General features: G+C 26.2%; 7 long non-coding RNA genes across 7 annotated transcripts; all 7 read right to left on the reverse strand.

Moving 5' to 3' along the window:
- Window positions 1-22017: 22017 nt before the first annotated feature.
- LOC142239227 (uncharacterized) lies at window positions 22018-23867 on the reverse strand. The gene is made up of 2 exons (XR_012722965.1): window positions 23193-23867; window positions 22018-23128 (listed from the first exon to the last, which is right to left on the reverse strand). It is a non-coding gene; the product is annotated as an uncharacterized LOC142239227 (long non-coding RNA).
- A 1157-nt stretch (window positions 23868-25024) lies between these two features.
- Window positions 25025-26871, reverse strand: LOC142239225 (uncharacterized). The gene is made up of 2 exons (XR_012722963.1): window positions 26259-26871; window positions 25025-26205 (listed from the first exon to the last, which is right to left on the reverse strand). It is a non-coding gene; the product is annotated as an uncharacterized LOC142239225 (long non-coding RNA).
- A 9028-nt stretch (window positions 26872-35899) lies between these two features.
- LOC142239226 (uncharacterized) lies at window positions 35900-37748 on the reverse strand. Its single transcript, XR_012722964.1, has 2 exons — window positions 37074-37748; window positions 35900-37009 (listed from the first exon to the last, which is right to left on the reverse strand). It is a non-coding gene; the product is annotated as an uncharacterized LOC142239226 (long non-coding RNA).
- A 1147-nt stretch (window positions 37749-38895) lies between these two features.
- LOC142239224 (uncharacterized) lies at window positions 38896-40677 on the reverse strand. The gene is made up of 2 exons (XR_012722962.1): window positions 40127-40677; window positions 38896-40073 (listed from the first exon to the last, which is right to left on the reverse strand). It is a non-coding gene; the product is annotated as an uncharacterized LOC142239224 (long non-coding RNA).
- Window positions 40678-48452: 7775 nt separating this feature from the next.
- LOC142240805 (uncharacterized) lies at window positions 48453-50236 on the reverse strand. The gene is made up of 2 exons (XR_012723396.1): window positions 49638-50236; window positions 48453-49573 (listed from the first exon to the last, which is right to left on the reverse strand). It is a non-coding gene; the product is annotated as an uncharacterized LOC142240805 (long non-coding RNA).
- Window positions 50237-51443: 1207 nt separating this feature from the next.
- LOC142240804 (uncharacterized) lies at window positions 51444-53218 on the reverse strand. The gene is made up of 2 exons (XR_012723395.1): window positions 52690-53218; window positions 51444-52625 (listed from the first exon to the last, which is right to left on the reverse strand). It is a non-coding gene; the product is annotated as an uncharacterized LOC142240804 (long non-coding RNA).
- Window positions 53219-69409: 16191 nt separating this feature from the next.
- On the reverse strand, window positions 69410-71181 carry LOC142240683 (uncharacterized). The gene is made up of 2 exons (XR_012723353.1): window positions 70616-71181; window positions 69410-70551 (listed from the first exon to the last, which is right to left on the reverse strand). It is a non-coding gene; the product is annotated as an uncharacterized LOC142240683 (long non-coding RNA).
- Window positions 71182-72089: the final 908 nt, after the last annotated feature.

Genomic DNA, 72089 nt, shown 5'->3' on the forward strand with positions numbered 1-72089 from the left:
ATTCTAACTTAATCTAACTTATTCTAACTTAACCTAACTTACTTTAACTTATTCTAACTTAATCTAACTTATTCTAACTTATTATAACTTATTCTAACTTAATCTAACTTATACTAACTTAATCTAACTTATTATAACTTATTCTAACTTAATCTAACTTAATCTAACTTATTCTAACTTATTCTAACTTAATCTAACTTATTCTAACTAATTCTAACTTATTCTAACTTATACTAACTTAATCTAACTTATTATAACTTACTCTAACTTGTTCTAACTTATTCTAACTTAACTAACTTATTCTAACTTAACCTATCTTATTCTAACTTAATTTAACTTATTCTATCTTATTCGAACTTATTCTAACTTATTCTAACTTAACCTAACTTACTCTAACTTAATCTAACTTAATCTAACTTATTCTAACTTAACCTAACTTATTATAACTTAATCTAACTTATTCTAACTTAATCTAACTTATTCTAACTTATTCTAACTTATTCTAACTTAATCTAACTTATTCTATCTTATTCTAACTTATTCTAACTTATTCTAACTTATTTTAACTTATTCTAACTTATTCTAACTTATTCTAACTTATTCTAACTTATTCTAACTTAATCTAACTTAACCTAACTTATTCTAACTTAACCTAACTTATTCTAACTTAACCTAACTTATTCTAACTTAACCTAACTTATTCTAACTTAATCTAACTTATTCTAACTTAACCTAACTTATTCTAACTTAATCTAACTTATTCTAACTTAACCTAACTTATTCTAACTTAATCTAACTTATTCTAACTTAATCTAACTTATTCTAACTTATTCTAACTAACTCTAACTTATTCTAACTTACTCTAACTTACTCTAACTTGTTCTAACTTATTCTAACTTAACTAACTTATTCTAACTTAACCTATCTTATTCTAACTTAATTTAACTTATTCTATCTTATTCGAACTTATTCTAACTTAATCTAACTTATTCTAACTTAACCTAACTTACTCTAACTTAATCTAACTTAATCTAACTTAATCTAACTTATTCTAACTTAACCTAACTTATTCTAACTTAATCTAACTTATTCTAACTTAACCTAACTTACTCTAACTTATAGTTTTTTTGAACGGACCCACGCCCACTTACCCACCCCTACCGACCGCGGGGGCCACATCCCCATAACGTAGGGACAGCGTACGCGGTATTTAATCTAACTTATTCTATCTTATTCATACTTATTCTAACTTAAACTAACTTACTCTAACTTTTTCTAACTCAACTAACTTATTCTAACTTAATCTAACTTATTCTATCTTATTCATACTTATTCTATCTTATTCTAAGTTAACCTAACATACTCTAACTTTTTCTAATAGAATAAGTTAGCTAATTATTCTAACTTAACCTATCTTATTCTAACTTAATCTAACTTATTCTAACTTATTCTAACTTATTCTAACTTATTCTAACTTAATCTAACTTATTCTAACTTATTCTAACTTATTCTAACTTACTCTAACTTATTCTAACTTAACCTAACTTATTCTAACTTAGCCTAACTTAACCTAACTTATTCTAACTTAATCTAACTTATTCTAACTTAATCTAACTTATTCTAACTTAATCTTACTTATTCTATCATATTCTAACTTATTCTAACGTACTCTAATGTATTCTATCTTATTCTAACTTATTCTAACTTAATCTAACTTAATCTAGCTTATTCTATCTTATTCTAACTTATTCTAACTTACTCTAACTTATTCTATCTTATTCTAACTTATTCTAACTTAACCTAACTTAATCTAACTTATTCTAACTTAATCTAACTTAATCTATCTTATTCTAACTTATTCTAACTTAATCTAACTTATTCTAACTTATTCTAACTTAATCTAACGTATTCTAACTTACTCTAACTTAATCTATCTTATTCTAACTTATTCTAACTTATTCTAACTTAATCTAACCTATTCTAACTTAATCTAACTTACTCTAGCTTAATCTAACTTATTCTAACTTAATCTAACTTATTCTAACTTAATCTAACTTATTCTAACTTAATCTAACTTATTCTATCTTATTCTAACTTATTCTAACTTAACCTAACTTATTCTAACTTAACCTAACTTATTCTAACTTAATCTAGCTTATTCTAACTTAATCTAACTTATTCTAACTTATTCTAACTTAACCTGTCTTATTCTAACTTAACTTTTCTTATTCTACCTTAACCTAACTTATTCTAACTTAACCTAACTTATTCTAACTTAACCTAACTTATTCTTACTTAACCTACCTTATTCTAACTTAACCTAACTTAATCTAACTTATTCTAACTTAACCTAACTTATTCTAACTTAACCTATCTTATTCTACCTTAATCTAACTTATTCTAACTTAACCTAACTTACTCTAACTTAACCTAACTGACTCTAACTTAACCTAACTTATTCTAACTTAACCTAACTTACTCTAACTTAACCTAACTTATTCTAACTTAACCTAACTTATTCTAACTTAACCTAACTTACTCTAACTTAACCTAACTTACTCTAACTTAACCTAACTTACTCTAACTTAACCTATCTTACTCTAACTTAACCTATCTTATTCTAACTTAACCTATCTTATTCTACCTTAACCTAACTTATTCTAACTTAACCTAACATATTCTTACTTAACCTAACTTACTCTAATTTAACCTAAATTATTCTAACTTATCCTATCTTGTTCTAACATCTTCAAATAGTTTTTTTCGAACGGACCCACGCCCACTTACCCGCCCCTACCGACAGCGGGGGCTACATCCCCATTACGTAGGGATAGCGTACGCGGTATTTAATCCAACTTATTCTATTTTATTCATACTTATTCTATCTTATATAGCTTAACCTAACTTATTCTAACTTAACCTAGCTTATTCTAACTTAGCCTATAACTTACTCTAACTTAACCTGACTTATTCTAACTTATTCTAACTTAGCCTATAACTTATTCTAACCTAACCTAACTTATTCGTACTTAACTTAACTATCTCAATCTAGATTTTCTGTATGTAGACCACATTATTCCTTTTTTATCTTAACCTAGCATTCATTTAAGTTCTAAATTAATTTGATATAAATTAATTTCATTGAACTCACCTGATCCGAAATGAATCGGAATCCAGTTGAATTGAATAGATTGAGTTATATCATTTGAAGTGAATTAAATCGTTTTTTTAATACGAATGATGTTTTTATTCTCTATGCTAAGGCAATTCCCTAAATCTTCACTGAATACCAAATGAGTTTTCATTCATCATTTTTTATGTCGCAGTAATGCTTTGGACATATGTATGTATGTATGTTTCAGAAAACGTTCCTATTGTTGTAAGCATTTTTATCCCATATATAATATAGTAAAAAAAAAAACAATTGGATTATAGTTTCCCATTAGTAGATTTCAGAAAAATTGGGGTCTCCACATTTTTCTTCTTTCTTTCGATTTACATTTTAAGTACCATCTTCAATCGTACCCTAATCCAATTTAAAATTCTCATCTCAATTTAATATTCCTTTTTATTCATTCGTTACGTTATATTCAAATATGGATTAATCGGGGATTCATATCTTTTTTAACATAGAAAATACGATATATTGATCTCAGTCGATGCAATTATATTTGCAATAAAATTTCAAAATTAAACGGATTATCCAAAACAAAAGCCACAACATTTATTTTGCAAACATTTATTAACACAAAATTAAGTCAAGAAAACAAATAAATGGAAAATATGTCCGCCAAATTTTTGCTATAGAATATTCTTCTCCTATATTTTGGTTTAATAAAACAGTTTAATGCCGATCATTCTTTAATCCATTAGCAATTCTTGTGAAAATACAATATGTATCCATGGCAACGTTTCCACAAATGTCTCAGCCACAATATTGAATACATACGTCTTGATTATATATCATCTACTAAAGGAGCATCTTCTAATCATTCTTCATCCCGTACATTCTTTATTCCGTAGGTTGATTGCAGCACATATTGTTATGGAAACATAAATAGTATCCATAGCAACGTTTCAAAATTTTCGGTATCCAAATGGAAACTTCACTGGCCATTGGTGTTCAACATCCAAACTTATCATTGGTCATCACAAATATTCACTCCACTAACTTAGGATGACTTAGATTTTCTATATGTTCGTTTTCTTCACATAAATCCAAATCCAAATTGCTATGGAACACCAAAGAAAATTCAAACAATTCCCATTTCAGATGAATTCAGAAGATTTTCGGTCCATTAGAGTTGAAATTATAGCGTTGCCTTGGTCATCTTTAATAAAAGGGGCTTCTATTTGCGTAATCCATTCAGGGAAAATGTTTTCATTTTAATTCTTAAAAAAAAAATTGTATTTTCCGGCGCACTATTTGAATAGAACCGTTTTGAACAATTGAATAATTGAAACTGATTGAAAATAAATGAAAAATTTCCTTGGTAACAAATTTTGAAATCATCGCCTACTGGTATTGGAAAAAACTTTTTTCATATGAATTTTTGGTTCCACTAACAAGTTGTTTTTGCAACAAGTTTATTGGAATAGATTTTGCAATTGCTTCTCAGCCATTGACGAAAAATTGTTGAAAAACGAACTAGGTCCAATAAAACAAATATGAAGGAAATTTTATTTTGGCATCTTCCATTCCATTTAATGATCCTTAAAAGTGTTGAATATACAAATGAAGAGTTGTTTATATTAACAGCAGTCTTCCGATGCTTGTTAGGACAAAATTTTGTATCCATGAATATTCATCTTTATGCGTCTTGAATAAAATTTTGATAAATTTCATGATTTTATTGATCTTCTTTTGTCTTTTCTGAATCTTTTTCATCTTTTTCGTTACTATCAAAAATTACACGGATTTTACCAAACAAACATTTATTGACAACACAAAATTAAGCCAGGAAAACAAATATATGGAAATATTTTCGCCAAAAATTTGCTATAGAATATTTTGATACAATAGTTTGGTGTAATAAAACATTTTTTATTCAATTCGCAGATGTTACAGAAATACAAATTGTATCCTTGGCAACGTTTCCACAAATATCTAAGCCACAATTTAGAAAATTCATCTTCAGCCGTATTGTTTATATACCATCTACTAAAGGAGCATCTTATGCTGCCGTCGGTCGATTACAGCATAAATTGTTATGGAAACATAAATAGTATCCATAGCAACGTTTCAAAATTTTCGATATCTAATTCGAAACTTCACTGGCCATTGATGTTGAACATCCAAAATTATCATTGGTCATCACAAATATTCAATCCACTACCAAAGGATGAATTAGATCTTCTAAATGTTCATATTCTTCACATAAATCCAAATTGCCTAAACCTAATTTATTCTAACTTAACCTAACTTATTCTAACTTACCCTAACTTATTCTAACTTAATCTAACTTATTCTAACTTAATCTAACTTATTCTAACTTATTCTAACTTATACCAACATAATCTAACTTACTCTAACTTATTCTAACTTAACCTAACTTACTCTAACTTATTCTAACATATAGTTTTTTCGAACGGACCCACGCCCACTTACCCGCCCCTACCGACCGCGGGGGCCACATCCCCATAACGTAGGGATAGCGTACGCGGTATTTAATCTAACTTATTCTATCTTAACATATTCTAACTTAACCCAACTTACTCTAACTTATTCCAACTTAACTAACTTATTCTAACTTAACCTAACTTATTCTAACTTAACCTAACTTACTCTAACTTATTCTCACTTACTCTAACTTAACCCAACTTAATCTAACTTAACCTAACTTACTCTAACTTATTCTAACTTAACTAACTTATTCTAACTTAATCTAACTTATTCTAACTTAATCTAACTTAACCTAACTTAATCTAACTTATTCTAACTTAATCTAACTTATTCTAACTTAATCTAACTTATTCTAACTTAACCTAACTTACTCTAACTTAATCTAACTTATTCTAACTTAATGTAACTTATTCCAACTTAATATAACTAATTCTAACTTAATCTAACTTATTCTAACTTAATCTAACTTATTCTAACTTAATCTAACTTATTCTAACTTAACCTAACTTATTCTAACTTAATCTAACTAATTCTAACTTAATATAACTTACTCTAATTTATTCTAACTTAATCTAACTTACTCTAACTTATTCTAACTTATTCTAACTTAACTAACTTATTCTAACTTAACCTAACTTATTTTAACTTAACCTAACTTACTCTAACTTATTCTAACTTAATCTAACTTACTCTAACTTATTCTAACTTAACCTAACTTATTCTAACTTAATCTAACTTATTCTAACTTAACTAACTTATTCTAACTTAATCTAACTTATTCTCACTTAATCTAACTTATTCTAACTTAACCTAACTTATTCTAACTTAATATAACTTACTCTAATTTATTCTAACTTAATCTAACTTACTCTAACTTATTCTAACTTAATCTAACTTACTCTAACTTATTCTAACTTATTATAACTTATTCTAACTTAATCTAACTTATTCTAACTTAACCTAACTTATTCGAACTTAATCTATCTTATTCTAACTTAACTAACTTATTCTAACTTAATCTAACTTATTCTAACTTAATCTAACTTATTCTAACTAACTCAAACTTATTCTAACTTACTCTAACTTATTCTAATTTAATCTAACTTAACCTAACTTATTCTAACTTATTCTAACTTACTCTTACTTATTCTAACTTAATCTAACTTATTCTAACTTAATCTAACTTATTCTAACTTAACCTAACTTATTCTAACTTAATCTAACTTATTCTAACTTAATCTAACTTATTCTAACTTAACCTAACTTATTCTAACTTAATCTAACTTATTCTAACTTAATCTAACTTATTTTAACTTAATCTAACTTATTCTATCTTATTCTAACTTAATCTAACTTATTCTAACTTAATCTAACTTATTCTAACTTATTCTAACTTAATCTAACTTATTCTAACTTAATCTAACTTAACTTATTCTAAATTAATCTAACTTCTTCTAACTTATTCTAACTTATTCTAACTTAACCTAACTTATTCTAACTTATACTAACTTAATCTAACTTACTCTAACTTATTCTAACTTAATCTAACTTATTCTAACTTAATCTAACTTATTCTAACTTAACCTAACTTAATCTAACTTATTCTAACTTAATCTAACTTACTCTAAATTAATCTAACTTATTCTAACTTAACCTAACTTCATCTAACTTATTCTAACTTAATCTAACTTATTCTAACTTCACCTAACTTATTCTAACTTAATCTAACTTAATCTAACTTATTCTAACTTAATCTAACTTATTCTAACTTATACTAACTTAATCTAACTTACTCTAACTTATTCTAACTTACTCCAACTTATTCTAACTTAATCTAACTTATTCTAATTTATTCTAACTTATTCTAACTTAATCTAACTTAACCTAACTTAACCTAACTTATTCTAACTTAATCTAACTTATTCTAACTTAACCTAGCTTATTCTAACTTAATCTAACTTATTCTAACTTCACCTAACTTATTCTAACTTAACCTAACTTATTCTAACTTAATCTAACTTATTCTAACTTATTCTAACTTATTCTAACTTAATCTAACTTATTCTAATTTATTCTAACTTATTCTAACTTAATCTAACTTAACCTAACTTAACCTAACTTATTCTAACTTAACCTAACTTATTCTAACTTCACCTAACTTATTCTAACTTATTCTAACTTAACCTAACTTAATCTAACTTAATCTAACTTATTCTAACTTAACCTAACTTACTCTAAATTAATCTAACTTATTCTAACTTAACCTAACTTCATCTAACTTATTCTAACTTAATCTAACTTATTCTAACTTCACCTAACTTCACCTAACTTATTCTAACTTAATCTAACTTATTCTAACTTAATCTAACTTATTCTAACTTATACTAACTTAATCTAACTTACTCTAACTTATTCTAACTTACTCTAACTTATTCTAACTTAATCTAACTTATTCTAATTTATTCTAACTTATTCTAACTTAATCTAACTTATTCTAACTTAATCTAACTTATTCTAACTTAACCTAACTTATTCTAACTTAATCTAACTTATTCTAACTTCACCTAACTTATTCTAACTTAATCTAACTTATTCTAACTTAATCTAACTTATTCTAACTTAATCTAACTTATTCTAACTTATACTAACTTAATCTAACTTACTCTAACTTATTCTAACTTACTCTAACTTATTCTAACTTAATCTAACTTATTCTAATTTATTCTAACTTATTCTAACTTAATCTAACTTATTCTAACTTAATCTAACTTATTCTAACTTAATCTAACTTATTCTAACTTAATCTAACTTATTCTAACTTAATCTAACTTATTCTAACTTATTCTAACTAACTCTAACTTATTCTAACTTGCTCTAACTTAATCTAACTTATTCTAACTTATTCTAACTTATTCTAACTTAACCTAACTTATTCTAACTTAATCTAACTTATTCTAACTTCACCTAACTTATTCTAACTTAACCTAACTTATTCTAACTTAATCTAACTTATTCTAACTTAACCTAACTTAATCTAACTTATTCTAACTTAATCTAACTTATTCTAACTTAACCTAACTTATTCTAACTTAATCTAACTTATTCTAACTTCACCTAACTTATTCTAACTTAACCTAACTTATTCTAACTTAATCTAACTTATTCTAACTTAACCTAACTTAATCTAACTTATTCTAACTTAATCTAACTTATTCTAACTTAACCTAACTTATTCTAACTTAATCTAACTTATTCTAACTTAACCTAACTTATTCTAACTTAACCTAACTTATTCTAACTTAATCTAACTTATTCTAACTTAATCTAACTTAACTAACTTATTCTAACTTAACCTAACTTATTCTAACTTATTCTAACTTAATCTAACTTATTCTAACTTAATCTAACTTATTCTAACTTAATCTAACTTAATCTAACTTAACCTAACTTAATCTAACTTATTCTAACTTAATCTAACTTATTCTAACTTAACCTAACTTATTCTAACTTAATCTAACTTATTCTAACTTAACCTAACTTATTCTAACTTAATCTAACTTATTCTAACTTAACCTAACTTATTCTAACTTAATCTAACTTATTCTAACTTCACCTAACTTATTCTAACTTAATCTAACTTATTCTAACTTAACTAACTTATTCTAACTTAATCTAACTTATTCTAACTTAATCTAACTTATTCTAACTTAATCTAACTTACTCTAACTTATTCTAACTTAATCTAACTTATTCTAACTTAATATAACTAATTCTAACTTAATCTAACTTATTCTAACTTAACCTAACTTATTCAAACTTATTCCAACTTATTCTAACTTAATCTAACTTATTCTAACTTAATCTAACTTATTCTAACTTAACCTAACTTACTCTAACTTAATCTAACTTATTCTAACTTAATATAACTTATTCTAACTTAATCTAACTTATTCTAACTTAACCTAACTTACTCTAACTTAGTCTAACTTATTCTAACTTAGTCTAACTTATTTTAACTTAACCTAACTTATTCTAACTTATAGTTTTTTCGAACGGGCCCACGCCCACTTACCCACCCCTACCGACCGTGGGGGCCACATCCCCATAACGTAGGGATAGCGTACGCGGTATTTAATCTAACTTATTCTATCTTATTCATACTTATTCTATCTTTTTTTAACTTAACCTATCTTATTCTAACTTAATTTAACTTATTCTATCTTATTCTAACTTATTCTAACTTATTCTAACTTAATCTAACTTATTCTAACTTAACCTAACTTATTCTAACTTAATCTAACTTATTCTAACTAAATCTAACTTATTCTAACTTAACCTAACTTATTCTAACTTAATCTAACTTATTCTAACTTAACCTAACTTATTCTAACTTAATCTAACTTATTCTAACTTACTCTAACTTACTCGAACTTGTTCTAACTTAATCTAACTTATTCTAACTTAACCTAACTTATTCTAACTTAATCTAACTTATTCTAACTTATTCTAACTTAATCTAACTTATTCTAACTTAACCTAACTTATTCTAACTTAATCTAACTTATTCTAACTTAACCTAACTTATTCTAACTTAATCTAACTTATTCTAACTTAACCTAACTTATTCAAACTTAGTCTAACTTAACCTAACTTACTCTAACTTATTCCAACTTAATCTAACTTATTCTAAATTAACCTCACTTATTCTAACTTAATCTAACTTACTCTAACTTATTCTAACTTAACCTAACTTACTCTAACTTATTATAACTTATTCTAACTTATGCTAACTTATTCTAACTAACTCTAACTTATTCTAACTTACTCTAACTTGTTCTAACTTATTCTAACTTAACTAACTTATTCTAACTTAACCTATCTTATTCTAACTTAATCTAACTTATTCTGACTTAATCTAACTTATTCTAACTTATTCTAACTTAACCTAACTTACTCTAACTTATTCTAACTTAATCTAACTTATTCTAACTTAACCTAACTTATTCTAATTTAATCTAACTTATTCTAATTTATTCTAACTTACTCTAACTTATTCTAACTTAATCTAACTTATTCTAACTTAACCTAACTTGTTCTAACTTATTCTAACTTAACTAACTTATTCTAACTTAACCTAACTTATTCTAACTTATTCTAACTTAACCTAACTTATTCTAACTTAACCTAACTTACTCTAACTTAACCTAACTTACTCTAACTTAACCTAACTTACTCTAACTTAACCTATCTTACTCTAACTTAACCTATCTTATTCTAACTTAACCTATCTTATTCTACCTTAACCTAACTTATTCTAACTTAACCTAACATATTCTTACTTAACCTAACTTACTCTAATTTAACCTAAATTATTCTAACTTATCCTATCTTGTTCTAACATCTTCAAATAGTTTTTTTCGAACGGACCCACGCCCACTTACCCGCCCCTACCGACAGCGGGGGCTACATCCCCATTACGTAGGGATAGCGTACGCGGTATTTAATCCAACTTATTCTATTTTATTCATACTTATTCTATCTTATATAGCTTAACCTAACTTATTCTAACTTAACCTAGCTTATTCTAACTTAGCCTATAACTTACTCTAACTTAACCTGACTTATTCTAACTTATTCTAACTTAGCCTATAACTTATTCTAACCTAACCTAACTTATTCGTACTTAACTTAACTATCTCAATCTAGATTTTCTGTATGTAGACCACATTATTCCTTTTTTATCTTAACCTAGCATTCATTTAAGTTCTAAATTAATTTGATATAAATTAATTTCATTGAACTCACCTGATCCGAAATGAATCGGAATCCAGTTGAATTGAATAGATTGAGTTATATCATTTGAAGTGAATTAAATCGTTTTTTTAATACGAATGATGTTTTTATTCTCTATGCTAAGGCAATTCCCTAAATCTTCACTGAATACCAAATGAGTTTTCATTCATCATTTTTTATGTCGCAGTAATGCTTTGGACATATGTATGTATGTATGTTTCAGAAAACGTTCCTATTGTTGTAAGCATTTTTATCCCATATATAATATAGTAAAAAAAAAAACAATTGGATTATAGTTTCCCATTAGTAGATTTCAGAAAAATTGGGGTCTCCACATTTTTCTTCTTTCTTTCGATTTACATTTTAAGTACCATCTTCAATCGTACCCTAATCCAATTTAAAATTCTCATCTCAATTTAATATTCCTTTTTATTCATTCGTTACGTTATATTCAAATATGGATTAATCGGGGATTCATATCTTTTTTAACATAGAAAATACGATATATTGATCTCAGTCGATGCAATTATATTTGCAATAAAATTTCAAAATTAAACGGATTATCCAAAACAAAAGCCACAACATTTATTTTGCAAACATTTATTAACACAAAATTAAGTCAAGAAAACAAATAAATGGAAAATATGTCCGCCAAATTTTTGCTATAGAATATTCTTCTCCTATATTTTGGTTTAATAAAACAGTTTAATGCCGATCATTCTTTAATCCATTAGCAATTCTTGTGAAAATACAATATGTATCCATGGCAACGTTTCCACAAATGTCTCAGCCACAATATTGAATACATACGTCTTGATTATATATCATCTACTAAAGGAGCATCTTCTAATCATTCTTCATCCCGTACATTCTTTATTCCGTAGGTTGATTGCAGCACATATTGTTATGGAAACATAAATAGTATCCATAGCAACGTTTCAAAATTTTCGGTATCCAAATGGAAACTTCACTGGCCATTGGTGTTCAACATCCAAACTTATCATTGGTCATCACAAATATTCACTCCACTAACTTAGGATGACTTAGATTTTCTATATGTTCGTTTTCTTCACATAAATCCAAATCCAAATTGCTATGGAACACCAAAGAAAATTCAAACAATTCCCATTTCAGATGAATTCAGAAGATTTTCGGTCCATTAGAGTTGAAATTATAGCGTTGCCTTGGTCATCTTTAATAAAAGGGGCTTCTATTTGCGTAATCCATTCAGGGAAAATGTTTTCATTTTAATTCTTAAAAAAAAAATTGTATTTTCCGGCGCACTATTTGAATAGAACCGTTTTGAACAATTGAATAATTGAAACTGATTGAAAATAAATGAAAAATTTCCTTGGTAACAAATTTTGAAATCATCGCCTACTGGTATTGGAAAAAACTTTTTTCATATGAATTTTTGGTTCCACTAACAAGTTGTTTTTGCAACAAGTTTATTGGAATAGATTTTGCAATTGCTTCTCAGCCATTGACGAAAAATTGTTGAAAAACGAACTAGGTCCAATAAAACAAATATGAAGGAAATTTTATTTTGGCATCTTCCATTCCATTTAATGATCCTTAAAAGTGTTGAATATACAAATGAAGAGTTGTTTATATTAACAGCAGTCTTCCGATGCTTGTTAGGACAAAATTTTGTATCCATGAATATTCATCTTTATGCGTCTTGAATAAAATTTTGATAAATTTCATGATTTTATTGATCTTCTTTTGTCTTTTCTGAATCTTTTTCATCTTTTTCGTTACTATCAAAAATTACACGGATTTTACCAAACAAACATTTATTGACAACACAAAATTAAGCCAGGAAAACAAATATATGGAAATATTTTCGCCAAAAATTTGCTATAGAATATTTTGATACAATAGTTTGGTGTAATAAAACATTTTTTATTCAATTCGCAGATGTTACAGAAATACAAATTGTATCCTTGGCAACGTTTCCACAAATATCTAAGCCACAATTTAGAAAATTCATCTTCAGCCGTATTGTTTATATACCATCTACTAAAGGAGCATCTTATGCTGCCGTCGGTCGATTACAGCATAAATTGTTATGGAAACATAAATAGTATCCATAGCAACGTTTCAAAATTTTCGATATCTAATTCGAAACTTCACTGGCCATTGATGTTGAACATCCAAAATTATCATTGGTCATCACAAATATTCAATCCACTACCAAAGGATGAATTAGATCTTCTAAATGTTCATATTCTTCACATAAATCCAAATTGCCTAAACCTAATTTATTCTAACTTAACCTAACTTATTCTAACTTACCCTAACTTATTCTAACTTAATCTAACTTATTCTAACTTAATCTAACTTATTCTAACTTATTCTAACTTATACCAACATAATCTAACTTACTCTAACTTATTCTAACTTAACCTAACTTACTCTAACTTATTCTAACATATAGTTTTTTCGAACGGACCCACGCCCACTTACCCGCCCCTACCGACCGCGGGGGCCACATCCCCATAACGTAGGGATAGCGTACGCGGTATTTAATCTAACTTATTCTATCTTAACATATTCTAACTTAACCCAACTTACTCTAACTTATTCCAACTTAACTAACTTATTCTAACTTAACCTAACTTATTCTAACTTAACCTAACTTACTCTAACTTATTCTCACTTACTCTAACTTAACCCAACTTAATCTAACTTAACCTAACTTACTCTAACTTATTCTAACTTAACTAACTTATTCTAACTTAATCTAACTTATTCTAACTTAATCTAACTTAACCTAACTTAATCTAACTTATTCTAACTTAATCTAACTTATTCTAACTTAATCTAACTTATTCTAACTTAACCTAACTTACTCTAACTTAATCTAACTTATTCTAACTTAATGTAACTTATTCCAACTTAATATAACTAATTCTAACTTAATCTAACTTATTCTAACTTAATCTAACTTATTCTAACTTAATCTAACTTATTCTAACTTAACCTAACTTATTCTAACTTAATCTAACTAATTCTAACTTAATATAACTTACTCTAATTTATTCTAACTTAATCTAACTTACTCTAACTTATTCTAACTTATTCTAACTTAACTAACTTATTCTAACTTAACCTAACTTATTTTAACTTAACCTAACTTACTCTAACTTATTCTAACTTAATCTAACTTACTCTAACTTATTCTAACTTAACCTAACTTATTCTAACTTAATCTAACTTATTCTAACTTAACTAACTTATTCTAACTTAATCTAACTTATTCTCACTTAATCTAACTTATTCTAACTTAACCTAACTTATTCTAACTTAATATAACTTACTCTAATTTATTCTAACTTAATCTAACTTACTCTAACTTATTCTAACTTAATCTAACTTACTCTAACTTATTCTAACTTATTATAACTTATTCTAACTTAATCTAACTTATTCTAACTTAACCTAACTTATTCGAACTTAATCTATCTTATTCTAACTTAACTAACTTATTCTAACTTAATCTAACTTATTCTAACTTAATCTAACTTATTCTAACTAACTCAAACTTATTCTAACTTACTCTAACTTATTCTAATTTAATCTAACTTAACCTAACTTATTCTAACTTATTCTAACTTACTCTTACTTATTCTAACTTAATCTAACTTATTCTAACTTAATCTAACTTATTCTAACTTAACCTAACTTATTCTAACTTAATCTAACTTATTCTAACTTAATCTAACTTATTCTAACTTAACCTAACTTATTCTAACTTAATCTAACTTATTCTAACTTAATCTAACTTATTTTAACTTAATCTAACTTATTCTATCTTATTCTAACTTAATCTAACTTATTCTAACTTAATCTAACTTATTCTAACTTATTCTAACTTAATCTAACTTATTCTAACTTAATCTAACTTAACTTATTCTAAATTAATCTAACTTCTTCTAACTTATTCTAACTTATTCTAACTTAACCTAACTTATTCTAACTTATACTAACTTAATCTAACTTACTCTAACTTATTCTAACTTAATCTAACTTATTCTAACTTAATCTAACTTATTCTAACTTAACCTAACTTAATCTAACTTATTCTAACTTAATCTAACTTACTCTAAATTAATCTAACTTATTCTAACTTAACCTAACTTCATCTAACTTATTCTAACTTAATCTAACTTATTCTAACTTCACCTAACTTATTCTAACTTAATCTAACTTAATCTAACTTATTCTAACTTAATCTAACTTATTCTAACTTATACTAACTTAATCTAACTTACTCTAACTTATTCTAACTTACTCCAACTTATTCTAACTTAATCTAACTTATTCTAATTTATTCTAACTTATTCTAACTTAATCTAACTTAACCTAACTTAACCTAACTTATTCTAACTTAATCTAACTTATTCTAACTTAACCTAGCTTATTCTAACTTAATCTAACTTATTCTAACTTCACCTAACTTATTCTAACTTAACCTAACTTATTCTAACTTAATCTAACTTATTCTAACTTATTCTAACTTATTCTAACTTAATCTAACTTATTCTAATTTATTCTAACTTATTCTAACTTAATCTAACTTAACCTAACTTAACCTAACTTATTCTAACTTAACCTAACTTATTCTAACTTCACCTAACTTATTCTAACTTATTCTAACTTAACCTAACTTAATCTAACTTAATCTAACTTATTCTAACTTAACCTAACTTACTCTAAATTAATCTAACTTATTCTAACTTAACCTAACTTCATCTAACTTATTCTAACTTAATCTAACTTATTCTAACTTCACCTAACTTCACCTAACTTATTCTAACTTAATCTAACTTATTCTAACTTAATCTAACTTATTCTAACTTATACTAACTTAATCTAACTTACTCTAACTTATTCTAACTTACTCTAACTTATTCTAACTTAATCTAACTTATTCTAATTTATTCTAACTTATTCTAACTTAATCTAACTTATTCTAACTTAATCTAACTTATTCTAACTTAACCTAACTTATTCTAACTTAATCTAACTTATTCTAACTTCACCTAACTTATTCTAACTTAATCTAACTTATTCTAACTTAATCTAACTTATTCTAACTTAATCTAACTTATTCTAACTTATACTAACTTAATCTAACTTACTCTAACTTATTCTAACTTACTCTAACTTATTCTAACTTAATCTAACTTATTCTAATTTATTCTAACTTATTCTAACTTAATCTAACTTATTCTAACTTAATCTAACTTATTCTAACTTAATCTAACTTATTCTAACTTAATCTAACTTATTCTAACTTAATCTAACTTATTCTAACTTATTCTAACTAACTCTAACTTATTCTAACTTGCTCTAACTTAATCTAACTTATTCTAACTTATTCTAACTTATTCTAACTTAACCTAACTTATTCTAACTTAATCTAACTTATTCTAACTTCACCTAACTTATTCTAACTTAACCTAACTTATTCTAACTTAATCTAACTTATTCTAACTTAACCTAACTTAATCTAACTTATTCTAACTTAATCTAACTTATTCTAACTTAACCTAACTTATTCTAACTTAATCTAACTTATTCTAACTTCACCTAACTTATTCTAACTTAACCTAACTTATTCTAACTTAATCTAACTTATTCTAACTTAACCTAACTTAATCTAACTTATTCTAACTTAATCTAACTTATTCTAACTTAACCTAACTTATTCTAACTTAATCTAACTTATTCTAACTTAACCTAACTTATTCTAACTTAACCTAACTTATTCTAACTTAATCTAACTTATTCTAACTTAATCTAACTTAACTAACTTATTCTAACTTAACCTAACTTATTCTAACTTATTCTAACTTAATCTAACTTATTCTAACTTAATCTAACTTATTCTAACTTAATCTAACTTAATCTAACTTAACCTAACTTAATCTAACTTATTCTAACTTAATCTAACTTATTCTAACTTAACCTAACTTATTCTAACTTAATCTAACTTATTCTAACTTAACCTAACTTATTCTAACTTAATCTAACTTATTCTAACTTAACCTAACTTATTCTAACTTAATCTAACTTATTCTAACTTCACCTAACTTATTCTAACTTAATCTAACTTATTCTAACTTAACTAACTTATTCTAACTTAATCTAACTTATTCTAACTTAATCTAACTTATTCTAACTTAATCTAACTTACTCTAACTTATTCTAACTTAATCTAACTTATTCTAACTTAATATAACTAATTCTAACTTAATCTAACTTATTCTAACTTAACCTAACTTATTCAAACTTATTCCAACTTATTCTAACTTAATCTAACTTATTCTAACTTAATCTAACTTATTCTAACTTAACCTAACTTACTCTAACTTAATCTAACTTATTCTAACTTAATATAACTTATTCTAACTTAATCTAACTTATTCTAACTTAACCTAACTTACTCTAACTTAGTCTAACTTATTCTAACTTAGTCTAACTTATTTTAACTTAACCTAACTTATTCTAACTTATAGTTTTTTCGAACGGGCCCACGCCCACTTACCCACCCCTACCGACCGTGGGGGCCACATCCCCATAACGTAGGGATAGCGTACGCGGTATTTAATCTAACTTATTCTATCTTATTCATACTTATTCTATCTTTTTTTAACTTAACCTATCTTATTCTAACTTAATTTAACTTATTCTATCTTATTCTAACTTATTCTAACTTATTCTAACTTAATCTAACTTATTCTAACTTAACCTAACTTATTCTAACTTAATCTAACTTATTCTAACTAAATCTAACTTATTCTAACTTAACCTAACTTATTCTAACTTAATCTAACTTATTCTAACTTAACCTAACTTATTCTAACTTAATCTAACTTATTCTAACTTACTCTAACTTACTCGAACTTGTTCTAACTTAATCTAACTTATTCTAACTTAACCTAACTTATTCTAACTTAATCTAACTTATTCTAACTTATTCTAACTTAATCTAACTTATTCTAACTTAACCTAACTTATTCTAACTTAATCTAACTTATTCTAACTTAACCTAACTTATTCTAACTTAATCTAACTTATTCTAACTTAACCTAACTTATTCAAACTTAGTCTAACTTAACCTAACTTACTCTAACTTATTCCAACTTAATCTAACTTATTCTAACTTAACCTCACTTATTCTAACTTAATCTAACTTACTCTAACTTATTCTAACTTAACCTAACTTACTCTAACTTATTATAACTTATTCTAACTTATGCTAACTTATTCTAACTAACTCTAACTTATTCTAACTTACTCTAACTTGTTCTAACTTATTCTAACTTAACTAACTTATTCTAACTTAACCTATCTTATTCTAACTTAATCTAACTTATTCTGACTTAATCTAACTTATTCTAACTTATTCTAACTTAACCTAACTTACTCTAACTTATTCTAACTTAATCTAACTTATTCTAACTTAACCTAACTTATTCTAATTTAATCTAACTTATTCTAATTTATTCTAACTTACTCTAACTTATTCTAACTTAATCTAACTTATTCTAACTTAACCTAACTTGTTCTAACTTATTCTAACTTAACTAACTTATTCTAACTTAACCTAACTTATTCTAACTTATTCTAACTTAACCTAACTTATTCTAACTTATTCTAACTTAACTAATTTATTCTAACTTAACCTATCTTATTCTAACTTATTTTAACTTAATCTAACTTATTCTAACTTAATCTAACTTATTCTAACTTAACTAACTTATTCTAACTTAACCTATCTTATTCTAACTTATTCTAACTTACTCTAACTTATTCTAACTTAATCTAACTTATTCTAACTTATTCTAACTTATTCTAACTTAACCTAACTTATTCTAACTTAATCTAACTTATTCTAACTTAACCTAACTTATTCTAACTTAACCTATCTTACTCTAACTTATTCTAACTTAACCTAACTTATTCTAACTTAATCTAACTTATTCTAACTTATTCTAACTTAATCTAACTTATTCTAATTTAACTAACTTATTCTAACTTAACCTATCTTACTCTAACTTATTCTAACTTAACCTAACTTATTCTAACTTAATCTAACTTATTCTAACTTATTCTAACTTATTCTAACTTAATCTAACTTATTCTAACTTAACCTAACTTATTCTAACTTAATCTAACTTATTCTAACTTAACCTAACTTATTCTAACTTAATCTAACTTAATCTAACTTATTCTAACTTATTCTAACTTAATCTAACTTATTCTAACTTAACTAACTTATTCTAACTTAACCTATCTTATTCTAACTTAATCTAACTTAATCTAACTTATTCTAACTTATTCTAACTTAACCTAACTTATTCTAACTTAATCTAACTTATTCTAACTTAACCTAACTTATTCTAACTTAATCTAACTTAATCTAACTTATTCTAACTTATTCTAACTTATTCTAACTTATTCTAACTTAACCTAACTTATTCTAACTTAACCTATCTTATTCTAACTTAATCTAACTTATTCTAACTTATTCTAACTTAACTTTTCTTACTCTACCTTAACCTAACTTATTCTAACTTAACCTAACTTAATCTAACTTATTCTAACTTAACTTTTCTTATTCTACCTTAACCTAACTTATTCTGACTTAACCTAACTTATTCTAACTTAACCTAACTTATTCTAACTTAATCTAGCTTATTCTAACTTAATCTAATTTATTCTAACTTATTCTAACTTAACCTATCTTATTCTAACTTAACTTTTCTTATTCTACCTTAACCTAACTTATTCTGACTTAACCTAACTTATTCTAACTTAACCTAACTTATTCTTACTTAACCTACCTTATTCTAACTTAACCTAACTTAATCTAACTTATTCTAACTTATTCTAACTTAACCTATCTTATTCTACCTTAATCTAACTTAACCTACCTTAATCTAACTTATTCTAACTTAACCTAACTTATTCTAACTTAACCTAACTTATTCTAACTTAATCTAGCTTATTCTAACTTAATCTAATTTATTCTAACTTATTCTAACTTAACCTATCTTATTCTAACTTAACTTTTCTTATTCTACCTTAACCTAACTTATTCTGACTTAACCTAACTTATTCTAACTTAACCTAACTTATTCTTACTTAACCTACCTTATTCTAACTTAACCTAACTTATTCTAACTTAATCTAACTTATTCTAACTTAATCTAACTTATTCTATCTTATTCTAACTTATTCTAACTTAACCTAACTTATTCTAACTTAACCTAACTTACTCTAACTTAACCTAACTTATTCTAACTTAGCCCATCTTATTCTACCTTATTCTATCTTATTCTAACTTATTCTAACTTAACCTAACTTATTCTAACTTAACCTAACTTACCCTAACTTAACCTAACTTACTCTAACTTAACCTAACTTATTCTAACTTAGCCCATCTTATTCTACCTTAATCTAACTTATTCTAACTTAACCTAACTTAACCTATCTTATTCTAACTTAACCTATCTTATTCTAACTTAACTTTTCTTATTCTACCTTAACCTAACTTATTCTTACTTAACCTATCTTATTCTAACTTAACCTAACTTATTCTAACTTAACCTAACTTATTCTAACTTAGCCCATCTTATTCTACCTTAATCTAACTTATTCTAACTTAACCTAACTTAACCTAACTTATTCTAACTTAACCTAACTTACTCTAACTTAACCTAACTTATTCTAACTTAACCTAACTTATTCTAACTTAGCCTATCTTATTCTACCTTAATCTAACTTATTCTAACTTAACCTAACTTATTCTAACTTAACCTATCTTATTCTACCTTAACCTAACTTACTCTAACTTAACCTGACTTATTATAATTTTTTTTAACTTAGCCTATAACTTATTCTAACCTAACCTAACTTATTCGTACTTAACTTAACTATCTCAATCTAGATTTTCTGTATGTAGACCAAATTATTCCTTTTTTATCTTAACCTAGCATTCATTTAAGTTCTAAATTAATTTGATATAAATTAATTTCATTGAACTCACCTGATCCGAAATGAATCGGAATCCAGTTGAATTGAATAGATTGAGTTATATGATTTGAAGTGAATTAAATCGTTTTTTTAATACGAATGATGTTTTTATTCTCTATGCTAAGGCAATTCCCTAAATCTTCACTGAATACCAAATGAGTTTTCATTCATCATTTTTTATGTCGCAGTAATGCTTTGGACATATGTATGTATGTATGTTTCAGAAAACGTTCCTATTGTTGTAAGCATTTTTATCCCATATATAATATAGTAAAAAAAAAACAATTGGATTATAGTTTCCCATTAGTAGATTTCAGAAAAATTGGGGTCTCCACATTTTTCTTCTTTCTTTCGATTTACATTTTAAGTACCATCTTCAATCGTACCCTAATCCAATTTAAAATTCTCATCTCAATTTAATATTCCTTTTTATTCATTCGTTACGTTATATTCAAATATGGATTAATCGGGGATTCATATCTTTTTTAACATAGAAAATACGATATATTGATCTCAGTCGATGCAATTATATTTGCAATAAAATTTCAAAATTAAACGGATTATCCAAAACAAAAGCCACAACATTTATTTTGCAAACATTTATTAACACAAAATTAAGTCAGGAAAACAAATAAATGGAAAATATGTCCGCCAAATTTTTGCTATAGAATATTCTTCTCCAATATTTTGGTTTAATAAAACAGTTTAATGCCGATTATTCTTTAATCCATTAGCAATTCTTGTGAAAATACAATATGTATCCATGGCAACGTTTCCACAAATGTCTCAGCCACAATATTGAATACATACGTCTTGATTATATATCATCTACTAAAGGAGCATCTTCTAATCATTCTTCATCCCGTACATTCTTTATTCCGTAGGTTGATTGCAGCACATATTGTTATGGAAACATAAATAGTATCCATAGCAACGTTTCAAAATTTTCGGTATCCAAATGGAAACTTCACTGGCCATTGGTGTTCAACATCCAAACTTATCATTGGTCATCACAAATATTCACTCCACTAACTTAGGATGACTTAGATTTTCTATATGTTCGTTTTCTTCACATAAATCCAAATCCAAATTGCTATGGAACACCAAAGAAAATTCAAAGAAGATTTTCGGTCCATTATAGTTGAAATTATAGCGTTGCCTTGGTCATCTTTAATAAAATGGGCTTCTATTTGCGTAATCCATTCAGGGGAAATGTTTTCAATTGAATTCTTAAAACAAAAATTGTTTTTTTTTCCGGCGCACTATTTGAATAGAACCGTTTTGAACAATTCAATAATTGAAACTGATTGAAAATAAATGAAAATTTTCCTAGGTAACAAATTTTGAAATCATCGCCTACTGGTATTGGAAAAAAATTTTTTTCATATGAATTTTTGGTTCCACTAACAAGTTGTTTTTGCAACAAGTTTATTGGAATAGATTTTGCAATTGCTTCACAGCCATTGACGAAAAATTGTTGAAAAACGAACTAAGTCCAATAAAACAAAAATTAAGGAAATTTTATTTTGGCATCTTCCATTCCATTTCATGATCCAAAAGAAGCGTTGTTTGCAATGAAATACAGAACACAGACATCTTAGATCGGCAATTGTTTATTAAAAAAATGAATTTTCATATTTTTTTAAACTTGTTTTCCGATGTCTGTAAGGACAAAATTTTGTAACCATGCCAACAAAAATTTTGAATTTACATCTTGATTGCATACCGTCTAGTACAACACAATCTTCGGATCATTCTTATTTAATTCATCCATTCAAAAGTTTTGAATATCCACATAGGAGCTTCGCCAGCCATTGGTGTTGAACATACAGGATTAACATTGGTTTTCATAAATAAATTGGACAGCTTCTAGGGGGGAATTTTTAACTTAAGTCTGCCGATGTCGGTTAGGACAAAATTTGGAACATTAATCTTCATGCGTCTTCATTAAACCATGTAGTACAACAGCATCTCGGGGTCAATATTTTTTCCATGGGTAAACTGAGCCATCAATTGTTATGGAAACATAAATTGTATCCATAGCAACGTATCAACATTTTAGATACCGAGATAAAAGCTTCACTTCACATTGGTGTTAAATTTTTCAAACTCCAAATTGCACCAAAGATCCAAACAAACATTTTCGGTCCATTCAAAAATTACATCGGTGTTCATCTTCATTTTTCAGGGTTTTCATGTTTGAATTCCAAATATTTTTTTCTTGAATTAAATTATTTTCAAAAATATTTTCCGAACCGAATAAATAAATATTTGAAACTTATTGACAATAAATGCAAATTTTCCATGGTAACACATTTTGAAATAAATAAAAATTTTCCATGGTAACAAATTTTGAAATCATCGCCTACTGGTATTGGAAAAAAAAGTTTTCATATGAATTTATGGTTCCAGTAACAAGTTGTTTTTGCAACAAGTTTATTGCAATAGATTTTGCAGTTGCTTCTCAGCCTTTGATGAAAAATTGTTGAAAAACGAACTAAGTCCAATAAAACAAAAATTAAGGAAATTTTATTTTGGCATCTTCCATTCCATTTAATGATCCTTAAAAGTGTTGAATATACAAATGAAGAGTTGTTTGCAAAGCCATACAGAACACAGAATTCTTAGATGGGCAATTATTTATTAAAAAAATTAATTTTCATATTGTGCTTTTCAATATACATATGTATGTATGTATATTAACAGCAGCAAATAAATTGGACAGTCTCTAGGCGAAGTCTTTAACTTAGTCTTCCGATGCTTGTTAGGACAAAATTTTGTATCCATGGAAACTAAAATTTTGAATATTCATCTTCATGCGTCTTGAATAAAATTTTGATAAATTTCATGATTTTATTGATCTTCTTTTGTCTTTTCTGAATCTGTTTCATTACTATCAAAAATTACACGGATTTTAAAAAACAAACATTTATTGACAACACAAAATTAAGCCAGGAAAACAAATATATGGAAATATTTCGCCAAAAATTTGCTATAGAATATTTTGATACAATGGTTTGGTGTAATAAAACATTTTTTATTCAATTCGCAGTTGTTATAGATATACAAATTTTATCCATGGCAACGTTTCCACAAATATCTAAGCCACAATTTAGAATATTCATCTTCAGACGTATTGTTTGTATACCGTCAACTAAAGGAGCATCTTCTAAGCATTCTATAATGCTTAGGTCTCTAACTATTTTTTATTCCGTCGGTCGATTGCAGCATAAATTGTTATGGAAACATAAATAGTATCCATAGCAACGTTTCAAAAATTTCGATATCCAAATCGAAACTTCACTGGCCATTGATGTTGAACGTCCAAAATTATCATTGGTCATCACAAATATTCACTCCACTAACAAAGGATGACTTAGATTTTCTAAATGATCATATTCTTCACATAAATCCAAATTGCTATGGAAACAGCAAAGAAATTTTGAATACTCATCTTCATGCTTCTTGAATAAAATTTTGGAATACATTTCATGATTTTAATGATCTTCGTTTGTTTTTTTTTTTGTTACACGGAATATCCAAAACAAAGACACAAAATTTAGTTTGCAAACATTTATTGACAATCACAAAATTAAGCCAGAAAAACAAATAAATGGAAAATATGTATGTCCGCCAAAGTTTTGCTATAGAATATTCTTCTCCACTATTTTGGTTTAATAAAACAGTGTTATGCCGGTCATTCTTTAAACCATTAGCAATAGTTGTGAAAATACAAAATGTATCCATGGCAACGCTTCCACAAATATCTCAGCCACAATTTTGAATACATACGTCTTGATTATATACCATCTAACAAAAGAGCATCTTCTAATCATACTTTATCCCGTACATTCTTTATTCCGTAGGTTGATTGCAGCACATATTGTTATGGAAACATAAATAGTATCCATAGCAACGTTTCAAAATTTTCGATATCCAAATGGAAACTTCACTGGCCATTTGTGTTCAACATCCAAACTTATCATTGGTCATCACAAATATTCACTCCACTAACTTAGGATGACTTAGATTTCCTATATGTTCGTTTTCTTCACATAAATCCAAATTGCTATGGAACACCAAAGAAAATTCAAACAATTCCCATTTCAAATGAATTCAGAAGATTTTCGGTCCATTAGAGTTGAAATTATAGCGTTGCAATGGTCATCTTTAATAAAAGGGGCTTCTATTTGCGTAATCCATTCAGGTAAAATGTTTTCAATTGAATTCTTAAAAAAAAATTATTTTCCGGCGCACAACTTGAATAGAACCGTTTTGAACAATTCAATAATTGAAACTGATTGAAAATAAATGAAAAATTTCCTAGGTAACAAATTTTGAAATCATCGCCTACTGGTATTGGAAAAAAATGTTTTCATATGAATTTTTGGTTCCACTAACAAGTTGTTTTTGCAACAAGTTTATTGGAATAGATTTTGCAATTGCTTCTCAGCCATTGACGAAAAATTGTTGAAAAACGAACTAGGTCCAATGAAACAAAAATTAAGGAAATTTTATTTTGGCATCTTCCATTCCATTTAATGATCCTTAAAAGTGTTGAATATACAAAGGAAGCGTTGTTTGCAATGAAATACAGAACACAGACATCTTTGATCGGCAATTGTTTATTAAAAAAATGAATTTTCATATTTTGCTTTTCAATATATGTATGTATTTTAAAAGCAGTAAATAAATTGGACATCCTCTAGGGTGGGCGTTTTTAACTTATTTTCCGATGTCTGTAAGGACAAAATTTTGTAATCATGCCAACAAAAATTTTGAATTTTCATACCGTTTAGTACAACACAATCTTCGGATCATTCTTATTTAATTCATCCATTCAAAAATTTTGAATATCCACATAGGAGCTTCGCCAGCCATTGGTGTTGAACATACAGGATTACCATTGGTTTTCATAAATAAATTGGACAGCTTCTATGCGAGAATTTTTAACTTAGTCTTCCGATGTCTTTTAGGACAAAATTTGGAACATTCATCTTCATGCGTCTTCATTATACCATGTAGTACAACAGCATCTCGGGGTCATGGGTAAACTGAGCCATAAATTCTTATGGAAACATAAATTGTATCCATAGCAACGTATCAACATTTTAGATACCGAGGTAAAAGCTTCACTTCATATTGGTGTTAAAATTTTCAAACTCCAAATTGCACCAAAGATCCAAACAAACATTTTCGGTCCATTCAAAAATTACATTGGTGGTCATCTTCATTTTTCAGGGTTTTCATGTTTGAATTTCAAACAAATATTTTTTTCTTGCATTAAATTATTTTAAAAATATTTTCCGAGCCGTTTTGAATAAATAAATAATTGAAACTTATTGAGAATGAAAATTTCCCATGGTAACACATTTTGAAATAAATAAAAATTTTCCATGGTAACAAATTTTGAAATCATCGCCTACTGGTATTGGAAAAAAATTTTTTTCATATGAATTTTTGGTTCCACTAACAAGTTGTTTTTGCAACAAGTTTATTGGAATAGATTTTGCACTTGCTTCTCATCCATTGATGAAAAATTGTTGAAAAACGACTAAGTCCAATAAAACAAAAATTAAGGAAATTTTATTTTGGCATCTTCCATTCCATTTAATGATCCTTAAAAGTGTTGAATATACAAATGAAGAGTTGTTTATTTTAACAGCAGTCTTCCGATGCTTGTTAGGACAAAATTTTGTATCCATGAATATTCATCTTTATGCGTCTTGAATAAAATTTTGATAAATTTCATGATTTTATTGATCTTCTTTTGTCTTTTCTGAATCTTTTTCATCTTTTTCGTTACTATCAAAAATTACACGGATTTTACCAAACAAATATTTATTGACAACACAAAATTAAGCCAGGAAAACAAATATATGGAAATATTTTCGCCAAAAATTTGCTATAGAATATTTTGATACAATAGTTTGGTGTAATAAAACATTTTTTATTCAATTCGCAGATGTTATAGAAATACAAATTGTATCCTTGGCAACGTTTCCACAAATATCTAAGCCACAATTTAGAAAATTCATCTTCAGCCGTATTGTTTATATACCATCTACTAAAGGAGCATCTTATGCTGCCGTCGGTCGATTGCAGCATAAATTGTTATGGAAACATAAATAGTATCCATAGCAACGTTTCAAAATTTTCGATATCTAATTCGAAACTTCACTGGCCATTGATGTTGAACGTCCAAAATTATCATTGGTCATCACAAATATTCAATCCACTACCAAAGGATGAATTAGATCTTCTAAATGTCCATATTCTTCACATAAATCCAAATTGCTATGGAAACAGCAAAGAAAATTCAAACAATTCCCATTTCAGATGAGTTCAGAAGATTTTCTGTCCTTTAGAGTTGAAATTATAGTGTTGCGTTGGTCATCTTTAAGCAGTTTCTATTTGCGGAATCCATTCAGGGAAAATATTTTTTTCAATTGAATTGTTTTAAAACATATTTTTAGACGCGCTTTTTGAATAAAACCATCTTGAATAAATCTATAATTGAAACTGATTGAAAATGAATGAAAATTTTAATAGGTAACAAATTTTGAAAGTAGGGTAACACCAAGGCAACATATTTTTTGCGAATCGAAACCTATCTTATTTTAACTTAATCTAACTTATTCTAACTTAACCTAACTTATTCTAACTTAACCTAACGTATTCTATCTTATTCTAACTTAATCTAACTTATTCTAACTTAACCTAACTTATTCTAACTTACCCTAACTTATTCTAACTTAATCTAACTTATTCTAACTTAATCTAACTTATTCTAACTTATTCTAACTTACACTAACATAATCTAACTTACTCTAACTTATTCTAACTTAACCTAACTTACTCTAACTTATTCTAACTTACTCTAACTTATTCTAACATATAGTTTTTTCGAACGGACCCACGCCCACTTACCCGCCCCTACCGACCGCGGGGGCCACATCCCCATAACGTAGGGATAGCGTACGCGGTATTTAGTCTAACTTATTCTATCTTATTCATACTTATTCTATCTTTTTCTAACTTAACCTATCTTATTCTAACTTAACCCAACTTACTCTAACTTATTCCAACTTAACTAACTTATTCTAACTTAACCTAACTTATTCTAACTTACTCTAACTTATTCTAACTTAACCCAACTTAATCTAACTTATTCTAACTTATTCTAACTTAACCTAACTTACTCTAACTTATTCTAACTTAACTAACTTAATCTAACTTATTCTAACTTAATCTAACTTAACTAACTTATTCTAACTTAATCTAACTTATTCTAACTTAATCTAACTTATTCTAACTTAATCTAACTTATTCTAACTTAATCTAACTTAATCTAACTTATTCTAACTTAACCTAACTTATTCTAACTTAATCTAACTTATTCTAACTTAATCTAACTTAACCTAACTTAATCTAACTTATTCTAACTTAATCTAACTTAATCTAACTTATTCTAACTTAATCTAACTTAATCTAACTTACTCTAACTTATTCTAACTTAATCTAACTTATTCTAACTTATTCTAACTTAATCTAACTTATTCTAACTTATTCTATCTTATTCTAACTTAATCTAACTTACTCTAACTTATTCTAACTTAACCTAACTTATTCTAACTTAATCTAACTTAATCTAACTTATTCTAACTTAATCTAACTTATTCTAACTTAATCTAACTTATTCTAACTTAATCTAACTTATTCTAACTTAATCTAACTTAATCTAACTTATTCTAACTTAACCTAACTTATTCTAACTTAATCTAACTTAATCTAACTTACTCTAACTTATTCTAACTTAATCTAACTTATTCTAACTTATTCTAACTTAATCTAACTTAATCTAACTTATTCTAACTTAATCTAACTTATTCTAACTTAATCTAACTTAATCTAACTTATTCTAACTTAATCTAACTTATTCTAACTTAATCTAACTTAATCTAACTTATTCTAACTTACTCTAACTTATTCTAACTTAATCTAACTTATTCTAACTTATTCTAACTTAATCTAACTTATTCTAACTTAACCTATCTTATTCTAACTTAATCTAACTTACTCTAACTTAATCTAACTTAATCTAACTTAATCTAACTTAATCTAACTTAATCTAACTTATTCTAACTTAATCTAACTTATTCTAACTTAATCTAACTTATTCTAACTTAATCTAACTTAATCTAACTTATTCTAACTTAACCTAACTTATTCTAACTTAATCTAACTTAATCTAACTTACTCTAACTTATTCTAACTTAATCTAACTTAATCTAACTTATTCTAACTTAATCTAACTTAATCTAACTTATTCTAACTTAATCTAACTTAATCTAACTTAATCTAACTTATTCTAACTTAACCTATCTTATTCTAACTTAATCTAACTTACTCTAACTTATTCTAACTTAACCTAACTTATTCTAACTTAATCTAACTTAATCTAACTTATTCTAACTTAATCTAACTTATTCTAACTTAATCTAATTTATTCTAACTTATTCTAACTTAATCTAACTTATTCTAACTTAATCTATCTTATTCTAACTTAACCTAACTTATTCTAACTTAACCTATCTTATTCTAACTTATTCTAACTTAATCTAACTTATTCTAACTTAATCTAACTTAATCTAACTTAATCTAACTTATTCTAACTTAATCTAACTTATTCTAACTTAATCTAACTTATTCTAACTTAATCTAACTTATTCTAACTTAATCTAACTTAATCTATCTTATTCTAACTTAACCTAACTTATTCTAACTTAATCTAACTTAATCTAACTTATTCTAACTTAATCTAACTTAATCTAACTTACTCTAACTTATTCTAACTTAATCTAACTTAATCTAACTTATTCTAACTTAATCTAACTTAATCTAACTTATTCTAACTTAATCTAACTTAATCTAACTTATTCTAACTTAATCTAACTTATTCTAACTTAATCTAACTTATTCTAACTTAATCTAACTTATTCTAACTTAATCTAACTTAATCTAACTTATTCTAACTTAACCTAACTTATTCTAACTTAATCTAACTTAATCTAACTTACTCTAACTTATTCTAACTTAATCTAACTTAATCTAACTTATTCTAACTTATTCTAACTTAATCTAACTTATTCTAACTTAATCTAACTTAATCTAACTTAATCTAACTTATTCTAACTTAACCTATCTTATTCTAACTTAATCTAACTTACTCTAACTTATTCTAACTTAACCTAACTTATTCTAACTTAATCTAACTTAATCTAACTTATTCTAACTTAATCTAACTTATTCTAACTTAATCTAATTTATTCTAACTTATTCTAACTTAATCTAACTTATTCTAACTTAACCTATCTTATTCTAACTTAATCTAACTTACTCTAACTTATTCTAACTTATTCTAACTTAACCTAACTTATTCTAACTTAATCTAACTTATTCTAACTTAATCTAACTTATTCTATCTTATTCTAACTTATTCTAACTTAATCTTACTTATTCTAACTTAATCTAACTTATTCTATCTTATTCTAACTTATTCTAACTTATTCTAACTTAACCTAACTTATTCTAACTTAGCTAACTTATTCTAACTTAACCTAACTTATTCTAACTTAATCTAACTTATTCTAACTTAATCTAACTTATTCTAACTTATTATAACTTATTCTAAATTGTTATAACTTATTCTAACTTATTCTAACTTAACTAACTTAATCTAACTTAACCTAACTTATTCTAACTTATTCTAACTTAACCTAACTTATTCCAAATTAATTTAACTTATTCTAACTTAACCTAACTTATTCTAATTTAACCTAACTTATTCTAACTTAATCTAACTTATTCTAACTTAACCTCACTTATTCTAACTTATTCCAACTTATTCTAACTTAATCTAACTTATTCTAACTTATTATAACTTATTCTAAATTATTATAACTTATTCTAACTTATTCTAACTTAACTAACTTTATCTAACTTAACATAACTTATTCTAACTTATTCTAACTTATTCTAACTTAACCTAACTTATTCCAAATTAATCTAACTTATTCTAACTTAACCTAACTTAGTCTAACTTAATCTAACTTATTCTAACTTAATCTAACTTATTCTAACTTAATCTAACTTATTCTAACTTAACCTATCTTATTCTAACTTAATCTAACTTATTCTAACTTAACCTAACTTATTCTAACTTAATCTAACTTATTCTAACTTAACCTAACTTATTCTAACTTAACCTAACTTATTCTAACTTAATCTAACTTAATCTAACTTATTCTAACTTATTCTAACTTAATCTAACTTACTCTATCTTATTCTAACTTAATCTAACTTAATCTAACTTATTCTAACTCAACCTAACTTATTCTAACTTAATCTAACTTAATCTAACTTATTCTAACTTATTCTAACTTAATCTAACTTATTCTAACTTAATCTAACTTAATCTAACTTATTCTAACTTAACCTGACTTACTCTAACTTAACCTAACTTATTCTAACTTATTCTAACTTAACTAACTTATTCTAACTTAATCTAACTTACTCTAACTTATTCTAACTTAATCTAACTTATTCTAACTTATTCTAACTTAATCTAACTTATTCTAACTTAACCTAACTTATTCTAATTTAACCTAACTTATTCTAACTTAATCTAACTTAATCTTAATCTAGCTTATTCTATCTTATTCTAACTTATTCTAACTTAACCTAACTTATTCTAATTTAACCTAACTTATTCTAACTTAATCTAACTTAATCTTAATCTAGCTTATTCTATCTTATTCTAACTTAACCTAACTTATTCTAACTTAACCTAACTTACTCCATCTTATTCTAACTTAATCTAACTTATTCTAACTTAACCTAACTTATTCTATCTTATTCTAACTTATTCTAACTTAACCTAACTTATTCTAATTTAACCTAACTTATTCTAACTTAATCTAACTTAATCTTAATCTAGCTTATTCTATCTTATTCTAACTTAACCTAACTTATTCTAACTTACTCCATCTTATTCTAACTTAATCTAACTTATTCTAACTTAATCTAACTTATTCTAACTTAACCTAACTTATTCTAACTTAATCTAACTTATTCTAACTTAATCTAACTTATTCTATCTTATTCTAACTTATTCTAACTTAACCTAACTTATTCTATCTTATTCTAACTTAATCTAACTTATTCTAGCTTAATCTAACTTATTCTATCTTAATCTAGCTTATTCTATCTTATTCTAACTTATTCTAACTTAACCTAACTTATTCTAACTTACCCTAACTTATTCTAACTTAACCTAACTTACCCTAACTTAACCTAACTTACTCTAACTTAACCTAACTTATTCTAACTTAGCCCATCTTATTCTACCTTAATCTAACTTAATCTAACTTATTCTATCTTATTCTAACTTATTCTAACTTAACCTAACTTATTCTAACTTAACCTAACTTATTCTAACTTAATCTAACTTAACTAACTTTATCTAACTTAACATAACTTATTCTAACTTATTCTAACTTATTCTAACTTAACCTAACTTATTCCAAATTAATCTAACTTATTCTAACTTAACCTAACTTAGTCTAACTTAATCTAACTTATTCTAACTTAATCTAACTTATTCTAACTTAATCTAACTTATTCTAACTTAACCTATCTTATTCTAACTTAATCTAACTTATTCTAACTTAACCTAACTTATTCTAACTTAATCTAACTTATTCTAACTTAACCTAACTTATTCTAACTTAACCTAACTTATTCTAACTTAATCTAACTTAATCTAACTTATTCTAACTTATTCTAACTTAATCTAACTTACTCTATCTTATTCTAACTTAATCTAACTTAATCTAACTTATTCTAACTCAACCTAACTTATTCTAACTTAATCTAACTTAATCTAACTTATTCTAACTTATTCTAACTTAATCTAACTTATTCTAACTTAATCTAACTTAATCTAACTTATTCTAACTTAACCTGACTTACTCTAACTTAACCTAACTTATTCTAACTTATTCTAACTTAACTAACTTATTCTAACTTAATCTAACTTACTCTAACTTATTCTAACTTAATCTAACTTATTCTAACTTATTCTAACTTAATCTAACTTATTCTAACTTAACCTAACTTATTCTAATTTAACCTAACTTATTCTAACTTAATCTAACTTAATCTTAATCTAGCTTATTCTATCTTATTCTAACTTATTCTAACTTAACCTAACTTATTCTAATTTAACCTAACTTATTCTAACTTAATCTAACTTAATCTTAATCTAGCTTATTCTATCTTATTCTAACTTAACCTAACTTATTCTAACTTAACCTAACTTACTCCATCTTATTCTAACTTAATCTAACTTATTCTAACTTAACCTAACTTATTCTATCTTATTCTAACTTATTCTAACTTAACCTAACTTATTCTAATTTAACCTAACTTATTCTAACTTAATCTAACTTAATCTTAATCTAGCTTATTCTATCTTATTCTAACTTAACCTAACTTATTCTAACTTACTCCATCTTATTCTAACTTAATCTAACTTATTCTAACTTAATCTAACTTATTCTAACTTAACCTAACTTATTCTAACTTAATCTAACTTATTCTAACTTAATCTAACTTATTCTATCTTATTCTAACTTATTCTAACTTAACCTAACTTATTCTATCTTATTCTAACTTAATCTAACTTATTCTAGCTTAATCTAACTTATTCTATCTTAATCTAGCTTATTCTATCTTATTCTAACTTATTCTAACTTAACCTAACTTATTCTAACTTACCCTAACTTATTCTAACTTAACCTAACTTACCCTAACTTAACCTAACTTACTCTAACTTAACCTAACTTATTCTAACTTAGCCCATCTTATTCTACCTTAATCTAACTTAATCTAACTTATTCTATCTTATTCTAACTTATTCTAACTTAACCTAACTTATTCTAACTTAACCTAACTTATTCTAACTTAATCTAACTTATTCTAACTTAATCTAACTTATTCTATCTTATTCTAACTTATTCTAACTTAACCTAACTTATTCTAACTTAACCTAACTTACTCTAACTTAACCTAACTTATTCTAACTTAGCCCATCTTATTCTACCTTATTCTATCTTATTCTAACTTATTCTAACTTAACCTAACTTATTCTAACTTAACCTAACTTACCCTAACTTAACCTAACTTACTCTAACTTAACCTAACTTATTCTAACTTAGCCCATCTTATTCTACCTTAATCTAACTTATTCTAACTTAACCTAACTTAACCTATCTTATTCTAACTTAACCTATCTTATTCTAACTTAACTTTTCTTATTCTACCTTAACCTAACTTATTCTTACTTAACCTATCTTATTCTAACTTAACCTAACTTATTCTAACTTAACCTAACTTATTCTAACTTAGCCCATCTTATTCTACCTTAATCTAACTTATTCTAACTTAACCTAACTTAACCTAACTTATTCTAACTTAACCTAACTTACTCTAACTTAACCTAACTTATTCTAACTTAACCTAACTTATTCTAACTTAGCCTATCTTATTCTACCTTAATCTAACTTATTCTAACTTAACCTAACTTATTCTAACTTAACCTATCTTATTCTACCTTAACCTAACTTACTCTAACTTAACCTGACTTATTATAATTTTTTTTAACTTAGCCTATAACTTATTCTAACCTAACCTAACTTATTCGTACTTAACTTAACTATCTCAATCTAGATTTTCTGTATGTAGACCAAATTATTCCTTTTTTATCTTAACCTAGCATTCATTTAAGTTCTAAATTAATTTGATATAAATTAATTTCATTGAACTCACCTGATCCGAAATGAATCGGAATCCAGTTGAATTGAATAGATTGAGTTATATGATTTGAAGTGAATTAAATCGTTTTTTTAATACGAATGATGTTTTTATTCTCTATGCTAAGGCAATTCCCTAAATCTTCACTGAATACCAAATGAGTTTTCATTCATCATTTTTTATGTCGCAGTAATGCTTTGGACATATGTATGTATGTATGTATGTTTCAGAAAACGTTCCTATTGTTGTAAGCATTTTTATCCCATATATAATATAGTAAAAAAAAAAACAATTGGATTATAGTTTCCCATTAGTAGATTTCAGAAAAATTGGGGTCTCCACATTTTTCTTCTTTCTTTCGATTTACATTTTAAGTACCATCTTCAATCGTACCCTAATCCAATTTAAAATTCTCATCTCAATTTAATATTCCTTTTTATTCATTCGTTACGTTATATTCAAATATGGATTAATCGGGGATTCATATCTTTTTTAACATAGAAAATACGATATATTGATCTCAGTCGATGCAATTATATTTGCAATAAAATTTCAAAATTAAACGGATTATCCAAAACAAAAGCCACAACATTTATTTTGCAAACATTTATTAACACAAAATTAAGTCAGGAAAACAAATAAATGGAAAATATGTCCGCCAAATTTTTGCTATAGAATATTCTTCTCCAATATTTTGGTTTAATAAAACAGTTTAATGCCGATTATTCTTTAATCCATTAGCAATTCTTGTGAAAATACAATATGTATCCATGGCAACGTTTCCACAAATGTCTCAGCCACAATATTGAATACATACGTCTTGATTATATATCATCTACTAAAGGAGCATCTTCTAATCATTCTTCATCCCGTACATTCTTTATTCCGTAGGTTGATTGCAGCACATATTGTTATGGAAACATAAATAGTATCCATAGCAACGTTTCAAAATTTTCGGTATCCAAATGGAAACTTCACTGGCCATTGGTGTTCAACATCCAAACTTATCATTGGTCATCACAAATATTCACTCCACTAACTTAGGATGACTTAGATTTTCTATATGTTCGTTTTCTTCACATAAATCCAAATCCAAATTGCTATGGAACACCAAAGAAAATTCAAAGAAGATTTTCGGTCCATTATAGTTGAAATTATAGCGTTGCCTTGGTCATCTTTAATAAAATGGGCTTCTATTTGCGTAATCCATTCAGGGGAAATGTTTTCAATTGAATTCTTAAAACAAAAATTGTTTTTTTTCCGGCGCACTATTTGAATAGAACCGTTTTGAACAATTCAATAATTGAAACTGATTGAAAATAAATGAAAATTTTCCTAGGTAACAAATTTTGAAATCATCGCCTACTGGTATTGGAAAAAAATTTTTTTCATATGAATTTTTGGTTCCACTAACAAGTTGTTTTTGCAACAAGTTTATTGGAATAGATTTTGCAATTGCTTCACAGCCATTGACGAAAAATTGTTGAAAAACGAACTAAGTCCAATAAAACAAAAATTAAGGAAATTTTATTTTGGCATCTTCCATTCCATTTCATGATCCAAAAGAAGCGTTGTTTGCAATGAAATACAGAACACAGACATCTTAGATCGGCAATTGTTTATTAAAAAAATGAATTTTCATATTTTTTTAAACTTGTTTTCCGATGTCTGTAAGGACAAAATTTTGTAACCATGCCAACAAAAATTTTGAATTTACATCTTGATTACATACCGTCTAGTACAACACAATCTTCGGATCATTCTTATTTAATTCATCCATTCAAAAGTTTTGAATATCCACATAGGAGCTTCGCCAGCCATTGGTGTTGAACATACAGGATTAACATTGGTTTTCATAAATAAATTGGACAGCTTCTAGGGGGGAATTTTTAACTTAAGTCTGCCGATGTCGGTTAGGACAAAATTTGGAACATTAATCTTCATGCGTCTTCATTAAACCATGTAGTACAACAGCATCTCGGGGTCAATATTTTTTCCATGGGTAAACTGAGCCATCAATTGTTATGGAAACATAAATTGTATCCATAGCAACGTATCAACATTTTAGATACCGAGATAAAAGCTTCACTTCACATTGGTGTTAAATTTTTCAAACTCCAAATTGCACCAAAGATCCAAACAAACATTTTCGGTCCATTCAAAAATTACATCGGTGTTCATCTTCATTTTTCAGGGTTTTCATGTTTGAATTCCAAATATTTTTTTCTTGAATTAAATTATTTTCAAAAATATTTTCCGAACCGAATAAATAAATATTTGAAACTTATTGACAATAAATGCAAATTTTCCATGGTAACACATTTTGAAATAAATAAAAATTTTCCATGGTAACAAATTTTGAAATCATCGCCTACTGGTATTGGAAAAAAAAGTTTTCATATGAATTTATGGTTCCAGTAACAAGTTGTTTTTGCAACAAGTTTATTGCAATAGATTTTGCAGTTGCTTCTCAGCCTTTGATGAAAAATTGTTGAAAAACGAACTAAGTCCAATAAAACAAAAATTAAGGAAATTTTATTTTGGCATCTTCCATTCCATTTAATGATCCTTAAAAGTGTTGAATATACAAATGAAGAGTTGTTTGCAAAGCCATACAGAACACAGAATTCTTAGATGGGCAATTATTTATTAAAAAAAATGAATTTTCATATTGTGCTTTTCAATATACATATGTATGTATGTATATTAACAGCAGCAAATAAATTGGACAGTCTCTAGGCGAAGTCTTTAACTTAGTCTTCCGATGCTTGTTAGGACAAAATTTTGTATCCATGGCAACTAAAATTTTGAATATTCATCTTTATGCGTCTTGAATAAAATTTCATGATTTTATTGATCTTCTTTTGTCTTTTCTGAATCTGTTTCATTACTATCAAAAATTACACGGATTTTAAAAAACAAACATTTATTGACAACACAAAATTAAGCCAGGAAAACAAATATATGGAAATATTTCCGCCAAAATTTGCTATAGAATATTTTGGTACAATAGTTTGGTGTAATAAAACATTTTTTATTCAATTCGCAGTTCTTATAGAAATACAAATTTTATCCATGGCAACGTTTCCACAAATATCTAAGCCACAATTTAGAATATTCATCTTCAGACGTATTGTTTATATACCATCAACTAAAGGAGCATCTTCTAAGCATTCTATAATGCTTAGGTCTCTAACTATTTTTTATTCCGTCGGTCGATTGCAGCATAAATTGTTATGGAAACATAAATAGTATCCATAGCAACGTTTCAAAAATTTCGATATCCAAATCGAAACTTCACTGGCCATTGATGTTGAACGTCCAAAATTATCATTGGTCATCACAAATATTCACTCCACTAACAAAGGATGACTTAGATTTTCTAAATGATCATATTCTTCACATAAATCCAAATTGCTATGGAAACAGCAAAGAAATTTTGAATACTCATCTTCATGCTTCTTGAATAAAATTTTGGAATACATTTCATGATTTTAATGATCTTCGTTTGTTTTTTTTTTGTTACACGGAATATCCAAAACAAAGACACAAAATTTAGTTTGCAAACATTTATTGACAATCACAAAATTAAGCCAGAAAAACAAATAAATGGAAAATATGTATGTCCGCCAAAGTTTTGCTATAGAATATTCTTCTCCACTATTTTGGTTTAATAAAACAGTGTTATGCCGGTCATTCTTTAAACCATTAGCAATAGTTGTGAAAATACAAAATGTATCCATGGCAACGCTTCCACAAATATCTCAGCCACAATTTTGAATACATACGTCTTGATTATATACCATCTAACAAAAGAGCATCTTCTAATCATACTTTATCCCGTACATTCTTTATTCCGTAGGTTGATTGCAGCACATATTGTTATGGAAACATAAATAGTATCCATAGCAACGTTTCAAAATTTTCGATATCCAAATGGAAACTTCACTGGCCATTTGTGTTCAACATCCAAACTTATCATTGGTCATCACAAATATTCACTCCACTAACTTAGGATGACTTAGATTTCCTATATGTTCGTTTTCTTCACATAAATCCAAATTGCTATGGAACACCAAAGAAAATTCAAACAATTCCCATTTCAAATGAATTCAGAAGATTTTCGGTCCATTAGAGTTGAAATTATAGCGTTGCCATGGTCATCTTTAATAAAAGGGGCTTCTATTTGCGTAATCCATTCAGGGAAGTTTTCAATTGAATTCTTAAAAAAAAAATATTTTCCGGCGCACAACTTGAATAGAACCGTTTTGAACAATTCAATAATTGAAACTGATTGAAAATAAATGAAAAATTTCCTAGGTAACAAATTTTGAAATCATCGCCTACTGGTATTGGAAAAAAATTTTTTCATATGAATTTTTGGTTCCACTAACAAGTTGTTTTTGCAACAAGTTTATTGGAATAGATTTTGCAATTGCTTCTCAGCCATTGACGAAAAATTGTTGAAAAACGAACTAGGTCCAATGAAACAAAAATTAAGGAAATTTTATTTTGGCATCTTCCATTCCATTTAATGATCCTTAAAAGTGTTGAATATACAAAGGAAGCGTTGTTTGCAATGAAATACAGAACACAGACATCTTTGATCGGCAATTGTTTATTAAAAAAATGAATTTTCATATTTTGCTTTTCAATATATGTATGTATTTTAAAAGCAGTAAATAAATTGGACATCCTCTAGGGTGGGCGTTTTTAACTTATTTTCCGATGTCTGTAAGGACAAAATTTTGTAATCATGCCAACAAAAATTTTGAATTTTCATACCGTTTAGTACAACACAATCTTCGGATCATTCTTATTTAATTCATCCATTCAAAAATTTTGAATATCCACATAGGAGCTTCGCCAGCCATTGGTGTTGAACATACAGGATTACCATTGGTTTTCATAAATAAATTGGACAGCTTCTATGCGAGAATTTTTAACTTAGTCTTCCGATGTCTTTTAGGACAAAATTTGGAACATTCATCTTCATGCGTCTTCATTATACCATGTAGTACAACAGCATCTCGGGGTCATGGGTAAACTGAGCCATAAATTCTTATGGAAACATAAATTGTATCCATAGCAACGTATCAACATTTTAGATACCGAGGTAAAAGCTTCACTTCATATTGGTGTTAAAATTTTCAAACTCCAAATTGCACCCAAGATCCAAACAAACATTTTCGGTCCATTCAAAAATTACATTGGTGGTCATCTTCATTTTTCAGGGTTTTCATGTTTGAATTTCAAACAAATATTTTTTTCTTGCATTAAATTATTTTTAAAATTTTTGTTGAATAAATAAATAATTGAAACTTATTGAGGATGAAAATTTTCCATGGTAACACATTTTGAAATAAATAAAAATTTTCCATGGTAACAAATTTCGAAATCATCGCCTACTGGTATTGGAAAAAAAATTTCATATGAATTTATGGTTCCAGTAACAAGTTGTTTTTGCAACAAGTTTATTGGAATAGATTTTGCACTTGCTTCTCATCCATTGATGAAAAATTGTTGAAAAACGACTAAGTCCAATAAAACAAAAATTAAGGAAATTTTATTTTGGCATCTTCCATTCCATTTAATGATCCTTAAAAGTGTTGAATATACAAATGAAGAGTTGTTTATATTAACAGCAGTCTTCCGATGCTTGTTAGGACAAAATTTTGTATCCATGAATATTCATCTTTATGCGTCTTGAATAAAATTTTGATAAATTTCATGATTTTATTGATCTTCTTTTGCCTTTTCTGAATCTTTTTCATCTTTTTCGTTACTATCTAAATTACACGGATTTTACCAAACAAACATTTATTGACAACACAAAATTAAGCCAGGAAAACAAATATATGGAAATATTTTCGCCAAAAATTTGCTATAGAATATTTTGATACAATAGTTTGGTGTAATAAAACATTTTTTATTCAATTCGCAGATGTTATAGAAATACAAATTGTATCCTTGGCAACGTTTCCATAAATATCTAAGCAACAATTTAGAAAATTCATCTTCAGCCGTATTGTTTATATACCATCTACTAAAGGAGCATCTTATGCTGCCGTCGGTCGATTGCAGCATAAATTGTTATGGAAACATAAATAGTATCCATAGCAACGTTTCAAAATTTTCGATATCTAATTCGAAACTTCACTGGCCATTGATGTTGAACATCCAAAATTATCATTGGTCATCACAAATATTCAATCCACTACCAAAGGATGACTTAGATTTTCTAAATGTTCATATTCTTCACATAAATCCACATTGCTATGGAAACAGCAAAGAAAATTCAAACAATTCCCATTTCAGATGAGTTCAGAAGATTTTCTGTCCTTTAGAGTTGAAATTATAGTGTTGCGTTGGTCATCTTAAATTTAAGCAGTTTCTATTTGCGGAATCCATTCAGGGAAAATATTTTTTTCAATTGAATTGTTTTAAAACATATTTTTAGGCGCGCTTTTTGAATAAAACCATCTTGAATAAATCTATAATTGAAACTGATTGAAAATTAATGAAAATTTTAATAGGTAACAAATTTTGAAAGTAGGGTAACACCAAGGCAACATATTTTTTGCGAATCGAAACCTCTCTTATTCTAACTTAATCTATCTTATTCTAACTTAACCTAACTTATTCTAACTTAACCTAACGTATTCTATCTTATTCTAACTTAATCTAACTTATTCTAACTTAACCTAACTTATTCTAACTTACCCTAACTTATTCTAACTTAATCTAACTTATTCTAACTTAATCTAACTTATTCTAACTTACACTAACATAACCTAACTTACTCTAACTTATTCTAACTTAACCTAACTTACTCTAACTTATTCTAACATATAGTTTTTTCGAACGGACCCACGCCCACTTACCCGCCCCTACCGACCGCGGGGGCCACATCCCCATAACGTAGGGATAGCGTACGCGGTATTTAATCTAACTTATTCTATCTTATTCATACTTATTGTATCTTTTTCTAACTTAACCTATCTTATTCTAACTTAACCCAACTTACTCTAACTTATTCCAACTTAACTAACTTATTCTAACTTAACCTAACTTATTCTAACTTAATCTAACTTATTCTAACTTAATCTAACTTAACTAACTTATTCTAACTTAATCTAACTTATTCTAACTTAATCTAACTTAACCTAACTTAATCTAACTTATTCTAACTTAATCTAACTTATTCTAACTTAATCTAACTTAATCTAACTTATTCTAACTTAACTTAACTTATTCTAACTTAATCTAACTTACTCTAACTTATTCTAACTTAATCTAACTTACTCTAACTTATTATAACTTATTCTAACTTATTCTAACTTAATCTAACTTATTCTAACTTAACCTAACTTATTCTAACTTAATCTAACTTATTCTAACTTAATCTAATTTATTCTAACTTAATCTAACTTATTCTAACTTAATCTAACTTATTCTAACTTAATTTAACTTATTCTAACTTAACCTAACTTATTCTAACTTATTCTAACTTAATCTAACTTATTCTAACTTAACCTAGCTTATTCTAACTTAACCTAACTTATTCTAAATTATTCTAACTTAACCTAACTTATTCTAACTTAATCTAACTTATTCTAACTTAATCTAACTTATTCTAACTTAATCTAACTTATTCTAACTTAACCTAACTTATTCTAACTTATTCTAACTTATAGTTTTTTCGAACGGACCCACGCCCACTTACCCACCCCTACCGACCGTGGGGGCCACATCCCCATAACGTAGGGATAGCGTACGCGGTATTTAATCTAACTTACTCTAACTTATTCTAACTTAATCTAACTTATTCTAACTAAACCTAACTTATTCTAACTTAATCTAACTTATTCTAACTTAATCTAACTTATTCTAACTTAATCTAACTTATTCTAACTTAATCTAACTTATTCTAACTTAATCTAACTTATTCTAACTTATTCTAACTAACTCTAACTTATTCTAACTTACTCTAACTTACTCTAACCTGTTCTAACTTATTCTAACTTAATCTAACTTATTCTAACTAAACCTAACTTATTCTAACTTAATCTAACTTATTCTAACTTAATCTAACTTATTCTAACTAAACCTAACTTATTCTAACTTAATCTAACTTATTCTAACTTAACCTAACTTATTCTAACTTAATCTAACTTATTCTAACTTAATCTAATTTATTCTATCTTATTCTAACTTATTCGAACTTAATCTAACTTATTCTAACTTAATCTAACTTATTCTAACTTATTCTAACTTAATCTAACTTATTCTAACTAAACCTAACTTATTCTAACTTAATCTAACTTACTCTAACTTATTCTAACTTAATCAAACTTATTCTAACTTAACTTAACTTATTCTAACTTAATCTAACTTATTCTAACTTAATCTAACTTATTCTAACTTATTCTAACTAACTCTAACTTATTCTAACTTACTCTTACTTACTCTAACTTGTTCTAACTTATTCTAACTTATTCTAACTTAACCTAACTTATTCTAACTTAATCTAACTTATTCTAACTTAATCTAACTTATTCTAACTTAATCTAACTTAATCTAACTTCTTCTAACTTAATCTAACTTATTCTAACTTAACCTAACTTATTCTAACTTAATCTAACTTTCTCTAACTCATTCTAACTTAATCTAACTTAACCTAACTTATTCTAACTTAATCTAACTTATTCTAACTTAATCTAACTTATTCTAACTTAATCTAACTTATTCTAACTTAACCTAACTTATTCTAACTTAATCTAACTTATTCTAACTTAATCTAACTAATTCTAACTTAACCTACCTTATTCTAACTTAATCTAACTTATTCTAACTTAATCTAACTTATTCTAACTTAATCTAACTTATTCTAACTTAACCTAACTTATTCTAACTTATTCTAACTTAACCTAACTTATTCTAACTTAATCTAACTTATTCTAACTTAACCTAACTTATTCTAACTTAATCTAACTTACTCTAACTTATTCTAACTTAATCTAACTTACTCTAACTTATTATAACTTATTCTAACTTATTCTAACTAACTCTAACTTATTCTAACTTACTCTAACTTACTCTAACTTGTTCTAACTTATTCTAACTTAACTAACTTATTCTAACTTAACCTATCTTATTCTAACTTAATCTAACTTATTCTAACTTAATCTAGCTTATTCTAACTTAACCTAACTTATTCTAACTTAATCTAACTTATTCTAACTTAACCTAACTTATTCTAACTTAATCTAACTTATTCTAAATTATTCTAACTTAATCTAACTTATTCTAACTTAATCTAACTTATTCTAACTTATTCTAACTTAATCTAACTTATTCTAACTTAACTAACTTATTCTAACTTAACCTATCTTATTCTAACTTAATCTAACTTAATCTAACTTATTCTAACTTATTCTAACTTAATCAAACTTATTCTAACTTAACCTAACTTATTCTAACTTAATCTAACTTACTCTAACTTATTCTAACTTATTATAACTTATTCTAACTTAATCTAACTTAATCTAACTTATTCTAACTTAATCTAACTTATTCTAACTTAATCTAACTTACTCTAACTTATTCTAACTTATTATAACTTATTCTAACTTAATTTAACTTAATCTAACTTATTCTAACTTAATCTAACTTATTCTAACTTAACTAACTTATTCTAACTTAACCTATCTTATTCTAAATTTATTTAACTTATTCTAACTTATACTAACTTAATCTAACTTACTCTAACTTATACTAACTTAATCTAACTTAATCTAACTTATTATAACTTATTCTAACTTAATCTAACTTAATCTAACTTATTCTAACTTATTATAACTTATTCTAACTTAATCTAACTTAATCTAACTTACTCTAACTTATTCTAACTTATTCTAACTTATACTAACTAATCTAACTTACTCTAACTTATTCTAACTTAATCTAACTTATTCTATCTTATTCTAACTTAATCTAACTTATTCTAACTTAACCTAACTTACTCTAACTTATAGTTTTTTCGAACGGACCCACGCCCACTTACCCACCCCTACCGACCGCGGGGGCCACATCCCCATAACGTAGGGACAGCGGACGCGGTATTTAATCTAACTTATTCTATCTTATTCTAACTCAAACTAACTTACTCCAACTTTTTCTAACTCAACTAACTTATTCTAACTTAATCTAACTTATTCTATCTTATTCTTACTTAATCTAACTTATTCTAACTTATTCTAACTAACTCTAACTTATTCTAACTTACTCTAACTTACTCTAACTTGTTCTAACTTATTCTAACTTAACCTATCTTATTCTAACTTAATCTAACTTATTCTTACTTAATCTAACTTATTCTAACTTATTCTAACTTAACCTAACTTATTCTAACTTAATCTAACTTAATCTAACTTATTCTAACTTATTCTAACTTAATCTAACTTATTCTAACTTAACTAACTTATTCTACCTTAACCTATCTTATTCTAACTTATTCTAACTTAATCTAACTTATTCTAACTTAACCTAACTTATTCTAACTTAATCTAACTTATTCTAACTTAACTTACTTATTCTAACTTAACCTATCTTATTCTAACTTATTCTAACTTAACCTAACTTATTCTAACTTAATCTAACTTATTCTAACTTAATCTAACTTAACCTATCTTAATCTAACTTATTCTAACTTAACCTAACTTATTCTAACTTATTCTAACTTAACCTAACTTATTCTAACTTAATCTAACTTATTCTAACTTAATCTAACTTAATCTAACTTATTCTAACTTAATCTAACTTATTCCAACTTAATCTAACTTATTCTAAATTAATCTAACTTATTCTAACTTAATCTAACTTATTCTAACTTAATCTAACTTATTCTAACTTAATCTAACTTAACCTATCTTAATCTAACTTATTCTAACTTAACCTAACTTATTCTAACTTATTCTAACTTAACCTAACTTATTCTAACTTAATCTAACTTATTCTAACTTAATCTAACTTATTCTAACTTAATCTAACTTATTCTAACTTAATCTAACTTATTCTAACTTAATCTAACTTAACCTATCTTAATCTAACTTATTCTAACTTAACCTAACTTATTCTAACTTATTCTAACTTAACCTAACTTATTCTAACTTAATCTAACTTATTCTAACTTAATCTAACTTATTCTAACTTAATCTAACTTATTCTAACTTAATCTAACTTAACCTATCTTAATCTAACTTATTCTAACTTAACCTAACTTAATCTAACTTATTCTAACTTAGCCTAACTTATTCTAACTTAATCTAACTTATTCTAGCTTAATCTAACTTATTCTAACTTAATCTAACGTATTCTATCTTACTCTAACTTAATCTATCTTATTCTAACTTATTCTAACTTATTCTAACTTAATCTAACCTATTCTAACTTAATCTAACTTACTCTAGCTTAATCTAACTTATTCTAACTTAATCTAACTTATTCTAACTTAATCTAACTTATTCTAACTTAATCTAACTTATTCTATCTTATTCTAACTTATTCTAACTTATTCTAACTTAATCTAACTTATTCTAACTTAATCTAACTTATTCTAACTTAAACTAACTTTTTCTAACTTAGTCTAACTTATTCTATCTTATTCTAACTTATTCTAACTTAACCTAACTTATTCTAACTTAACCTAACTTATTCTAACTTAACTTAACTTTTCTTATTCTACCTTAACCTAACTTATTCTAACTTAACCTAACTTATTCTAACTTAACCTAACTTATTCTTACTTAACTTACCTTATTCTAACTTAACCTAACTTATTCTAACTTAACCTATCTTATTCTACCTTAATCTAACTTATTCTAACTTAACCTAACTTACTCTAACTTAACCTAACTTATTCTAACTTAACCTAACTTATTCTAACTTAACCTAACTTACTCTAACTTAACCTAACTTACTCTAACTTAACCTAACTTACTCTAACTTATCCTATCTTACTCTAACTTAACCTATCTTATTCTAACTTAACCTATCTTATTCTACCTTAACCTAACTTATTCTAACTTAACCTAACATATTCTTACTTAACCTAACTTACTCTAATTTAACCTAAATTATTCTAACTTATCCTATCTTGTTCTAACATCTTCAAATAGTTTTTTTCGAACGGACCCACGCCCACTTACCCGCCCCTACCGACAGCGGGGGCTACATCCCCATTACGTAGGGATAGCGTACGCGGTATTTAATCCAACTTATTCTATTTTATTCATACTTATTCTATCTTATATAGCTTAACCTAACTTATTCTAACTTAACCTAGCTTATTCTAACTTAGCCTATAACTTACTCTAACTTAACCTGACTTATTATAATTTTTTTTAACTTAGCCTATAACTTATTCTAACCTAACCTAACTTATTCGTACTTAACTTAACTATCTCAATCTAGATTTTCTGTATGTAGACCAAATTATTCCTTTTTTATCTTAACCTAGCATTCATTTAAGTTCTAAATTAATTTGATATAAATTAATTTCATTGAACTCACCTGATCCGAAATGAATCGGAATCCAGTTGAATTGAATAGATTGAGTTATATGATTTGAAGTGAATTAAATCGTTTTTTTAATACGAATGATGTTTTTATTCTCTATGCTAAGGCAATTCCCTAAATCTTCACTGAATACCAAATGAGTTTTCATTCATCATTTTTTATGTCGCAGTAATGCTTTGGACATATGTATGTATGTATGTTTCAGAAAACGTTCCTATTGTTGTAAGCATTTTTATCCCATATATAATATAGTAAAAAAAAAACAATTGGATTATAGTTTCCCATTAGTAGATTTCAGAAAAATTGGGGTCTCCACATTTTTCTTCTTTCTTTCGATTTACATTTTAAGTACCATCTTCAATCGTACCCTAATCCAATTTAAAATTCTCATCTCAATTTAATATTCCTTTTTATTCATTCGTTACGTTATATTCAAATATGGATTAATCGGGGATTCATATCTTTTTTAACATAGAAAATACGATATATTGATCTCAGTCGATGCAATTATATTTGCAATAAAATTTCAAAATTAAACGGATTATCCAAAACAAAAGCCACAACATTTATTTTGCAAACATTTATTAACACAAAATTAAGTCAGGAAAACAAATAAATGGAAAATATGTCCGCCAAATTTTTGCTATAGAATATTCTTCTCCAATATTTTGGTTTAATAAAACAGTTTAATGCCGATTATTCTTTAATCCATTAGCAATTCTTGTGAAAATACAATATGTATCCATGGCAACGTTTCCACAAATGTCTCAGCCACAATATTGAATACATACGTCTTGATTATATATCATCTACTAAAGGAGCATCTTCTAATCATTCTTCATCCCGTACATTCTTTATTCCGTAGGTTGATTGCAGCACATATTGTTATGGAAACATAAATAGTATCCATAGCAACGTTTCAAAATTTTCGGTATCCAAATGGAAACTTCACTGGCCATTGGTGTTCAACATCCAAACTTATCATTGGTCATCACAAATATTCACTCCACTAACTTAGGATGACTTAGATTTTCTATATGTTCGTTTTCTTCACATAAATCCAAATCCAAATTGCTATGGAACACCAAAGAAAATTCAAAGAAGATTTTCGGTCCATTATAGTTGAAATTATAGCGTTGCCTTGGTCATCTTTAATAAAATGGGCTTCTATTTGCGTAATCCATTCAGGGGAAATGTTTTCAATTGAATTCTTAAAACAAAAATTGTTTTTTTTTCCGGCGCACTATTTGAATAGAACCGTTTTGAATAATTGAAACTGATTGAAAATAAATGAAAAATTTCCTAGGTAACAAATTTTGAAATCATCGCCTACTGGTATTGGAAAAAAATTTTTTCATATGAATTTTTGGTTCCACTAACAAGTTGTTTTTGCAACAAGTTTATTGGAATAGATTTTGCAATTACTTCACAGCCATTGACGAAAAATTGTTGAAAAACGAACTAAGTCCAACAAAACAAAAATTAAGGAAATTTTATTTTGGCATCTTCCATTCCATTTCATGATCCTTAAAAGTGTTGAATATACAAAAGAAGCGTTGTTTGCAATGAAATACAGAACACAGACATCTTAGATCGGCAATTGTTTATTAAAAAAATGAATTTTCATATTTTTTTAAACTTGTTTTCCGATGTCTGTAAGGACAAAATTTTGTAACCATGTCAACAAAAATTTTGAATTTTCATCTTGATTACATACCGTCTAGTAAAACACAATCTTCGGATCATTCTTATTTAATTCATCTATTCAAAAATTTTGAATATCCACATAGGAGCTTCGCCAGCCATTGGTGTTGAACATACAGGATTAACATTGGTTTTCATAAATAAATTGGACAGCTTCTAGGGGGGAATTTTTAACTTAGTCTTCCGATGTCTTTTAGGACAAAATTTGGAACATTAATCTTCATGCGTCTTCATTATACCATGTAGTACAACAGCATCTCGGGGTCATGGGTAAACTGAGCCATAAATTTTTATGGAAACATAAATTGTATCCATAGCAACGTATCAACATTTTAGATACCGAGATAAAAGCTTCACTTCACATTGGTGTTAAAATTTTCAAACTCCAAATTGCACCAAAGATCCAAACAAACATTTTCGGTCCATTCAAAAATTACATCGGTGGTCATCTTCATTTTTCAGGGTTTTCATGTTTGAATTCTTGAATTAAATTATTTTCAAAAATATTTTCCGAACCGAATAAATAAATATTTGAAACTTATTGACAATAAATGCAAATTTTCCATGGTAACACATTTTGAAATAAATAAAAATTTTCCATGGTAACAAATTTTGAAATCATCGCCTACTGGTATTGGAAAAAAAAGTTTTCATATGAATTTATGGTTCCAGTAACAAGTTGTTTTTGCAACAAGTTTATTGCAATAGATTTTGCAGTTGCTTCTCAGCCTTTGATGAAAAATTGTTGAAAAACGAACTAAGTCCAATAAAACAAAAATTAAGGAAATTTTATTTTGGCATCTTCCATTCCATTTAATGATCCTTAAAAGTGTTGAATATACAAATGAAGAGTTGTTTGCAAAGCCATACAGAACACAGAATTCTTAGATGGGCAATTATTTATTAAAAAAATTAATTTTCATATTGTGCTTTTCAATATACATATGTATGTATGTATATTAACAGCAGCAAATAAATTGGACAGTCTCTAGGCGAAGTCTTTAACTTAGTCTTCCGATGCTTGTTAGGACAAAATTTTGTATCCATGGCAACTAAAATTTTGAATATTCATCTTTATGCGTCTTGAATAAAATTTTGATAAATTTCATGATTTTATTGATCTTCTTTTGTCTTTTCTGAATCTGTTTCATTACTATCAAAAATTACACGGATTTTAAAAAACAAACATTTATTGACAACACAAAATTAAGCCAGGAAAACAAATATATGGAAATATTTCCGCCAAAAATTTGCTATAGAATATTTTGGTACAATAGTTTGGTGTAATAAAACATTTTTTATTCAGTTCGCAGTTCTTATAGAAATACAAATTTTATCCATGGCAACGTTTCCACAAATATCTAAGCCACAATTTAGAATATTCATCTTCAGACGTATTGTTTATATACCGTCAACTAAAGGAGCATCTTCTAAGCATTCTATAATGCTTAGGTCTCTAACTATTTTTTATTCCGTCGGTCGATTGCAGCATAAATTGTTATGGAAACATAAATAGTATCCATAGCAACGTTTCAAAAATTTCGATATCCAAATCGAAACTTCACTGGCCATTGATGTTGAACGTCCAAAATTATCATTGGTCATCACAAATATTCACTCCACTAACAAAGGATGACTTAGATTTTCTAAATGATCATATTCTTCACATAAATCCAAATTGCTATGGAAACAGCAAAGAAATTTTGAATACTCATCTTCATGCTTCTTGAATAAAATTTTGGAATACATTTCATGATTTTAATGATCTTCGTTTGTTTTTTTTTTTGTTACACGGAATATCCAAAACAAAGACACAAAATTTAGTTTGCAAACATTTATTGACAATCACAAAATTAAGCCAGAAAAACAAATAAATGGAAAATATGTATGTCCGCCAAAGTTTTGCTATAGAATATTCTTCTCCACTATTTTGGTTTAATAAAACAGTGTTATGCCGGTCATTCTTTAAACCATTAGCAATAGTTGTGAAAATACAAAATGTATCCATGGCAACGCTTCCACAAATATCTCAGCCACAATTTTGAATACATACGTCTTGATTATATACCATCTAACAAAAGAGCATCTTCTAATCATACTTTATCCCGTACATTCTTTATTCCGTAGGTTGATTGCAGCACATATTGTTATGGAAACATAAATAGTATCCATAGCAACGTTTCAAAATTTTCGATATCCAAATGGAAACTTCACTGGCCATTTGTGTTCAACATCCAAACTTATCATTGGTCATCACAAATATTCACTCCACTAACTTAGGATGACTTAGATTTCCTATATGTTCGTTTTCTTCACATAAATCCAAATTGCTATGGAACACCAAAGAAAATTCAAACAATTCCCATTTCAAATGAATTCAGAAGATTTTCGGTCCATTAGAGTTGAAATTATAGCGTTGCCTTGGTCATCTTTAATAAAAGGGGCTTCTATTTGCGTAATCCATTCAGGGAAAATGTTTTCATTTTAATTCTTAAAAAAAATTGTATTTTCCGGCGCACTATTTGAATAGAACCGTTTTGAACAATTGAATAATTGAAACTGATTGAGAATAAATGAAAAATTTCCTAGGTAACAAATTTTGAAATCATCGCCTACTGGTATTGGAAAAAACTTTTTTCATATGAATTTTTGGTTCCACTAACAAGTTGTTTTTGCAACAAGTTTATTGGAATAGATTTTGCAATTGCTTCTCAGCCATTGACGAAAAATTGTTGAAAAACGAACTAGGTCCAATGAAACAAAAATTAAGGAAATTTTATTTTGGCATCTTCCATTCCATTTAATGATCCTTAAAAGTGTTGAATATACAAAGGAAGCTTTGTTTGCAATGAAATATAGAACACAGACATCTTTGATCGGCAATTGTTTATTAAAAAAATGAATTTTCATATTTTGCTTTTCAATATATGTATGTATTTTAAAAGCAGTAAATAAATTAGACATCCTCTAGGGTGGGCGTTTTTAACTTATTTTCCGATGTCTGTAAGGACAAAATTTTGTAATCATGCCAACAAAAATTTTGAATTTTCATCTTGATTACATACCGTTTAGTACAACACAATCTTCGGATCATTCTTATTTAATTCATCCATTCAAAAATTTTGAATATCCACATAGGAGCTTCGCCAGCCATTGGTGTTGAACATACAGGATTAACATTGGTTTTCATAAATAAATTGGACAGCTTCTAGGGGGGAATTTTTAACTTAGTCTTCCGATGTCTTTTAGGACAAAATTTGGAACATTAATCTTCATGCGTCTTCATTATACCATGTAGTACAACAGCATCTCGGGGTCATGGGTAAACTGAGCCATAAATTCTTATGGAAACATAAATTGTATCCATAGCAACCTATCAACATTTTAGATACCGAGGTAAAAGCTTCACTTCATATTGGTGTTAAAATTTTCAAACTCCAAATTGCACCAAAGATCCAAACAAACATTTTCGGTCCATTCAAAAATGACATCGGTGTTCATCTTCATTTTTCAGGGTTTTCATGTTTGAATTCCAAATATTTTTTTCTTGAATTAAATTATTTTCAAAAATATTTTCCGAACCGAATAAATAAATATTTGAAACTTATTGACAATAAATGAAAATTTTCCATGGTAACACATTTTGAAATAAATAAAAATTTTCCATGGTAACAAATTTCGAAATCATCGCCTACTGGTATTGGAAAAAAAATTTCATATGAATTTATGGTTCCAGTAACAAGTTGTTTTTGCAACAAGTTTATTGCAATAGATTTTGCAGTTGCTTCTCAGCCATTGATGAAAAATTGTTGAAAAACGAACTAAGTCCAATAAAACAAATATGAAGGAAATTTTATTTTGGCATCTTCCATTCCATTTAATGATCCTTAAAAGTGTTGAATATACAAATGAAGAGTTGTTTATATTAACAGCAGTCTTCCGATGCTTGTTAGGACAAAATTTTGTATCCATGAATATTCATCTTTATGCGTCTTGAATAAAATTTTGATAAATTTCATGATTTTATTGATCTTCTTTTGTCTTTTCTGAATCTTTTTCATCTTTTTCGTTACTATCAAAAATTACACGGATTTTACCAAACAAACATTTATTGACAACACAAAATTAAGCCAGGAAAACAAATATATGGAAATATTTTCGCCAAAAATTTGCTATAGAATATTTTGATACAATAGTTTGGTGTAATAAAACATTTTTTATTCAATTCGCAGATGTTATAGAAATACAAATTGTATCCTTGGCAACGTTTCCACAAATATCTAAGCCACAATTTAGAAAATTCATCTTCAGCCGTATTGTTTATATACCATCTTCGAAACTTCACTGGCCATTGATGTTGAACATCCAAAAATATCATTGGTCATCACAAATATTCAATCCACTACCAAAGGATGAATTAGATATTCTAAATGTTCATATTCTTCACATAAATCCAAATTGCCTAAACCTAACTTATTCTAACTTAACCTAACGTATTCTATCTTATTCTAACTTACCCCCATTTTCAGGAAGCTCCGTTAGTGCTACGTTAGCTAACGAACTTTTAAACCGTACTATAAACATATCTGTCATCCCGCCTATATATTCTATATGTCAGTTAGACACCTAACTGCTAAAAATTTTTCAGTTAAAGTTAACCGGAAAAAAGATATTTCCATTTTACTTTCTGTTAACTGGGAGTTAAAGTCTAACGGAGCTACATGAAAATGGCCGTTAATCTAACTTATTCTAACTTAACCTAACTTATTCTAACTTGCCCTAACTTATTCTAACTTAATCTAACTTATTCTAACTTAATCTAACTTATTCTAACTTATTCTAACTTATACTAACATAATCTAACTTACTCTAACTTATTCTAACTTAACCTAACTTAACCTAACTTACTCTAACTTATTCTAACATATAGTTTTTTCGAACGGACCCACGCCCACTTACCCGCCCCTACCGACCGCGGGGGCCACATCCCCATAACGTAGGGATAGCGTACACGGTATTTAATCTAACTTATTCTATCTTAACATATTCTAACTTAACCCTACTTACTCTAACTTATTCCAACTTAACTAACTTATTCTAACTTAACCTAACTTAACCTAACTTACTCTAACTTATTCTAACTTAACCCAACTTAATCTAACTTATTCTAACTTAATCTAACTTAACTAACTTATTCTAACTTAATCTAACTTATTCTAACTTAATCTAACTTAACCTAACTTAATCTAACTTATTCTAACTTAATCTAACTTATTCTAACTTAATCTAACTTAACTAACTTATTCTAACTTAATCTAACTTATTCTAACTTAATCTAACTTAACCTAACTTAATCTAACTTATTCTAACTTAATCTAACTTATTCTAACTTAATCTAACTTATTCTAACTTAACCTAACTTACTCTAACTTAATCTAACTTATTCTAACTTAATGTAACTTATTCCAACTTAATATAACTAATTCTAACTTAATCTAACTTATTCTAACTTAATCTAACTTATTCTAACTTAATCTAACTTATTCTAACTTAACCTAACTTATTCTAACTTAACCTAACTTATTCTAACTTACCCTAACTTATTCTAACTTACCCCCATTTTCATGAAGCTCCGTTAGTGCTACGTTAGCTAACGAACTTTTGAACCGCATTATGAACATATCTGTCATCTTGCGTATATATTCCATATACCAGATAGGAGCTTAACTGCTGAAATTTTTTCAGTTAAAATTGACCGGAGAGAAGATATTTGCAATTTAATTTCTGTTAACTGGCAGTTAAAGCCTAACGGAGCTACATGAAAATGGCCGTTAATCTAACTTATTCGAACTTATTCTAACTTATACTAACATAATCTAACTTACTCTAACTTATTCTAACTTAACCTAACTTACTCTAACTTATTCTAACATATAGTTTTTTCGAACGGACCCACGCCCACTTACCCGCCCCTACCGACCGCGGGGGCCACATCCCCATAACGTAGGGATAGCGTACGCGGTATTTAATCTAACTTATTCTATCTTAACATATTCTAACTTAACCCAACTTACTCTAACTTATTCCAACTTAACTAACTTATTCTAACTTAACCTAACTTATTCTAACTTAACCTAACTTACTCTAACTTATTCTAACTTATTCTAACTTAACCCAACTTAATCTAACTTATTCTAACTTATTCTAACTTATTCTAACTTAACCTAACTTACTCTAACTTATTCTAACTTAACTAACTTAATCTAACTTATTCTAACTTAATCTAACTTAACTAACTTATTCTAACTTAATCTAACTTATTCTATTTTAATCTAACTTATTCTAACTTAATCTAACTTATTCTAACTTAATCTAACTTATTCTAACTTAATCTAACTTATTCTAACATAACCTAACTTACTCTAACTTAATCTAACTTATTCTAACTTAATGTAACTTATTCCAACTTAATATAACTAATTCTAACTTATTCTAACTTAATCTAACTTACTCTAACTTATTCTAACTAAACCTAACTTATTCTAACTTAATCTAACTTATTCTAACTTAACCTAACTTATTCTAACTTAATCTAACTTATTCTAACTTAATATAACTTACTCTAATTTATTCTAACTTAATCTAACTTACTCTAACTTATTCTAACTTAAACTAACTTACTCTAACTTATTCTAACTTATTATAACTTATTCTAACTTATTCTAACTTAACTAACTTATTCTAACTTAACCTAACTTATTTTAACTTAACCTAACTTACTCTAACTTATTCTAACTTAATCTAACTTACTCTAACTTATTCTAACGTAACCTAACTTATTCTAACTTAATCTAACTTATTCTAACTTACTCTAACTTATTCTAACTTAATCTAACTTATTCTAACTTACTCTAACTTATTATAACTTATTCTAACTTATTCTAACTTAATCTAACTTACTCTAACTTATTCTAACTTAACCTAACTTATTCTAACTTATTCTAACTTATTCTAACTTAACCTAACTTATTCTAAATTAATCTAACTTATTCTAACTTAACCTAACTTATTCTAACTTAATCTAACTTATTCTAACTTATTCTAACTAACTCTAACTTATTCTAACTTACTCTAACTTAATCTAACTTATTCTAACTTAATCTAACTTATTCTAACTTAATCTAACTTATTCTAACTTAATCTAATTATTCTAACTTATTCTAACTAACTCTAACTTATTCTAACTTATTCTAACTTATTCTAACTAACTCTAACTTATTCTATCTTATTCTAACTTATTCTAACTTAATCTAACTTATTCTAACTTACTCTAACTTAACCTAACTTATTCTAACTTATTCCAACTTATTCTAACTTATTCTAACTTATTCTAACTAACTCTAACTTATTCTATCTTATTCTAACTTATTCTAACTTAATCTAACTTATTCTAACTTAATCTAACTTAACCTAACTTAATCTAACTTATTCTAACTTAACTAACTTATTCTAACTTAATCTAACTTATTCTAACTTCACCTATCTTATTCTAACTTAATCTAACTTATTCTAACTTAATCTAACTTATTCTAACTTAACTAACTTATTCTAACTTAATCTAACTTATTCTAACTTATACTAACTTAATCTAACTTACTCTAACTTATTCTAACTTACTCTAACTTATTCTAACTTAATCTAACTTATTCTAATTTATTCTAACTTAATCTAACTTATTCTAACTTATTCTAACTTAACCTAACTTATTCTAACTTATTCCAACTTATTCTAACTTAATCTAACTTATTCTAACTTAATATAACTTATTCTAACTTAATCTAACTTATTCTAACTTAACCTAACTTATTCTAACTTATTCTAACTTAACCTAACTTATTCTAACTTATAGTTTTTTCGAACGGACCCACGCCCACTTACCCACCCCTACCGACCGTGGGGGCCACATCCCCATAACGTAGGGATAGCGTACGCGGTATTTAATCTAACTTATTCTATCTTATTCATACTTATTCTATCTTTTTTTAACTTAACCTATCTTATTCTAACTTAATTTAACTTATTCTATCTTATTCTAACTTATTCTAACTTATTCTAACTTATTCTAACTTAATCTAACTTATTCTAACTTAACCTAACTTATTCTAACTTAATCTAACATATTCTAACTAAATCTAACTTATTCTAACTTAACCTAACTTAATCTAACTTATTCTAACTTATTCTAACTTATTCTAACTTAATCTAACTTATTCTAACTTAACTAACTTATTCTAACTTTTTCGAACGGACCCACGCCCACTTACCCACCCCTACCGACCGTGGGGGCCACATCCCCATAACGTAGGGATAGCGTACGCGGTATTTAATCTAACTTATTCTATCTTATTCATACTTATTCTATCTTTTTTTAACTTAACCTATCTTATTCTAACTTAATTTAACTTATTCTATCTTATTCTAACTTATTCTAACTTATTCTAACTTATTCTAACTTAATCTAACTTATTCTAACTTAACCTAACTTATTCTAACTTAATCTAACTTATTCTAACTAAATCTAACTTATTCTAACTTAACCTAACTTAATCTAACTTATTCTAACTTATTCTAACTTATTCTAACTTAATCTAACTTATTCTAACTTAACTAACTTATTCTAACTTAACCTATCTTATTCTAACTTATTCTAACTTAATCTAACTTATTCTAACTTAATCTAACTTATTCTAACTTAACCTAACTTATTCTAACTTAATCTAACTTAATCCAACTTATTCTAACTTATTCTTACTTAATCTAACTTATTCTAACTTAACTAACTTATTCTAACTTAATCTAACTTATTCTAACTTAACCTAACTTATTCTAACTTAATCTAACTTATTCTAACTTATTCTAACTAACTCTAACTTATTCTAACTTACTCTAACTTAATCTAACTTATTCTAACTTAATCTAACTTATTCTAACTTAATCTAACTTATTCTAACTTAATCTAACTTATTCTAACTTATTCTAACTAACTCTAACTTATTCTAACTTATTCTAACTTATTCTAACTAACTCTAACTTATTCTATCTTATTCTAACTTATTCTAACTTAATCTAACTTATTCTAACTTACTCTAACTTACTCTAACTTATTATAACTTATTCTAACTTATTCTAACTAACTCTAACTTATTCTAACTTACTCTAACTTACTCTAACTTGTTCTAACTTATTCTAACTTAACTAACTTATTCTAACTTAACCTATCTTATTCTAATTTAATCTAACTTATTCTAACTTAATCTAACTTATTCTAACTTATTCTAACTTAACCTAACTTACTCTAACTTATTCTAACTTATTCTAACTTAACCTAACTTATTCTAACTTAATCTAACTTATTCTAACTTATTCTAACTTAATCTAACTTATTCTAACTTAACCTAACTTATTCTAACTTAATCTAACTTATTCTAACTTATTCTAACTTAATCTAACTTATTCTAACTTATTCTAACTTAATCTAACTTATTCTAACTTAACCTAACTTATTCTAACTTAATCTAACTTATTCTAACTTAACCTAACTTAATCTAACTTACTCTAACTTATTCTAACTTAATCTTACTCTAACTTATTATAACTTATTCTAACTTATTCTAACTAACTCTAACTTAACCTAACTTATTCTAACTTATTCTAACTTAATCTATCTTATTCTAACTTAATCTAACTTATTCTAACTTAACCTATCTTACTCTAACTTATTCTAACTTAATCTAACTTAATCTAACTTATTCTAACTTAACCTAACTTAATCTAACTTACTCTAACTTATTCTAACTTAATCTTACTCTAACTTATTATAACTTATTCTAACTTATTCTAACTAACTCTAACTTAACCTAACTTATTCTAACTTATTCTAACTTAATCTAACTTATTCTAACTTAATCTAACTTATTCTAACTTAACCTATCTTACTCTAACTTATTCTAACTTAACTAACTTATTCTAACTTAACCTATCTTATTCTAACTTATTCTAACTTAATCTAACTTATTCTAACTTAATCTAACTTATTCTAACTTAACCTAACTTATTCTAACTTAATCTAACTTAATCTAACTTATTCTAACTTATTCTAACTTAATCTAACTTATTCTAACTTAACTAACTTATTCTATCTTATTCTAACTTATTCTAACTTAATCTAACTTATTCTAACTTATTCTAACTTAATCTATCTTATTCTAACTTAACTAACTTATTCTAACTTAATCTAACTTATTCTATCTTATTCTAACTTAATTTAACTTATTCTATCTTGTTCTAACTTATTCTGACTTAATCTAACTTATTCTAACTTAATCTAACTTATTCTAACTTAACTAACTTATTCTAACTTAACCTATCTTATTCTAACTTAATCTAACTTAATCTAACTTATTCTAACTTATTCTAACTTATTCTAACTTAATCTAACTTATTCTAACTTAACCTAACTTATTCTAACTTAATCTAACTTAATCTAACTTTTTCTAACTTATTCTAACTTAATCTAACTTATTCTAACTTAACTAATTTATTCTAACTTAACCTATCTTATTCTAACTTATTCTAACTTAATCTAACTTATTCTAACTTATTCTAACTTAATCTAACTTATTCTAACTTAACCTAACTTATTCTAACTTAATCTAACTTAATCTAACTTATTCTAACTTAACCTAACTTATTCTAACTTACTCTAACTTATTCTAACTTATTCTAACTTAACTAACTTATTCTAACTTAACCTATCTTATTCTAACTTATTCTAACTTAATCTAACTTATTCTAACTTAACCTAACTTATTCTAACTTAATCTAACTTATTCTAACTTAACCTAACTTAATCTAACTTATTCTAACTTAATCTAACTTATTCTAACTTAATCTAACTTATTCTAACTAAATCTAACTTATTCTAACTTAATCTAACTTATTCTAACTTAACCTAACTTATTCTAACTTATAGTTTTTTCGAACGGACCCACGCCCACTTACCCACCCCTACCGACCGTGGGGGCCACATCCCCATAACGTAGGGATAGCGTACGCGGTATTTAATCTAACTTATTCTATCTTATTCATACTTATTCTATCTTTTTCTAACTTAACCTATCTTATTCTAACTTAATCTAATTTAATCTAACTTATTCTAACTTAATCTAACTTATTCTAACTTAATCTAACTTAATCTAACTTATTCTAACTTATTCTAACTTAATCTAACTTATTCTAACTTAACTAACTTATTCTAACTTAACCTATCTTACTCTAATAACTTATTCTAACTTAACTAACTTATTCTAACTTAACCTATCTTACTCTAACTTATTCTAACTTAACCTAACTTATTCTAACTTAATCTAACTTATTCTAACTTAATCTAACTTATTCTAACTTAACTAACTTATTCTAACTTAATCTAACTTATTCCAACTTAACTAACTTATTCTAACTTAATCTAACTTATTCTAACTTAATCTAACTTATTCTAACTTAACCTATCTTATTTCTAACTTAATCTAACTTAACCTATCTTATTCTAACTTATTCTAACTTAATCTAACTTATTCTAACTTAACCTAACTTATTCTAACTTAATCTAACTTATTCTAACTTAACCTAACTTATTCTAACTTAACCTAACTTACTCTAACTTATTCTAACTTAATCTAACTTATTCTAACTTAATCTAACTTATTCTAACTTAACTAACTTATTCTAACTTAACCTATCTTATTCTAACTTAATCTAACTTAATCTAACTTATTCTAACTTATTCTAACTTAATCTAACTTATTCTAACTTAACCTAACTTATTCTAACTTAATCTAACTTAATCTAACTTATTCTAACTTATTCTAACTTAATCTAACTTATTCTAACTTAACTAACTTATTCTAACTTAACCTAACTTATTCTAACTTAATCTAACTCATTCTAACTTAACCTAACTTATTCTAACTTAATCTAACTTATTCTAACTTAACTAACTTATTCTAACTTAACCTATCTTATTCTAACTTATTCTAACTTATTCTAACTTAATCTAACTTATTCTAACTTAACCTAACTTATTCTAACTTAATCTAACTTAATCTAACTTATTCTAACTTATTCTAACTTAATCTAACTTATTCTAACTTAACCTATCTTATTCTAACTTATTCTAACTTAATCTAACTTATTCTAACTTAACCTAACTTATTCTAACTTAATCTAACTTATTCTAACTTAATCTAACTTATTCTAACTTAATCTAACTTAATCTAACTTATTCTAACTTAATCTAACTTATTCTAACTTAATCTAACTTAATCTAACTTAATCTAACTTATTCTAACTTAACTAACTTATTCTAACTTAACTAACTTATTCTAACTTAACCTAACTTATTCTAACTTATTCTAACTTAATCTAACTTATTCTAACTTAATCTAACTTACTCTAACTTATTATAACTTATTCTAATTTATTCTATCTTATTCTAACTTATTCTAACTTAATCTAACTTAATCTAACTTATTCTAACTTAATCTAACTTATTCTAACTTAACCTAACTTATTCTAACTTAACCTAACTTATTCTAACTTAATCTAACTTATTCTAACTTAATCTAACTTATTCTAACTTAACCTAACTTATTCTAACTTAATCTAACTTAATCTAACTTATTCTAACTTATTCTAACTTAATCTAACTTAACTAACTTATTCTAACTTAACCTATCTTATTCTAACTTAATCTAACTTAATCTAACTTATTCTAACTTATTCTAACTTAATCTAACTTATTCTAACTTAACCTAACGTATTCTAACTTAATCTAACTTAATCTAACTTATTCTAACTTATTCTAACTTAATCTAACTTATTCTAACTTAACCTAACTTATTCTAACTTAATCTAACTTAATCTAACTTATTCTAACTTATTCTAACTTAATCTAACTTATTCTAACTTAACTAACTTATTCTAACTTAACCTATCTTACTCTAACTTATTCTAACTTAAGCTAACTTATTCTAACTTAATCTAACTTATTCTAACTTAACTAACTTATTCTAACTTAATCTAACTTATTCTAACTTAACTAACTTATTCTAACTTAATCTAACTTATTCTAACTTAATCTAACTTATTCTAACTTAACCTAACTTATTCTAACTTAACCTAACTTAACCTAACTTATTCTAACTTAATCTAACTTATTCTAACTTAATCTAACTTATTCTAACTTAACTAACTTATTCTAACTTAACCTATCTTATTCTAACTTAATCTAACTTAATCTAACTTATTCTAACTTATTTAACTTAATCTAACTTATTCTAACTTAACCTAACTTATTCTAACTTATTCTAACTTAATCTAACTTATTCACTTATTCTAACTTAATCTAACTTATTCTAACTTAACTAACTTAACCTAACTTATTCTAACTTAATCTAACTTATTCTAACTTAACTAACTTATGCTAACTTAACCTATCTTATTCTAACTTATTCTAACTTAATCTAACTTATTCTAACTTAACCTAACTTATTCTAACTTAATCTAACTTAATCTAACTTATTCTAACTTATTCTAACTTAATCTAACTTATTCTAACTTAACTAACTTAACCTAACTTATTCTAACTTATTCTAACTTAACTAACTTATTCTAACTTAACCTATATTATTCTAACTTATTCTAACTTAATCTAACTTATTCTAACTTAACCTAACTTATTCTAACTTAATCTAACTTATTCTGACTTAATCTAACTTATTCTAACTTAATCTAACTTAATCTAACTTAATCTAACTTATTCTAACTTAACCTAACTTATTCTAACTTATTCTAACTTAATCTAACTTATTCTAACTTAATCTAACTTACTCTAACTTATTATAACTTATTCTAACTTATTCTATCTTATTCTAACTTATTCTAACTTAATCTAACCTAATCTAACTTATTCTAACTTATTCTAACTTAATCTAACTTAACCAACTTATTTCTAACTTAACCTATCTTATTCTAACTTAATCTAACTTAATCTAACTTATTCTAACTTATTCTAACTTAATCTAACTTATTCTAACTTAACCTAACTTATTCTAACTTAATCTAACTTAATCTAACTTAATCTAACTTATTCTAACTTATTCTAACTTTTTCTAACTTAACCTAACTTATTCTAACTTAATCTAACTTATTCTAACTTAACCTATCTTATTCTAACTTATTCTAACTTAACCTAACTTATTCTAACTTAATCTAACTTATTCTAACTTAATCTAACTTATTCTAACTTAATCTAACTTATTCTAACTTATTCTAACTTATTCTAACTTAATCTAACTTATTCTAACTTAACCTAACTTATTCTAACTTAATCTAACTTATTCTAACTTAATCTAACTTATTCTAACTTAATCTAACTTAATCTAACTTATTCTAACTTATTCTAACTTAACCTAACTTATTCTAACTTAATCTAACTTATTCTCACTTAATCTAACTTAACCTAACTTATTCTAACTTATTCTAACTTATTCTAACTTATTCTAACTTAATCTAACTTATTCTAACTTATTCTAACTTAATCTAACTTATTCTAACTTAACCTAACTTATTCTAACTTAATCTAACTATTCTAACTTAATCTAACTTATTCTAACTTAATCTAACTTATTCTAACTTAATCTAACTTATTCTAACTTAACCTAACTTATTCTAACTTAATCTAACTTATTCTAACTTATTCTAACTTATTCTAACTTAATCTAACTTATTCTAACTTATTCTAACTTAATCTAACTTATTCTAACTTAATCTAACTTATTCTAACTTATTCTAACTTATTCTAAACTTAATCTAACTTATTCTAACTTAACCTAACTTATTCTAACTTAATCTAACTTATTCTAACTTAACCTATCTTATTCTAACTTATTCTAACTTAACCTAACTTATTCTAACTTAATCTAACTTATTCTAACTTAATCTAACTTATTCTAACTTAATCTAACTTATTCTAACTTAATCTAACTTAACCTAACTTATTCTAACTTATTCTAACTTTTTCTAACTTAACCTAACTTAACCTAACTTATTCTAACTTATTCTAACTTAACCTAACTTATTCTAACTTAATCTAACTTATTCTAACTTAATCTAACTTATTCTAACTTAATCTAACTTATTCTAACTTATTCTAACTTATTCTAACTTAATCTAACTTATTCTAACTTATTCTAACTTAATCTAACTTATTCTAACTTAACCTAACTTATTCTAACTTAATCTAACTTATTCTAACTTAATCTAACTTATTCTAACTTAATCTAACTTATTCTAACTTAATCTAACTTATTCTAACTTAACCTAACTTATTCTAACTTAATCTAACTTATTCTAACTTAATCTAACTTATTCTAACTTAATCTAACTTAATCTAACTTATTCTAACTTATTCTAACTTAATCTAACTTATTCTAACTTAACCTAACTTATTCTAACTTAATCTAACTTATTCTAACTTAACCTATCTTATTCTAACTTATTCTAACTTAACCTAACTTATTCTAACTTAATCTAACTTATTCTAACTTAATCTAACTTATTCTAACTTAATCTAACTTATTCTAACTTATTCTAACTTAATCTAACTTATTCTAACTTAACCTAACTTATTCTAACTTAATCTAACTTATTCTAACTTAACCTATCTTATTCTAACTTATTCTAACTTAACCTAACTTATTCTAACTTAATCTAACTTATTCTAACTTAATCTAACTTATTCTAACTTAATCTAACTTATTCTAACTTAACCTAACTTATTCTAACTTAATCTAACTTATTCTAACTTAATCTAACTTATTCTAACTTAACCTAACTTATTCTAACTTATTCTAACTTATTCTAACTTAATCTAACTTGTTCTAACTTAACTAACTTATTCTAACTTAACCTATCTTATTCTAACTTAATCTAACTTAACCTAACTTATTCTAACTTAATCTAACTTATTCTAACTTAATCTAACTTATTCTAACTTAACCTAACTTATTCTAACTTAATCTAACTTATTCTAACTTAATCTAACTTATTCTAACTTAACCTAACTTATTCTAACTTATTCTAACTTATTCTAACTTAATCTAACTTGTTCTAACTTAACTAACTTATTCTAACTTAACCTATCTTATTCTAACTTAATCTAACTTATTCTAACTTAATCTAACTTATTCTAACTTAATCTAACTTATTCTAAATTAACCTAACTTATTCTAACTTATTATAACTTATTCTAACTTAATCTAACTTAACCTAACTTATTCTAACTTAATTTAACTTATTCTAACTTAACCTAACTTATTCTAACTTAACCTAACTTATTCTAACTTAACCTAACTTATTCTAACTTATTCTAACTTAATCTAACTTGTTCTAACTTAATCTAACTTATTCTAACTTCATCTAACTTATTCTAACTTACTTTAACTTATTCTAACTTAATCTAACTTACTCTAACTTATTCTAACTTATTATAACTTATTCTAACTTAATCTAACTTAATCTAACTTATTCTAACTTAATCTAACTTATTCTAACTTATACTAACTTAATCTAACTTACTCTAACTTATTCTAACTTAATCTAACTTAATCTAACTTATTATAACTTATTCTAACTTATTCTAACTTAATCTAACTTATTCTAACTTAATCTAATTTACTCTAACTTATTCTAACTTAATCTAACTTATTCTAACTTAACCTAACTTACTCTAACTTATAGTTTTTTCGAACGGACCCACGCCCACTTACCCACCCCTACCGACCGCGGGGGCCACATCCCCATAACGTAGGGACAGCGTACGCGGTATTTAATCTAACTTATTCTATCTTATTCATACTTATTCTATCTTATTCTAACTTAACCTAACTTATTTTAACTTAGCTAACTTATTCTAACTTAACCTATCTTATTCTAACTTAATCTAACTTATTCTAACGTAACCTAACTTATTCCAACTTAACCTAACTTATTCTAACTTAACTGACTTATTCTAACTTAATCTAACTTATTCTAACTTAACCTAACTTATTCTAACTTAATCTAACTTATTCTAACTTAATCTAACTTAATCTAACTTAACCTATCTTATTCTAACTTATTCTAACTTAATCTAACTTATTCTAACTTAACCTAACTTATTCTAACTTAATCTAACTGACTCTAACTTATTCTAACTTAATCTAACTTATTCTGCCTTATTCTAACTTAACCTAACTTATTCTAACTTAACCTATCTTATTCTAACTTATTCTAACTTAATCTAACTTATTCTAACTTAACCTAACTTATTCTAACTTAATCTAACTGACTCTAACTTATTCTAACTTAATTTAACTTATTCTAACTTAATCTAACTTATTCTAACTTAACCTATCTTATTCTAACTTATTCTAACTTAATCTAACTTATTCTAACTTAACCTAACTTATTCTAACTTAATCTAACTTATTCTAACTTATTCTAACTTAATCTAACTTAATCTAGCTTATTCTATCTTATTCTAACTTATTCTAACTTACTCTAACTTATTCTATCTCATTCTAACTTATTCTAACTTAACCTAACTTAATCTAACTTATTCTAACTTAACCTAACTTATTCTAGCTTAATCTAACTTATTCTAACTTAATCTAACTTATTCTAACTTACTCTAACTTAATCTATCTTATTCTAACTTATTCTAACTTAATCTAACCTATTCTAACTTAATCTAACTTATTCTAGCTTAATCTAACTTATTCTAACTTAATCTAACTTATTCTAACTTAACTTTTCTTATTCTACCTTAACCTAACTTATTCTAACTTAACCTAACTTATTCTAACTTAATCTAGCTTATTCTAACTTAATCTAACTTATTCTAACTTAATCTAACTTATTCTAACTTAATCTAACTTATTCTAACTTAATCTAACTTATTCTATCTTATTCTAACTTATTCTAACTTATTCTAACTTAACCTAACTTAATCTAACTTATTCTAACTTAATCTAACTTAATCTAACTTAACCTAACCTATTCTAACTTAATCTAACTTATTCTAGCTTAATCTAACTTATTCTAACTTAACTAACTTATTCTAACTTAACCTAACTTATTCTAACTTAACCTACCTTATTCTAACTTAACCTATCTTATTCTACCTTAATCTAACTTATTCTATCTTATGCTAACTTATTCTAACTTAACCTAACTTATTCTAACTTAACCTAACTTAACCTAACTTATTCTAACTTAACCTAACTTAATCTAACTTATTCTATCTTATTCTAACTTAACCTAACTTATTCTAGCTTAACCTAACTTACTCTAACTTAACCTAACTTACTCTAACTTAACCTATCTTATTCTAACTTAACCTATCTTATTCTAACTAAACTTTTCTTATTCTACCTTAACCTAACTTATTCTAACTTAACCTAACTTATTCTAACTTAACCTAACTTACTCTTACTTAACCTAACTTACTCTAACTTATTCTAACTTAACCTATCTTATTCTACCTTAATCTAACTTAACCTAACTTATTCTAACTTAACCTAACTTACTCTAACTTAACCTAACTTACTCTAACTTAACCTAACTTACTCTAACTTAACCTATCTTATTCTAACTTAACCTATCTTGTTCTAACATCTTCAAATAGTTTTTTTCGAACGGACCCACGCCCACTTACCCACCCCTACCGACCGCGGGGGCTACATCCCCATTACGTAGGGATAGCGTACGCGGTATTTAATCCAACTTATTCTATTTTATTCATACTTATTCTATCTTATATAACTTAACCTAGCTTATTCTAACTTATTCACTATATCTAACCTTAACCTAACTTAACCTAGCTTATTCTAATTTAGCCTATAACTTACTCTAACTTAACATAACTTATTCTTACTCAACCTAAGTTACTCTAATTTAACCTGACTTATTCTAACTTTTTCTAACTTAGCCTATAACTTATTCTAACCTAACTTATTCGTACTTAACTTAACTATCTCAATCTAGATTTTCTGTATGTAGACCAAATTATTCCTTTTTTATCTTAACCTAGCATTCATTTAAGTTCTAAATTAATTTTATATAAATTAATTTCATTGAACTCACCTGATCCGAAATGAATAGGAATCCAGTTGAATTGAATAGATTGAGTTATATGATTTGAAGTGAATTAAATCGTTTTTTTAATACGAATGATGTTTTTATTCTCTATGCTAAGGCAATTCCCTAAATCTTCACTGAATACCAAATGAGTTTTCATTCATCATTTTTTATGTCCCAGTAATGCTTTGGACATATGTATGTATGTATGTATGTATGTTTCAGAAAACGTTCCTATTGTTGTAAGCATTTTTATCCCATATATAATATAGTAAAAAAAAAAACTATTGGATTATAGTTTCCCATTAGTAGATTTCAGAAAAATTGGGGTCTCCACATTTTTCTTCTTTCTTTCGATTTACATTCAATCATCTTCAATCGTACCCTAATCCAATTTAAAATTCTCATCTCAATTTAATATTCCTTTTTATTCATTCGTTACGTTATATTCAAATATGGATTAATCGGGGATTCATATCTTTTTTAACATAGAAAATACGATATATTGATCTCAGTCGATGCAATTATATTTGCAATAAAATTTCAAAATTAAACGGATTATCCAAAACAAAAGCCACAACATTTATTTTGCAAACATTTATTAGCACAAAATTAAGTCAGGAAAACAAATAAATGGAAAATATGTCCGCCAAATTTTTGCTATAGAATATTCTTCTCCAATATTTTGGTTTAATAAAACAGTTTAATGCCGATCATTCTTTAATCCATTAGCAATTCTTGTGAAAATACAATATGTATCCATGGCAACGTTTCCACAAATGTCTCAGCCACAATATTGAATACATACGTCTTGATTATATATCATCTACTAAAGGAGCATCTTCTAATCATTCTTCATCCCGTACATTCTTTATTCCGTAGGTTGATTGCAGCACATATTGTTATGGAAACATAAATAGTATCCATAGCAACGTTTCAAAATTTTCGATATCCAAATGGAAACTTCACTGGCCATTGGTGTTCAACATCCAAACTTATCATTGGTCATCACAAATTTTCACTCCACTAACTTAGGATGACTTAGATTTTCTATATGTTCGTTTTCTTCACATAAATCCAAATTGCTATGGAACACCAAAGAAAATTCAAACAATTCCCATTTCAGATGAATTCAGATTTTCGGTCCATTAGAGTTGAAATTATAGCGTTGCCTTGGTCATCTTTAATAAAAGGGGCTTCTATTTGCGTAATCCATTCAGGGAAAATGTTTTCAATTGAATTCTTCAAAAAAAAAAAAATATTTTCCGGCGCACTATTTGAATAGAACCGTTTTGAACAATTGAATAATTGAAACTGATTGAAAATAAATGAAAAATTTCCTAAGTAACAAATTTTGAAATCATCGCCTACTGGTATTGGAAAAAAATTTTTTCATATGAATTTTTGGTTCCACTAACAAGTTGTTTTTGCAACAAGTTTATTGGAATAGATTTTGCAATTACTTCACAGCCATTGACGAAAAATTGTTGAAAAACGAACTAAGTCCAACAAAACAAAAATTAAGGAAATTTTATTTTGGCATCTTCCATTCCATTTCATGATCCTTAAAAGTGTTGAATATACAAAAGAAGCGTTGTTTGCAATGAAATACAGAACACAGACATCTTAGATCGGCAATTGTTTATTAAAAAAATGAATTTTCATATTTTTTTAAACTTGTTTTCCGATGTCTGTAAGGACAAAATTTTGTAACCATGCCAACAAAAATTTTGAATTTTCATCTTGATTACATACCGTCTAGTAAAACACAATCTTCGGATCATTCTTATTTAATTCATCCATTCAAAAATTTTGAATATCCACATAGGAGCTTCGCCAGCCATTGGTGTTGAACATACAGGATTAACATTGGTTTTCATAAATAAATTGGACAGCTTCTAGGGGGGAATTTTTAACTTAGTCTTCCGATGTCTTTTAGGACATAATTTGGAACATTAATCTTCATGCGTCTTCATTATACCATGTAGTAAACAGCATCTCGGGGTCATGGGTAAACTGAGCCATAAATTGTTATGGAAACATAAATTGTATCCATAGCAACGTATCAACATTTTAGATACCGAGATAAAAGCTTCACTTCACATTGGTGTTAAAATTTTCAAACTCCAAATTGCACCAAAGATCCAAACAAACATTTTCGGTCCATTCAAAAATTACATCGGTGGTCATCTTCATTTTTCAGGGTTTTCATGATTGAATTCTTGAATTAAATTATTTTCAAAAATATTTTCCGAACCGAATAAATAAATATTTGAAACTTATTGACAATAAATGCAAATTTTCCATGGTAACACATTTTGAAATAAATAAAAATTTTCCATGGTAACAAATTTTGAAATCATCGCCTACTGGTATTGGAAAAAAAAGTTTTCATATGAATTTATGGTTCCAGTAACAAGTTGTTTTTGCAACAAGTTTATTGCAATAGATTTTGCAGTTGCTTCTCAGCCTTTGATGAAAAATTGTTGAAAAACGAACTAAGTCCAATAAAACAAAAATTAAGGAAATTTTATTTTGGCATCTTCCATTCCATTTAATGATCCTTAAAAGTGTTGAATATACAAATGAAGAGTTGTTTGCAAAGCCATACAGAACACAGAATTCTTAGATGGGCAATTATTTATTAAAAAAATTAATTTTCATATTGTGCTTTTCAATATACATATGTATGTATGTATATTAACAGCAGCAAATAAATTGGACAGTCTCTAGGCGAAGTCTTTAACTTAGTCTTCCGATGCTTGTTAGGACAAAATTTTGTATCCATGGCAACTAAAATTTTGAATATTCATCTTTATGCGTCTTGAATAAAATTTTGATAAATTTCATGATTTTATTGATCTTCTTTTGTCTTTTCTGAATCTGTTTCATTACTATCAAAAATTACACGGATTTTAAAAAACAAACATTTATTGACAACACAAAATTAAGCCAGGAAAACAAATATATGGAAATATTTCCGCCAAAAATTTGCTATAGAATATTTTGGTACAATAGTTTGGTGTAATAAAACATTTTTTATTCAGTTCGCAGTTCTTATAGAAATACAAATTTTATCCATGGCAACGTTTCCACAAATATCTAAGCCACAATTTAGAATATTCATCTTCAGACGTATTGTTTATATACCGTCAACTAAAGGAGCATCTTCTAAGCATTCTATAATGCTTAGGTCTCTAACTATTTTTTATTCCGTCGGTCGATTGCA

This window comes from Haematobia irritans, chromosome 5, assembly GCF_050003625.1.
Source record: "Haematobia irritans isolate KBUSLIRL chromosome 5, ASM5000362v1, whole genome shotgun sequence".
Lineage (NCBI taxonomy): Eukaryota > Metazoa > Arthropoda > Insecta > Diptera > Muscidae > Haematobia > Haematobia irritans.